The sequence below is a fragment of the Euphorbia lathyris genome, chromosome 10, assembly GCF_963576675.1.
Source record: "Euphorbia lathyris chromosome 10, ddEupLath1.1, whole genome shotgun sequence".
NCBI lineage: Eukaryota > Viridiplantae > Streptophyta > Magnoliopsida > Malpighiales > Euphorbiaceae > Euphorbia > Euphorbia lathyris.
The window spans coordinates 6,681,155-6,748,591 of NC_088919.1; the positions used below are offsets into that span (position 1 = coordinate 6,681,155).

The following is a 67,437-nucleotide window of genomic DNA, read 5'->3' on the forward strand; positions in this document are numbered from 1 at the left end:
AAATATGCGATTAGTCCGTTATCGCCTAACACGCTGAGTAGGAGGCCGGTGGTTCATAACCGGGCGATGTCGGGGTGCCTAGTAGCCTTTCTCCGGAAAGGAGCTAGCCTTCTCGGCTCGTACCTAAGTTTCCCGAACCCTCACCGGTCTCCCGCAAGGGATCGGTGTTCATTTTCCCATTCGTGGGTGGCGACTCTTCCATACTCCGAGCTCCGGTCCTACCGAGCAGCTTGATTCCACGATTGGTTGCTTTCGGCGCCAATCACCGCTTACGTCGTCATGAGGTGTCCACCCCCCGGTCCGCCCGGGCGAGGCCGTTCGGCACCTTGTCTAACAATCACATTAGTCTTTCACTTAGGACAATTACCTTCAAATCACTGGTAAAACATAAATCCAAACTCCCTAAACCCATACCTAGGATTTAATCAAAGGATTCCTCAACCTAGATTGTGCCATCCATTGATTCACCTTCTACCCTGTCAATTGTTCACTTTATTTTGTTATCTTTATTGCTTTCAATTAGTTAATTAGTTAATGATAAACCCAAATCTTTATCCAACCCTCTAAACAATTAGATCATTCTAGGTAGATTTACTAGTTGTAACAAATAGTTTTTGTGGTTCGATCTCGTGCTTAGCACAATATTGCTTATTGCGATAGGATACACTTGTCCTATTAAATGCTATATACTTTACGAGCATCAAGTTTTTGGCGCCGTTGCCGGGGACTATATTGTTTATAATTAGATTAAATTTGCTTGGAACTATTTTATTTATAATTAGATTATATTTCGAAATACCCGACAACAACACCATCAAGTTTTTGGCGCCGTTGCCAGGGACTATTTCGTTTATAATTAGATTAAATTGAATAGGTTGAAATAATTGTTTAGATTTGTATATATAAAAAAAATTATTTTTTCGGGTTTTCGTGTCGTCTCGTTGAGACACCTGGCTGTCTCGACGAGACGTAAACAAAAAAAATTTCGTCTCGTCTCGACGAGACACTGTTCATCTCGTCGAGACGGACACGAAAAAAAAATTAAAAAAAAATTAACGTTTTTTTTCTTTTTCTTTTCTTTTGATTTCTCTATTCTTATGTTTGTTTTCTTTTTTTTCTATTGGCAGAACCCTCTAATCGGAATACTCACCGATGTCGGATTGATTTTCAGGACTGCAGCTTGGATTTGAAAATTTAGCATCGGAAATTCGGGGTTGGATTGACAGCCACCCCTGGGGGAGTTTTTCTATCCTATTTTTTTTCTGCACTTTATGTTTTGCTTTTATGTAATGATGGAAGTAAATGCATGTTGTAAGTGTGGGGAGGAGATACTAGGATATGATGATTTTTTATTCTGCCATTTGCATGTTTTTAATTTCTTTTTGTTTTTCTATATTAGGTTGCATGTTTTTGTTTTAATTTTAGGATTTCGTTCTGTATGTTTTTGTTTGTTTTTTATTTTAATTCTAGGAATAAAAAGAATCCTAGGCAGTTGAATTTGATACATTTAGCTATCCCGCAATACAGTTGACAATGCGCTTAAAAATTTGCACATTCTAAATGAAATTGATGCATGAGAAAATTTTTGAACAACGTTTGAGTCTCCAAAGAGTATTATTTGCCTAAAATTGACATGGAACGGAACGTTGGTTGAGGCTAGGATTGATACAAATAACCCTTCAATTGTGAGTTAGAGTCATAAAGATCAATATTTTAGACTCATGATTAGGAACAATTGATCTCTTAGGTGTGGGATTACATTTATTATCTTTGTGCTCATAGGAATTTCATCCAATACTGGTTGAATTTTGTGTTTCTATTATACTTGAAATGATTAGGCAACCTAGGTATAGCCCTTTGTGAAATTTAGCCTATTTCTTTGTTTAGCCAAAATCCCTTAACAATTCCACTAGATAAGCCCCTTTGAGCCTTTTACCCCTTTCTTTGATCATCCTGTTACAAACCTTAGCCTTGTTAAATATCCTTTCTCACCCAAGTTAATTGACTCAATTTAGTTTTGATAAATCCTTAGACACACCTATCCTTCAAATTCCCGCTTGCAATCATTAAAAGGTTGTAATTTTAATAAGAAGCAATCTTTACCCATTTGAATTTCACTCTTTTTCTCCTCTATTAAAAAAAAAATTGGTTAAAAACCAAATCAAAAAAAAAAAACTATAGAGGAAAGGATAAAAGACGTATTTTAGTTGCTTCCCGCATATTTCTTTTTAATCACAAAAAAAAACAACATTGAGCTTAAATCTTCTTGTACATAGCGGAAAACGTGTCCCTTTTGGATTCTGACTTGCTTGAGGACAAGCAAGATTTTAAGTGTGGTGAGGTGGTTTATAGCTCCCTAATGCGAAAAATGTGTCCTTTTTGCAAAAGTTTTAACTATTTGAGTCATTAACTTTTTGCCTATATATTCCCTTTTTCCTACCCCAACCTTTAGCCAATGTTACAACCCTTTAAAGACCTATGAGTTTGTTTAATTTTAATGCATTAATTTTGACCGGATGGATGATGCAATCCCAACGTCACCACTTTGTGCAATAAAATGTAGAGCGTTTCCAAAAAAAAAATTACACCCAAACACTTGAGCGTTAGAGTGACCACTTGTGAGCTATCAATTTTAGTCATTTTCTTTCGTTTTCATGAAGTGTTGATCGATAAAATCAAATTAATCAGTTTTGGAGACTCGTCTGAGGTTCATTATGTTTTTAATTGCAAAATGAGTAGTCTGAACTGTTGTGAATAATAAAGTGTAGTAGATTCTTATTTTTGTAAGGGAGCTATTTGTTGATTTTTCTCTGTTTTGAATTCTGTCTTGCTTGGGGACAAGCAAGATTCAAGTGTGGGGATGTTGATAGCTCCCATTTATATAGGTTTTTAGGATTAATTTAGTTTGTTTTAATTAGCTTTTAGTTAAGTTTTTATATTAATTTGTGAGTTTTTAGTTAAATTTAGTATTTTCCTTTATTTATGGCATTTTTGGTGTTTTCATGGATTTTCAGGGACCTTTCGTGCATTTCCGAAGCAGACCCAAGCCTATTGAAGCATTTTCGGATTATTCAGGGACCGTCATAGCACTTTTGGAATTCATCAGGGACCATTAGAGCACTTTTCGGAAGCCCAGGGACCTAAACGGATAAAAGCCGGAGCAAAATCGCCCCATTTAGGACTTGTCTCGTCGAGACAATACCTGTCTCGTCGAGACAGGCCCTCGTCTCGTCGAGACACTCCTTGTCTCGACGAGACGAGGTGGGGAAAGGCGCACCAGCGCCTTCCCCCTTGCTGAAATCCGCGGATCAGGGCCCAGAAGCCCATTTAAAAACTTTGTAAATGCCTATTTAGCCCCCGGAGACATTAGGGTTTCTCCCTAACTCTATAAATAGGGAGCTAATCTTCATTATTCGGGGGGATTAGCCACTCAATAAATCGGAAAGCCGCTAGGGCTTTCTCGCCTCCACAATGTAATTTATATTTTTATATTAGATTTCCAGCTTTCTAGATTAGGTTTATTTTCAGTTTTGTCTTTTCTTTCAAGAACGATTGATGGGAGGAGCTCCTCATCTTCTATTTTTATAATCGAATCAGACAAAGCGGGTTTTAGATTTCTATCTCTCTCTCTTATCTTTTGCTTTTATAATTTATTGTGGATGTTTTCCATTATTCATGATTTCCTCCTATTATGATTAGTTTGTCTATGAACTGATCTCCATCCAATTTGGGATGGGGATGAAATCGATTATATGAATATGTATGATTAGGGATCTGGGACCTTTGATTGATCAGTTTATGCATGCTTAATGTCTAGAAATTGTTAGGAACATGATTTATGCTAGAATGAACATTGATAATGATCAACTAGCCTGTTTATGTATATAATCTGCTTAATGCCTGTGACCCTGACATTAAATAGGATTATAGATAGATGAGAACCTGACCATGGAATCGTCTATACCGAACTTGTGTTAACCTGACTTCGCTAGAGACCACTAGGAAGGAGGCTTTGTGGCTGGGCTACGGTTTTAGCCTTAGTTGTCAATAAACCTAATGCTTTGCATGACCTAGGGTATATGCCTAATCAAGCCGTCACCCGAATGCATGTGAATAGGAAGGACAATACTGATCACATTAGTCTTTCACTTAGGACAATTACCTTCAAATCACTGGTAAAACATAAATCCAAACTCCCTAAACCCATACATAGGATTTAATCAAATGATTCCTCAGCTTAGATTGTGCCATCCATTGATTCACCTTCTACCCTGTCAATCGTTCACTTTATTTTGTTATCTTTATTGCTTTCAATTAGTTAATTAGTTAATGATAAACCCAAATCTTTATCCAACCTTCTAAACAATTAGATCATTCTAGGTAGATTTACTAGTTGTAACAAATAGTCTTTGTGGTTCGATCTCGTGCTTAGCACAATATTACTTGTTGCGATAGGATACACTTGTCTTATTAAATGCTATATATTTTACGAGCATCAAGGAACAATGAGCTTTGATGACAGTTCTCGGCATTATCATCTCCAAATTCTAGTAGATCCATGAAACTAATTTAAGGGCTTCAAATCAGGTATGAATTGTTTTGGATTCCTGCAATGTTAAAATCACATCCAAATTCAAAATTGAAGTTGATTTCAAAGCTTAATTGGAATCAGGTTTTGGAGTATTTTCTTTCCATACCTGAAATAATGTTTGAATCATCTCCAAAATTCTAACTTCAGAGCATGTAATCATGTTTACTGTACCTGTAATGTTTGAATCACTCCCAAATTCATAATAGAATTTACTTTCTGAGGTTGAAATCAGATTTGGATTATTGTAAATACCTGCAACAATGTTCGTATCATCAGCATCCACATCTACCAACATACTTTTCATTGATTCAGGCTGGTCCATACTTCTTTCTTCATTTCTTGCGATGTTTGTAATCATGTTTTCAACACCACCTCTGAAATCAAAATTGAAGTTCCTTGCTGAGTTTGAAATCAGATTTAGATTATTGTAAACACCTGCAGCTATGTTGGTATCATTGGCAACGATTGAGGTCGCTCCATAATTGTTGTTTCATTGTTTGCAAATTCATCATCAAAATTGATATGATTCTGCTGGTTATTTTCTTTTTCAGTTGAAACCGTGATCTTAGTTTTCTTTGATTGAGGCATCTCCATAGTTATCGCTTCAAAATAGATGTTATTCCGCTGCTGCAAATTCACAACTCGGAACCATTTGATAATCCTAAAACCAACTCTACTAAAAACAAAAGAGAGCATACTATGGGGTAAATTACATACGTGGTGTACAACTTTTACCCTGTTTCACACATTAGTGTACAACCTTCAATTTTGCATACTAAAATGTACGACCTTACGGTGACCTCCCACTAAAGTCTACAACCATTAATTATGACATGTCAACTCTAGTCAATGCAAGTCAAATTGTCAAATTATCAATTTTCAACTCATCTTTTAAAAAAGTGAGACTCACTAAATATATAATTACCTTCTTACCCTTAAATAATTGTCCTCGTGTTTCTATTTCTGAACTTCTATTTTCAGAGCATCGAATCATGTTTTCATTTTCAATGGCTGCGTTTTTAGAGCTTCCAATCATATTTTCAATATCAGAAGTTGCTTGTTTCACAGCCTCATCGGGAAGGAACAAGGAGCTTTGATGACAGTTCTCGGCATTATCATCTCCAAATTCTAGTAGGTCCATGAAACTAATTTAAGGGCTTGAAATCAGGTATGAATTCTTTTGGATTCCTGCAATGTTAAAATCACATCCAAATTCAAAATTGAAGTTGATTTCAGAGCTTAATTGGAATCAAGTTTTGGAGTATTTTCTTTCCATACCTGAAATAATGTTTGAATCATCTCCAAAATTTTAACTTCAGAGCATGTAATCATGTTTACTATACCTGTAATGTTTGAATCACTCCCAAATCCATAACAGAATTTACTTTCTGAGGTTGAAATCAGATTCGGATTATTGTAAATACCTGCAACAATATTCGTATCATCAGCATTCGCATCTACCAACATACTTTTCATTGATTCAGGATGGTCCGTACTTCTTTCTTCATTACTTGCGATGTTTGTAATCATGTTTTCAAGACCACATCTGAAATCAAAATTGAAGTTCCTTGCTGAGTTTGAAATCAGATTTTGATTATTGTAAACACCTGTAGCTATGTTGGTAATGATACAGGCTGTTCCATAATTGTTGTTTCATTATTTGCAAATTCATCATCAAAATTGATATCATTCTGCTGGTTATTTTCTTCTTCAGTTGAAACCGTGATCTTAGTTTTCTTTGATTGAGGCAGCTCCATAGTTGTCGCTTCAAAATAGATGTTATTCCGGTGCTGCAAATTCACAACTCGGAATCATCTGATAATCCTAAAACCAACTCTACTAAAAACAAAAGAGAGCATATTATGGGGTAAATTACATACGTGGTGTACAACTTTTATCCTGTTTCACATATTGTTTTACAACATTCAATTTTGCACACTAAAATGTACGACCTTACGGTGAACTCTCACTAAAGTGTACAATCGGTAATTATGTCGGGTCAAATCTGGTCAATGCAAGTCAAACTGTCAAATCATCAATTTTCAACTCATATCTTAAAAAAGTGAGACCCACTAAATATATAATTACCTTCTTACCCTTAAATAATTATCCTCATGTTTCTATTTCTGAACTTCTATTTCCAGAGCTTCCAATCACGTTTTCATTTTCAATGGCTGAGTTTTTAGAGCTTCCAATCATATTATCAATCTCAGAAGTTGCTTGTTTCACAACCTCATCGGGAAGGAACAAAGAGCTTTGATGACAATTCTCGGCATTATCATCTCCAAATTCTAGTAGATCCATGAAACTAATTTCAGGGCTTGAAATCAGGTATGGATTGTTTTGGATTCCTGCAATGTTAAAATCACATCCAAATTCAAAATTGAAGTTGATTTCAGAGCTTAATTGGAATCAGGTTTTGGAGTATTTTCTTTCCATACCTGAAATAATGTTTGAATCATCTCCAAAATTCTAACTTCAGAGCATGCAATCATGTTTTCTGTACCTGCAATGTTTGAATCACTTCCAAATCTATAACAGAATTTAGTTTCTGAGGTTGAAATCAGATTCGGATTATTGTAAATACCTGTAACAATGTTCGTATCATCAGCATCCGAAATCTACCAACATACTTTTCATTTATTCAGGCTGGTCCATACTTCTTTCTTCATTGCTTGCGATGTTTGTAATCAAGTTTTCAAGACCACCTCCGAAATCAAAATTGAAGTTCCTTACTGAGTTTGAAATCATATTTTGATTATTGTAAACACCTGCAACTATGTTGGTATCATCGGTAATGATTCAGGCCGCTCCATAATTGTTGTTTCATCATTTGCAAATTCATCATCAAAACTGATATGATTCCGCTGAGGCAGCTCCATAGTTGTCGCTTCAAAATAGATGTTATTCCGCTGCTACAAATTCACAACTCGGAATCATCTGATAATCCTAAAACAAACTCTACTAAAAACAAAAGAGAGCATATTATGGGGTAAATTACATACGTGGTGTACAACTTTTATCCTGTTTCACACATTGTTTTACAACATTCAATTTTGCACACTAAAATGAACGAACTTACGGTGAACTCCCACTAAAGTGTACAACCGGTAATTATGACCGGTCAAATGTGGTCATTGCAAGTCAAACTGTCAAATCATCAATTTTCAACTCATATCTTAAAAAAGTGAGACCCACTAAATATACAATTACCTTCTTACCCTTAAATAATTGTCCTCATTTTTCTATTTCTGAACTTCTATTTCCGGAGCTTCCAATCACGTTTTCATTTTCAATGGCTGAGTTCTTAGAGCTTCCAATCATATTATCAATCTCAGAAGTTGTTTGTTTCACAGCCTCATCGGGAAGGAACAAGGAGCTTCGATGACAATTCTCGGCATTATCATATCCAAATTCTAGAATATCCATGAAACTAGTTTCAGTGCTTCAAATCAGGTATGGATTGGATTCTTGCAATGTTAAAATCACATCCAAATTCAAAATTGAAGTTGATTTTAGAGCTTAATTGGAATCAGGTTTTGGAGTATTTTCTTTCCATACCTGAAATAATGTTTGAATCATCTCCAAAATTCTAACTTCAGAGCATGTAATCATGTTTACTGTACCTGTAATGTTTGAATCACTCCCAAATCCATAACAGAATTTACTTTCTGAGGTTGAAATCAGATTCGGATTATTGTAAATACCTGCAAAAATGTTCGTATCATCAGCATCCGCATCTACCAACATACTTTTCATTGATTCATGCTGGTCCATACTTCTTTCTTCATTTCTTGCGATGTTTGTAATCATGTTTTCAAGACCACCTCTGAAATCAAAATAGAAGTTCATTGCTGAGTTTGAAATCAGATTTTGATTATTGTAAACACCTGCAACTATATTGGTATCATCGGCAACGATTGAGGCCGATCCATAATTGTTGTTTCATTGTTTGCAAATTCATCATCAAAATTGATATGATTCCGCTGGTTACTTTCTTTTTCAGTTGAAACCGTGATCTGAGTTTTCTTTGATTGAGGCAGCTCCATAGTTGTCGCTTCAAAATAGATGTTATTCTGCTGCTGCAAATTCACACCCCGGAACCATCTGATAATCCTAAAACCAACTCTACTAAAAACAAAAGAGAGCATATTATGGGGTAAATTACATACGTGGTGTACAACTTTTACCCTGTTTTAGACATTAGTGTACAACCTTAAATTTTGCACACTAAAATGTACGACCTTATGGTGACATCCCACTAAAGTCTACGGCCAGTAATTATAACCTGTCAACTCTGGTCAATCCAAGTCAAACTGTCAAATTATCAATTTTCAACTCATTTTTTAAAAAAGTGAGACTCACTAAATATATAATTACCTTCTTATCCTTAAATAATTGTCCTCGTGTTTCTATTTCTGAACTTCTATTTCCAGAGCATCCAATCACGTTTTCATTTTTAATGGCTGCGTTTTTAGAGCTTCCAATCATATTATCAATCTCAGAAGTTGTTTGTTTCACAGCCTCGTCAGGAAGGAACAATGAGCTTTGATGACAGTTCTCGGCATTATCATCTCCGAATTCAAGTAGATCCATGAAACTAATTTCAGGGCTTGAAATTAGGTATGGATTGTTTTAGATTCCTGCAATGTTAAAATCACATCCAAATTCAAAATTGAAGTTGATTTCAGAGCTTAATTGAAATCAGGTTTTGGAGTATTTTCTTTACATACCTGAAATAATGTTTGAATTATCTCCAAAATTCTAACTTCAGAGCATGTAATCATGTTTACTGTACCTGTAATGTTTGAATCACTCCCAAATCCATAACAGAATTTACTTTCTAAGGTTGAAATCAGATTCGGATTATTGTAAATACCTGCAACAATGTTCGTATCATCAGCATCCGCATCTACCAACATACTTTTCATTGATTCAGGCTGGTCTATACTTCTATCTTCATTGCTTGCGATTTTTGAAATCAGATTTTGATTATTGTAAACACCTGTAGCTATGTTGGTATCATCGGCAATGATACAGGCTGCTCCATAATTTTTGTTTCATTGTTTGCAAATTCATCATCAAAATTGATATGATTCCGCTGGTTGTTTTCTTTTTCAGTTGAAACCGTGATCTTAGTTTTCTTTGATTGAGGCAGCTCTATAGCTGCCGCTTCAAAATAGATGTTATTACGCTGCTGCAAATTCACAACTCGGAATCATCTGATAATCCTTAAACCAACTCTACTAAAAACAAAAGAGAGCATATTATGGGGTAAATTACATACATGGTGTACAACTTTTATCCTGTTTCACACATTGTTTTACAACATTCAATTTTGCACAGTAAAATGTACGACCTTACGGTGAACTCCCACTAAAGTATATAACCGGTAATTATGACCGGTCAAATCTGGTCATTGCAAGTCAAACTATCAAATCATCAATTTTCAACTCATATCTTAAAAAAGTGAGACCCACTAAATATATAATTACCTTCTTACCCTTAAATAATTGTCCTCATGTTTCTATTTCTGAACTTTTTTTCAGAGCTTCCAATCACGTTTTCATTTTTAATGGCTGCGTTTTTAGAGCTTCCAATCATATTATCAATCTCAGAAGTTGCTTGTTTCACAGCCTCGTCAGGAAGGAACAATGAGCTTTGATGACAGTTCTCGGCATTATCATCTCCGAATTCAAGTAGATCCATGAAACTAATTTCAGGGCTTGAAATTAGGTATGGATTGTTTTAGATTCCTGCAATGTTAAAATCACATCCAAATTCAAAATTGAAGTTGATTTCAGAGCTTAATTGAAATCAGGTTTTGGAGTATTTTCTTTACATACCTGAAATAATGTATGAATTATGTCCAAAATTCTAACTTCAGAGCATGTAATCATGTTTACTGTACCTGTAATGTTTGAATCACTCCCAAATCCATAACAGAATTTACTTTCTGAGGTTGAAATCAGATTCGGATTATTGTAAATACCTGCAACAATGTTCGTATCATCAGCATCCGCATCTACCAACATACTTTTCATTGATTCAGGCTGGTCCATACTTCTATCTTCATTGCTTGCGATGTTTGAAATCAGATTTTGATTATTGTAAACACCTGCAGCTATGTTGGTATCATCGGCAATGATACAGGCTGCTCCATAATTGTTGTTTCATTGTTTGCAAATTCATCATCAAAATTGATATGATTCCGCTGGTTATTTTCTTTTTCAGTTGAAACTGTGATCTTAGTTTTCTTTGATTGATGCAGCTCCATAGTTGTCGCTTCAAAATAGATGTTATTACGCTGATGCAAATTCACAACTCGGAATCATCTGATAATCCTTAAACCAACTCTACTAAAAACAAAAGAGAGCATATTATGGGGTAAATTACATACGTGGTGTACAACTTTTATCCTGTTTCACACATTGTTTTACAACATTCAATTTTGCACAGTAAAATGTACGACCTTACGGTGAACTCCCACTAAAGTGTATAACCGGTAATTATGACCGGTCAAATCTGGTCATTGCAAGTCAAACTATCAAATCATCAATTTTCAACTCATATCTTAAAAAAGTGAGACCCACTAAATATATAATTACCTTCTGACCCTTAAATAATTGTCCTCATGTTTCTATTTCTGAACTTTTTTTCAGAGCTTCCAATCACGTTTTCATTTTCAATGGCTGCGTTTTTAGAGCTTCCAATCATATTATCAATCTCAGAAGTTGCTTGTTTCACAGCCTCGTCGGGAAGGAACAAGGAGCTTTGATGACAGTTCTCGGCATTATCATCTCCGAATTCTAGTAGATCCATGAAACTAATTTCAGGGCTTGAAATTAGGTATGGATTGTTTTGGTATCCTGCAATGTTAAAATCACATCCAAATTCAAAATTGAAGTTGATTTCAGAGGTTAATTGGAATCAGGTTTTGGAGTATTTTCTTTCCATACCTGAAATAATGTTTGAATCATCTCCAAAATTTTAACTTCAGAGCATCCAATCATATTTTCTGTACCTGCAATGTTTGAATCACTCCCCAATCCATAACAGAATTTACTTTCCGAGGTTGAAATCAGATTCAGATTATTGTAAATACCTGCAACAATGTTCGTATCATCAGCATCTGCATCTACCAACATACTTTTCATTGATTCAGGCTGGTCCATACTTATTTCTTTATTGCTTGTGATGTTTGTAATCATGTATTCAAGACCACCTCCGAAATCAAAATTGAAGTTCCTTGCTGAGTTTGAAATCAGATTTTGATTATTGTAAACACCTGCACCTATGTTGGTATCATCGGCAATGATTCAGGCCGCTCCATAATTGTTGTTTCATTGTTTGCATATTCATCATCAAAATGATATGATTCCGCTGGTTTTTCTTTTTTAGTTGAAACCGCGATCTTAGTTTTCTTTGATTGAGGCAACTCCATAGTTGTCGCTTCAAAATAGATGTTATTCCGCTGCTACAAATTCACAACTCGGAACCATCTGATAATCCTAAAACCAACTCTACTAAAAACAAAAGAGAGCATATTATGTGGTAAATTACATACATGGTGTACAACTTTTACCCTGTTTCACACATTAGTGTACAACCTTTAATTTTGCACACTAAAATGTACGACCTTACGTGGACCTCCCATTAAAGTCTACAGCCAGTAATTATGACCTGTCAACTCTGGTTAATGCAAGTCAAACTGTCAAATTATCAACTTTCAGCTCATCTTTTAAAAAAGTGAGACCCACTAAATATATAATTACCTTCTTGCCCTTAAATAATTGTCCTCGTGTTTCTATTTCTGAACTTCTATTTTCAGAGCATCCAATCACGTTTTCATTTTCAATGGCTGCATTTTTAGAGCTTCCAATCATATTTTCAATATCAGAAGTTGCTTGTTTCACAGCCTCGTCGGGAAGGAATAAGGAGCTTTGATGACATTTCTCGGCATTATCATCTCCAAATTCTAGTAGATCCATGAAACTAATTTAAGGGCTTGAAATCAGGTATGGATTTTTTTCGATTCCTGCAATTTTAAAATCACATCCAATTTCAAAATTGAAGTTAATTTTAGAGCTTAATTGGAATCAGGTTTTGGAGTATGTTCTTTCCATACTGAAATAATGTTTGAATCATCTCCAAAATTATAACTTCAGAGCATGGAATCATATTTACTGCACCTGTAATGTTTGAATCACTCCTAAATCCATAACAGAATTTACTTTCTGAGGTTGAAATCAGATTCAGATTATTGTAAATACCTGCAAAAATGTTCGTATCATCAGCATACACATCTACCAACATACTTTTCATTGATTCAGGCTGGTCCATACTTCTTTCTTCATTGCATGCGATGTTTGTAATCATGTTTTCAAGACCACCTCCGAAATCAAAATTGAAGTGCGTTGCTGAGTTTGAAATCATATTTTGATTATTGTAAACACCTGCAGCTATGTTGGTATCATCGACAATGATACACACTGCTCCATAATTGTTGTTTCATTGTTTGCAAATTCATCATCAAAATTGATATGATTCCGCTGGTTATTTTCTTTTTCAGTTGAAACCGTGATCTTAGTTTTCTTTGATTGAGGCAGCTCCATAGCTGCCGCTTCAAAATAGATGTTATTACGCTGCTGCAAATTCACAACTCGGAATCATCTGATAATCCTTAAACCAACTCTACTAAAAACAAAAGAGAGCATTATGGGGTAAATTACATACGTGGTGTACAACTTTTATCCTGTTTCACACATTGGTTTACAACATTCAATTTTGCACAGTAAAATGTACGACCTTACGGTGAACTCCCACTAAAGTGTACAACCGGTAATTATGATCGGTCAAATCTGGTCAATGCAAGTCAAACTGTCAAATCATCAATTTTCAACTCATATCTTAAAAAAGTGAGACCCACTAAATATATAATTACCTTCTTAACCTTAAATAATTGTCCTCATGTTTCTGAACTTATATTTCCAGAGCTTCCAATCACGTTTTCATTTTCAATGGCTGAGTTTTTAGAGCTTCCAATCATATTATCAATCTCAGAAGTTGCTTGTTTCACAACCTCATCGGGAAGGAACAAAGAGCTTTGATGACAATTCTCGGCATTATCATCTCCAAATTCTAGTAGATCCATGAAACTAATTTCAGGGCTTGAAATCAGGTATGGATTGTTTTGGATTCCTGCAATGTTAAAATTGCATCCAAATTCAAAATTGAAGTTGATTTCAGAGCTTAATTGGAATCGGGTTTTGGAGTATTTTCTTTCCATACCTGAAATAATGTTTGAATCATCTCCAAAATTCTAACTTCAGAGTATGCAATCATGTTTTCTGTACCTGCAATGTTTGAATCACTCCCAAATCAATAATAGAATTTACTTTCTGAGGTTATATCAGATTCGAATTATTGTAAATACCTGCAACAATTTTCGTATCATCAGCATCCGCATCTACCAACATACTTTTCATTGATTCAGGCTGGTCCATAGTTCTTTCTTCATTGCTTGCGATGTTTGTAATCATGTATTCAAGACCACCTCTGAAATCAAAATTGAAGTTCCTTACTGAGTTTGAAATCAGATTTTGATTATTGTAAACACCTGCAACTATGTTGGTATCATCGGCAATGATTTAGGCCGCTCCATAATTGTTGTTTCATCATTTGCAAATTCATCATCAAAATTGATATGATTCCGCTGAGGCAGCTCCATAGTTGTCGATTCAAAATAGATGTTATTCCGCCGCTGCAAATTCACAACTTGGAATCATCTGATAATCCTAAAACCAACTCTACTAAAAACAAAAGAGAGCATATTATGGGGTAAATTACATACGTGGTGTACAACTTTTACCCTGTTTCACACATTGGTGTACAACCTTCAATTTTGCATACTAAAATATACGACCTTATGGTGACCTCCCACTAAAGTGTACAACCGGTAATTATGACCGGTCAACTCTGGTCAATACAAGTCAAACTGTCAAATAATCAATTTTCAACTCATCGCTTAAAAAAGTGAGACCCACTAAATATATAATTACCTTCTTACCCTTAAATAATTGTCCTCATGTTTCTATTTCTGAACTTCTTTTTTCAGAGCTTCCAATCATGTTTTCATTTTCACTGGCTGCATTTTTAGAGCTTCCAATCATATTATCAATCTCAGAAGTTGCTCGTTTCACAGCCTCGTCGGGAAGGAACAATGAGCTTTGATGACAGTTCTCGGCATTATCATCTCCGAATTCAAGTAGATCCATGAAACTAATTTCAGGGCTTGAAATTAGGTATGGATTGTTTTGGATTCCTGCAATGTTAAAATCACATCCAAATTCAAAATTGAAGTTGATTTCAGAGCTTAATTGGAATCAAGTTTTGGAGTATTTTCTTTCCATATCTGAAGTAATGTTTGAATCATCTCCAAAATTTTAACTTCATAGCATGCAATCATATTTTCTGTACTTGTAATGTTTGAATCACTCCCCAATCCATAACAGAATTTACTTTCCGAGGTTGCAATCAGATTCAGATTATTGTAAATACCTGCAACAATGTTCGTATCATCAGCATCCGCATCTACCAACATACTTTTCATTGATTCAGGCTGGTCCATACTTTTTTCTTCATTGCTTGCGATGTTTGTAATCATGTTTTCAAGACCACCTCCTAAATCAAAATTGAAGTTCCTTGCTGAGTTTGAAATCAGATTTTGATTATTGTAAACATCTGCACCTATTTTGGTATCATCGGCAATGATTCAGGCCGCTCCATCATTGTTGTTTCATTGTTTGCAAATTCATCATCAAAATTGATATGATTCCGCTGGTTATTTTCTTTTTCAGTTGAAACCGTGATCTTAGTTTTCTTTGATTGAGGCAGCTCCATAGTTGTCGCTTCAAAATAGATGTTATTCCGCTGCTGCAAATTCACAACTCGGAATCATCTAAAATCCTAAAACCAACTCTAATAAAAACAAAAGAGAGCATATTATGTGGTAAATTATATACGTGGTGTACAACTTTTACCATGTTTCACACATTGCTGTACAACCTTAAATTTTGCACACTAAAATGTACGATCTTATGGTGACCTCCCACTAAAGTGTGCAGCCGGTAATTATGACCGGTCAACACAAGTCAAACTGTCAAATTATCAATTTTCAACCCATCTCTTAAAAAAGTGAGACCCACTAAATATATAATTACCTTTTTACCCTTAAATAATTGTCCGCATGTTTCTAATTCTGAACTTCTTTTTTCAGAGCTTCCAATCACGTTTTCATTTTCAATGGCTGCATTTTTAGAGCTTCCAATCATATTATCAATCTCAGAAGTTGCTTGTTTCACAGCTTCGTCGGGAAGGAACAAGGAGCTTTGATGACAGTTCTCGGCATTATCATCTCCAAATTCTAGTAGATCCATGAAACTAATTTCAGGGCTTGAAATCAGGTATGGATTGTTTTGGATTCCTGCAATGTTAAAATCACATCCAAATTCAAAATTGAAGTTGATTTCAGAGCTTAATTGGATTCAGGTTTTGGAGTATTTTCTTTCCATATCTGAAATAATGTTTGAATCATCTCCAAAATTCTATCTTCAGAGCATGCAGTCATGTTTTCTGTACTTGCAATGTTTGAATCACTCCCAAATCCATAATAGAATTTACTTTCTGAGTTTGAAATCAGATTCGGGTTATTGTAAATACCTGCAACAATTTTCGTATCATCAGCATCCGTATCTACCAACATACTTTTCATTGATTCAGGCTGGTCTATAATTCTTTCTTCATTGCTTACGATGTTTGTAATCATGTGTTCAAGACCACCTCCGAAATCAAAATTGAAGTTCCTTGCCGAGTTTGAAATCAGATTTTGATTATTGTAAACACCTGCAGCTATGTTGGTATCATCGGCAATGATTCAGGCCGGTCCATAATTGTTGTTTCATTATTTGCAAATTCATCATCAAAATTGATATGATTCCGCTTGTTATTTTCTTTTTCAGTTGAAACCGTGATCTTAGTTTTCTTTGATTGAGGCAGGTCCATAGTTGTCTCTTCAAAATAGATGTTATTCCGCTGCTGCAAATTCACAACTCAGAATTATCTGATAATCCTAAAACCAACTTTACTAAAAACAAAAAAAAGAGCATATTATGGAGTAAATTAGATACGTGGTATACAACTTTTACCATGTTTCACACATTGGTGTACAACCTTCAATTTTGCACACTAAAATGTAGGACCTTACGGTGACCTCCTACTAAAGTGTACAGCCGGTAATTATGACATGTCAACTCTAGTAAATTTTTCACGTCTTTTTTGTTTTGTCACTTTATTAATATTTTTAGCGCTCTTATCTTTATCAAGTTTTCACCCTCTTACCATTTTTAGTGTTATCATGGTTTTCCATTTTTTCATGTTTTTTTTTTCGTTTCTTCACATTTTTTTTCATGTTTTCCGCATTTTTCTATTTTCCGCATTTTTACCTTATTTTTGTTTTTTCATTTTTCATGTTTTTACTGTTTTGCGAGTTTTTTTTCCGTTGTTTGTAGTAAAAAAAGTTGGTCTAAAAAATGAAAAAGGTTTGTGATAATTTTTCACGATCACGATAGAGACTACCAATATATAATGCTTGTCGCGCTTCCGACGGAAATGCGGTCGCGAAATCTGTGGGGCTGCTTGAAATTCAATTTCTTTCACCCATTTGACTTGATTTCTTTGTCGAACGACCTGGAGACGTTGTGAATATAACATTATAAATCATAAATAATTATACTAAACATATAACTATGCATAATACCTAGTCATGAACAATTTAAAATATAGTAAATAAATTTAAAATATAGTAAATAAAAATGGTTAAAAGGAAAAAAAAATTCAACAATAAAAGCGTAAGCAATGAATCTCGATGTTCCATTCATTTAAGTGTCTATCAAGAACTGTATCCTTTTAATCACTTGAAAATAAAATTATATTAAAGTGTTGCAGTTTAATTATTAATATTTGTTAAAATTATATTGAATTGTTGCTATTAGTATTTAAAATGTATAATATAAACATGTTTTGAATTAATCAACAAATAAATTATAAAATAAAAAATGTATATAAATTAATAAAGAAAATATAAATAAAAAATTTATTGAACGCAGCAAAATCTTATTCTTTCGGTAATTATGTTATGGAAATAGAAATAATGTTAAAGAAGAAACATATTTTATCGAAATAATGTTTAAAGTTTGCGAACTGTAAAAGGCACATACCCATGCTTGCACACTTTTAAACCACGAAGATTTTCTTTACAAATCTATCAAACTATAAGGTTTATTTTATACTTTTTTTTATTTAAGTGGCTATATAAGCAAAATTATCTCAGGATTTAGTTTCTTTTAAATTGGTCATTGTCTCAAAAGAAACTATTCACTACTAGAAAATACCCCTTTTCAATAGAAAATTCCGTCAGAAAATATCAAAACTCCGTCAGTAAATCACTTGTTTGTTTGAATGTGGACGGAATGGAAACCATCAGGTAAACACACGACAAAAAATAATTCTAATGGAATATTGTGGAAATTAGTTTAACATGCCAGACATAATATTTTTGTCAATATATTTCAACGCTTGTTCTGACAAATGGTATCTGTTAGAATGTGTTGATGCTTTTATAGACGTTTAAACTGTCAGAACCTTTGACAACACATTTCACACAAATTATTCTGTCTATGAATAATACTAATATTTTTTTCATCAGTAGGTATCAAATGACTTTTTAAAAAAAATAATATAATAAATACTATATTCATAAATTGGAATTGATTTTATTATACCTAATATTCATAAATTTAAATTTACATAAACATAATTAATACAAACTAAAATTATAATATATTAATAATTATAAATCCAAAAATAAGATTATTAGAATAAACTGAATATTAATATATTAATATATAATTATAATTAGTAGTGGATATTATCCAATCAGATAAAAACGAGTAAGACCATATTCTTTTTTACTGAAATTAAGTAAACTGAACTGAATGTTACTGAATTGAAATGATAATATTAGACTTCAAAAATAGCAATAATTAAAATAAATAAGCTTATAATATAATAATAATAATAAATAAATAATTATAATTATAATAAATAATAATAGATTATTGAACTGAACTGAAATTACTGATACTGAAAATAAGTGATAAAGAATATGACCTAAAGAGTTCGATAGTGTTTGATTATTTTCATATTCGATACATTTTAAGATAGAAATTAAAATTATATCATTTTCTATCTTGATACTTTAGTTGGTATATAGTCAATCAGTCATTTTCTATCTTGATACTTTAGTTGGTATATAGTCAATCAGTCATTTTCATCTTGGTTTTGTTGGGGTTATGGATTGATGGTGGATTGGGTATCCAAACGGGTGAGCAGACACCTTTACAGGATCCATACTTTGTTTCACTGGAATGCCAGAATTAGGCTCTGTTGTTTTTTTATTCAACCTTCATGATTAAGATTAAGAGTAGTTTCCATAAAATTTGAGATTGTAGTGGTTCCGGCTTCTTGACTCCAAATTTTTTTGTTGGAGGTGCTGAATTAACACCCAAAAATTAGCCTAGCACTACAAAAAAAAAGAATTATAGGGGACAAGTCTTAGGCACAATTTAAAGTAATTGTCCTTAATTGTATATTTGCAATTACTAATAGGGACTAATTTTAAAAATGTCCCCTTTGCTATTTTAATTTATAATAGGAGACGGAAAAATATATAAAAATATATCATATTAAATTTATAATTTTGATATTAATATTTTGTGGACAAATTAGATAGGAAGTTCTACGCTTTCATTCTAACGGGTTTATTTAATGATATTTGGGGACAAATCCCTAATTAATCGAATCTGCAGTGGCTTTTTTATTTCCCTCTTTCTCTTAAAACGTAAAGGAAGAAAGGAGGCTTAGGGGATGGCTTTGGAATCAATGACATCAAATCACTTCTTTTGGACTTTCTGGAGTTTGATTCATTGTGCAAAAAACCTCAACAAGCTTTACCTCGATAGGCTATCTAGACTATCTTCTTTCTGTATCAAATGGTTCCCCTGAAGCAAAGATTTGATTTTTTCTTATTATTAGGTCTCGCCTCCTTGGTTTCCTAGATCGATTTTGCAGGTACGAGAATCTGAAATTTTTCATCTCAGTTGTCTTTGCAATCTTAGGGTTTGTGACGAAATCGGTAACACCGAAGGGATTTCAAAGTTAGTTCTTGCTTTAGCGCCTCGTAGTTTCCTCGCGGCTGCCTTCATAAGCACGCGCGGCTTCCTCTGCAGTATCAAAAGTACCTAGCCAGTGTCTGCACCGCCCTATACAGTCACGTATTTCAGCTGACCACCTTCCCCAGGGTCTATTTCTCACTCCTCTGTCGGTCTTCTGCAATCCAAGACCGCCTCCACCTTCCCGTTTTGCTGCCTTGGATCGGATTCGTTCAGTTTTGTTTCTTTTTAAAGAAGCGGCGGAAGTGGTTCCGAACAAGACGTGTTCGCCAACAACGACGGCGATGCCGTCCAGAACAGGTGGTGTTTGGATTTGAGCCAGAGAATAGGTGGAAATAGTGTTGTAGTGGTAGGCGAGAAGAGAAGAAGAGAAAGGATGTTGTATGGGTGTGTAATTGTAAAGCCACGTCGTGATAGGAAGGAAGTCCAAGGTATCAGTAAATAGAGATGTTTCGGGGTTGTGAAAGAAGGGTAGTGAGAGGAAGTTTTGGTTGTCCATGTGAAGGAATGCTTTTGGAAAAATAATGGAAGGTCTTGTGGAATTAGGACATGACGTTGTGAGGTTGAGTAGTAATTGAAGAGATAAACCAAGTTGGTGGTACAGGGACGTGATTTTCTAATTACAAGAACGTGGCAACAAAGGTGATTTTACTAAATTATATTTTGCTATTAAAAACCTTTATTTTTTTGGAGGAAATAATAATTTGGAGGGAAATTTATCTATTACAGTTATTTCTACCGCCAAAACTTCTATGTCCATCCTTAAAAGGCTCTCTGAAATACAAGTTCAATTTTTGGAGGAGGCTGAGTGCGCAAAGGTTTATCAAACATATCTGCCAATTCATTCAGGTTAGTGCACCAATATAATTTTGGTTATCTGGGTTATTGAATTTGCATCATTATGGTTATATGGTTTCAGATATTAATGCACAATTATCTAATGATTTATTTTGTTTGCCTTTTTTTTCTCTGTTTAACAGAGTATTCTGTATTGAATATTATAAATTTGTTTTGTTTTCATAATCAAGAATGATGGTAACACCTATAGGATTCACATTAAACCAAAGCCAAAGCCAAAGCCTTAGTAGTAAAAGCCAAATGGGTATTACTTGCTCTCACCATATACAGGTAACAATTAAGCCCCCATTATAATGAAATCAGCAGCAATGGAGTATTAGATTGTTTTTATACGGTGTATTAGATCAATGACAATGTTTGTCCCTTATGGTTTAAACCATATTATCATGAATCAATATAACATGGAGTGCATATCTACACAAGGTAAATTAGCTGAAACATTCATCAATGTCTCTTCAGCATTCTAATTATCCATTTTGTCTATGATGCATACCTTAGTGAAAGCCTTTGCCTCTAGTCTTTGTAAAAGAACATTAACAGGACTTGAGATAAGGCCTGCAAAGTAGCACAAACGTTTCTAAGTTCCCTCACAAAATCTGAAAAATTAGAGTATTAAGCCACAAGAAAATGATCCTACAACTTGATTTTGAAGCTTCGTAGAGCTTAAATTACTATCTTTCTTAGTAATGTATCCATGTTTTCAATCAATTATTTCAATTTATCACTTCAAAATCTACCAAAAGTTGCAAAAATAGAAGTTGGGATTGAAGAATCTCCTAGTTGCAAACTAAAAAGTCACTTCCTGGAAAATTGATTTTGTAGTTACTCAAACTAGATAAGGAAGAACAAAACCAGCAATTTTGAATTCATACAAAATGGACATCATTAAGAAGCAACAAAAATTAAAGATGAGTCTGAAACTAGCAGATAGCTAACACTCTTATTGATTCCAAAACTCTTTCAATGAAAAAGCAAGGGAGAAGAAGGGAGAGCAGTTAAGAGAGGGTTGATTAATTATATAAAAATAGTACAGGGACTCCATTGCTGATTTGAGTAGAATGAGGGTTTAATTGATTTTTAGTTCATAGTTTAGGGGCTCAAATGGGATTTATGCCTAACTAATTCAAGAGTAATACTTAATAATGATTGTAAGCCTACTGTTTCCGAAGTTAACTCTCAATAACAGCTTGAGTTGTTGTTTTGTTTTACGAACTGTATTTGGGAATTCACAACTCCGGCTATGAATTGTATTGCTCACAACTTTGAGTTAGGAGTCTTATGTTTCTTGTGTCAGTCATTTTAAATCTACTGGTTCGCTGCCAGTTAACGAGTCAACATGGTAAAGGTGATTATAGTTTTGGAATATAGTTGAGTGATTTCATTTTGTTCATGGAAAATAGGGTCCAAAAACTCATAAGGTGCATTGATTAATTAAGTGATGATTATATTAAAATGTAATGGTTTCTTTTCATTGAATTGTTGAATACGCGATTATTTATTTCAATTGGAAACTTGATTTGACAGATAATGGCAGGCGTTTATACACGCGCAAAGAAGAATAAGAGATTACCTCCAATGTTTAGAGGTCGCCCACCTATCCTTAATGACTATTCTGAGGATGAAACACTTCCACCATCAGAATCTCAAGATTTGAGTAATATGGATGCACCTCAAGGTATTACTATTGAATTACAAAACTATTTACATATTGTTCCTTTTAATATCTATTATATACACTTAAATAATGTTTAACAGTGGGATGGAGATGTATTTCAAGGGAGAACAGTCTTAATGATGAAACTAGAGCTAAAAATACTCTCACACCTACTTCTAGACCATTGCTAGCTGGTATTTTTATATCAAATATTTATTTATCTTATATACTTTATCGGTTACAATATGCATCATATTAAATGGATTAACTTTTTTAATATTTCAGATTTAAGAAATAAAAGAATTAGAGCAAGCATCCTACAAGAACCTGTTCCTAATGCTTCTTTACACCATTGTTCTCATCCATCTGCTTTTGGTATCATTTTTTTATTTAATTTAATAATCATTTTATTTAATGTTATGTATACAAATGTGTAAATTGGTGGTATTTAAATCTTATATTAATTGTGTTAAATTAGATGACATGACGCAAAATTTGAGGAAATCCAATATGTTTGAAACGATTGATGACACTGGTACTCGGCAGTTACAAAAGTCTCGTTCTCTACCACCTACTCTTAATGAGAACAATCAATTTGATGACCCTAGCCAATTAGACATTGAGGCAAATCATTTTAATTCAGGTGATGTTCAATGTTAGTACAACATTTAATTGTTTTATAGAGTACGTTGGACCCTTTCTTTTTCTTTATAATTGTTAGTTGTGTTTTGGCATATTCTTTAGGCAGTTCTATTCCGGCAAGGGGGCTATACAAGGGAGCGAATCTTGACAAACTCACAAATAATCGTAAGGATAAGTTAATTGTGTTTATCCCTCCTGGGAAATCTTTTAGACCAATTGGACAACACGAGAGAAAGTTAGCATCATGGTTGGGGTATTGTGCTCGATCTATTGGACGTCGTAGTGAGTCGTGGGATCAAAATTTAGCCAAGCATAGGCCTCGTTTGTGGAACATGATTAAGGTAATCCTATACGTTCTTTTAGATTTGTTCAAAAAATTTAGTAGTTGAATTATTTGATTGTTAGCAATATACGTAATGCCTTTAATTTTTGTTTAGGACTATTTTGATGTTAGTCCTGAGAGTCCTAACAAATGGAAGAGGCTTGAGGAGTTAGGAAAGGTGGAGCAGGATACACCTGAAATGAAAAGATCGAAATTTGAATCTTATTGTTTCTCTGTGATGCGAGTCTTATTTCGCAAGTGGAAACACGAGTTACATAATAAATATAAACAACATTCTAGTGATGAGGAACGACTGAAACATGTTCCTAGAGGCCTTTCTCCAAATGATTGGAAGGACCTGGTGACGTTGTTTGGGAGTAAAGATTTTAAGGTTCAAGTTTATCTATTATGTGATATTTATTTTCAAGTTCTTTTTTCATAACGCAATAAGGTTCTTTAACAATATTTACTTTTCAGGCATGGAGTTCAATTAATTCTGATAATCGTAAATATCAAAAAGTTGTTGCTTCATCTGGTCCCACCCCTTTTGCACAAGTGGAGTATGATTTGGTAAAAATACATCAACACTGTTAAATATTTTTAAAAGTTGTTGGATAGGTAATGTTCTATAGTTCTTTGATTGATGTTGCAGATCGATGAGGAGACAGGGGAATTGCCAGATGCTTCTGATGTGTGGATGGCCACTCATTCAATATTGGATGAAGAAGGTCAAAATCACTTTCGCGATTCGGAATCAAGAAGGCTATATGTAAGTACATAATTTAAACAATATAGAGTTATTATACAATAGTTTAAAGAAATTGGAATTGCATTTTATGTTTTACTAATTGTATGATTTTAATTATCTTTTTATGCCTCATAATTAATAGTAATTTTCCACATCTTTTAGGAAGAAATGAAAAGGATTGAGAACGAACCAAGAAATGAAAATGAGTCAGATCCTACACCAGATGATGTTCTACAACAGGTATTTGGAGTTAGGTCTGGATATGTTCGTGGTAAGGGATTGGGATATAAAGCAAGTACCAAGGGAATGGTGTGTAGCGCTAGAAAGGATGATGTAGAAGAGCTGAAAAATGAGGTGGCAATATTAACGCAGAAATTAAAGGCACAAGAAGAGCGTGAAAAAGCACAGAAGGAGCGGGAACAGGCTGTAGAAGACCGAATTCAATCGTATTTTAAAGTGATGGAAGCCATAGCAGCACAGAATAGTTTGGGTACACAAAATCAGAATTTAGAGAGGAGTTCACAAAATGGCTCGGTAATAATTCTAAACTACAAATAATCAATAATTACATTTAAATATATCATATTGTTGATTGATTAGTTTTGATTTCTATTTTATAGGAGGAATAAGATAATAATGGAACCGTAAAGACTGCGGGTTGAAGTGGATGATGAACAAGGATAAATTAAGCTTTACAAAACTAAAACCGATCAAGGAGAGATTTGCTTTATTCCAAGTATCATTTTATTATTATTTATATGCGTTTAGGATATTGAATAGTTGCATTATCTTCTTTTTCTACTTCAGGACTTTTTTAGAATATTCAATGAACTCATGTTTTTTAAATTAAGGATATGGAACCATAATTACTTCTTAAAAAGGTTCACATATTGTTTGTTTTGCTCAATGGATATTTATTTTGTGTATTTGCTCTGAACAACGCACATGATCATGATTATATTAGGTGTTGGGTCTATTGTATTGTGGGTCTATTTGTTGGTATCATTTATGCAGTTTGGTGGTCGCTGTGTTTTTCATGATTATTCAAAGCCAGGTGGCCTTATACAAAGGTATGATTGTTTCCAATAAGATTTGAATTTCTAGGATTGACAAAATTTTGAAACCAAATTGATTGTTGCAAAGCTAGCCATATGCCTATATTTCTCTTGGAAAACATTAGTGTTCTTATTCCCTTTTGTTTAGATTTCATTACAAGTAGTTAAGCTGGTCGGTGAGTAGAAAGTGATTTCATGTTGATTGAATTTTGTTTGATAATGTGCATCTTGTGTAGTGTATAGTCATGTTCCTGCTACGTTTATCAGTCGAGCTTACTAAGTGGATAATTTTCAAAACAGACAGGTAAAATCTGTATGTCATTCAACTATTATATTAACTTGGAAACAACTCTTGTTTTACAGCTTTTATTTTTTTGGTTACTTTCAGTAATATGAATATTTGAATACTATTTTTGAAACCAAATAATAATTTTTATTTGAAGTTTTATTTCTTTGCAGCACATTGTATTCAATGGTGAAGCAGGAGGAAATGGTTTTGCTCCATCAGCAGTATATGCAGCAGGTGGGGGTGGGGTGACTACTAGTTTTGTGTAGATCCTAACTTAGATCCCGAGCTGGCTCTTACTCCTAGCGTCTTTACATTCTTCCTCTAAACCTTGGAAGTTACAAGGCTAGAAGTTACCATAGATAGGGAACACCATTTGACTCTTTTCGGTGCTGCTACGGAACAAGTAATTTCATAGTTGTATTGTAATTTGTTTCTACATGATGTTGAATCATACTGAACTATTTCTGTTGAGTCTGATTCTGATGTGAGAACTTGCTTCATGATTCATTTATGCTCACCAGTGGATGTTTGATACTTCATATGTAGGCATTGAATCATTTTCAAAGCTTGGAGATTCCATATATTTTGAGGAGGAATGTGATGCCCCTAGTATTTATATTATATACAGTATATTTCAAGCTCTCATGATTGGAAATTGGGACAAATTGCTATTGATCGAGTGACATTGCCCTTTTCTCCGAGCAAGGTAAAATACATTATTTTATAGGTATAAGAGTTACAGAAAAGTGACACATGTGGTTTTGCACTTCATACTTTGAGGATTGTGGATGTTTTTTGGACAAAAAGATACCTCTATTTTGAGGTTAGAAAAAAATGCCCTCTGATCTCAACATATATATATGTTAATTGCCATATTGCATATGCTAATAGGAGAATGTGTAAATTTATGGTCAGGTCATTTCTGGAATATTAGTATATATATAGATATAGATTTTGTTGATGCAATCAATGGATAAGAGGTCAGTAAATCAGAATAACATGCGCAAGAGAAGTTTGTAATCTTTATCGGTTTACGACTAAAACCGTCCACATTGAATTTATCCGCATCACTGACTTAAATGAAAAATAAACTTTGAAAGTCCATAATCATTCTAAAAGACTTTACTGCTGTTATTAGCTATCGAGGAAAGTTGTCCAAAATGTTCATCTTTCTGGTGGAAGCTTGTTGGGAGTATCACGTGGGGCACCAAGTGTTAGTGATATGGTGGACAATATGGAGGTGCTCACTTTATTCCTTTCAAATTTTTTATGAAGTTGCAAGAGTTATACTTCTAGAAAGTGGGCATTAATTTTTTGATGTCCTCTTGCGTAATAATACCAGGACAGATGAATCAACATGCTATTTGTCCTAGGTGGTAATGGCACACATGCTGGAGCTAATGCAATTCACAATGACTTCAACAGATATATATGTTATTTTCTTATTTTCCTTTAGCTTAATCGAATCATTGAGCTTTGAGAGTCTATGGTTGGAGTTTATTTTCTTATTTTATTGTTTCATGGCAAAGGGGAATAGTTGTTGCCATTTCATGGATTGTCTAGTTCCTTCTGTTAACAAGATAACAGACTTGGTTTAAGTTTTCACTGCATGAAGTATGCTCTGTCTGCTTTATTATATCTACTGTCTAACTAAACTTGCTATAGTTGTTTGAGCTCATATGTATTGTGTTAGATATTTAGGCACCAGAAGGTCCATAATCTTATAATATGAACTGCTGCTTGAGTGCTGTTACTTATATGTTGCGGTCACTGAGATAAACTCCATTGAGGATGTGAGGAGTTATTGATATCATTATTATTCAACTTTCATAGTAAGTATTCATATGGAATATTATATAAATAAATCAAGCATTCTACCTATTTGGTCTAGATAATACTTCACCCACATTTGCTTATGCAACAGAAAATGTTGTTCCTGCCGTGACCTCCATCTTGGCTACCTTACTATCTCTTAATATTGCAAGTTTATTTAATTTTGTCCACCAATCTGAAAATGCACACCAGATGTTTGATATTTGTCTATGTTGCAGATTGGAGCAACTTTATTTTAAGCACAAAGACGTATAGCAAAGACACTTGGGACTCTTACTTCCTTCATCGGAAGCTTCGGTCATAACGCTGCATAAAGGACCACCTATTTACTCACAGGAGCCAGAGTTATTGATACCAGTAGGAGAGGCAAAGGCAAGGAATTGGACGTTGGGTTGTATTTGCTGGTCAAGTTGGATAGTTTTACAATAAATTTTCTTGAAGAAACACCCTACTCCTTTCATTGTTTGTTCATTTACTTGTGTTTTTGGTAGTCTGCCGTTTTTGGGAATTGCAGGCTTGAATTGGAGAATAAGTAAAGCCTTAGAATAATCTTATGATATGTAAACCCTTGAATTGTATAATGATTTAATTGAATTTCCTTAATTACATTCTCTATCCAGTTCAACTCTTCTAAACTGTACAATTTAATTAAATTTCCTTATTTAAACTACTTAGCTAAATCAATCTGTTTTTAAACCATACGAACTTAATTGAATTTCATTATTTAAAGGACTTAACGATGTCAGCTCGTCTATAAATTGACATCGTCTATAAATTACAAATTTAATTGAATTTCATTATTTAAATAATTTAAATAGGTCTATCTGTAATTTAACCAAGGCAATCTGTTTATAAATCAAGAATTTAACTAAATTTCATTACTTAAACAACTTAACCAAGTCAACTCGTCTAAACCTTATGAATTTTATTGAATTTCACTACTTAAACAACTTAACCAGGTCAACCCGTGTGTAAATTACGAATTCAATTGAATTTCATCATTTAAACGATTTAACCGGATCAACTCGTCTAAACCATATGAAACTAATTGAATTTCACTACTTAAACAACTTAACCAGGTCAACCCGTCTGTAAATTATGAATTCAATTGAATTTCATTACTTAAACGACTTAACTAGATCAACTCGTCTAAACCGTACGAAATTAATTGAATTTCAATACTTAAACAACTTAACCAGGTTAACCCGTCCATAAATCAAGAATTTAACTACATTTCATTACTTAAACAACTAAACCAGGTCAACTAGTCTATAAATTACAAAAATTGAATTGAATTTCATGACTTAGACAACTTAATGAGGTGAACTTGTCTATAAATCATGAACTTCATTGAGTTTCATTACTTAAACGACTTAACTAGGCCAACATGTCTATAAATAAAAAAATTTAACTAAATTTCATCTTTAACGACTTAACCAGGTCAACCATCTATAAATCACGAATTTAATTGAATTTCATTACTTAAACCACTTAACCATATCAAGACGTCTATAAACCACAAATTTAATGAATTTCATTAGTTACATTATTTAATCAGGTCAACTCATCTAAACCGTACGAATTTAATTGAGTATCATTACTTAAACTACTTAATCAGGTCAACTCGTCTAAACCGTACGAAATTAATTGAATTTCATTACTTAAACAACTTAACCAGGACAACTTGTCTATGAATCAAGAATTTAACTAAATTTCATACTTAAACGACTTAAACAAATCAACTCTTCTAAACCATATGAATTAAATTGAATTTCACTACTTAAAAAGCTAAACCAGGTCAACCCTTCTATAAATTACGAACTAAATTGAATTTCATTACTTAAACGACTTAACCAGGTCAACTTGTCTGTAAATCACGAATTTAATTGAGTTTCACTACTTAAACGACTTAACCAGGCCAACTCGTATAAACCGTACGAATTTACTTGAGTTTCAATTCTTAAACAACTTAACCAAGTCAACTCGTCTCTAAATCAAAAATTTAATTAAGTTTCATTACTCAAACGACTTAACCAGATCAACTCGTCTAAACCGTACGAATTAATTTCATTACTTAAACAACTTAACTAGGTCAACTCGTCTATAAATCTTGAATTTAATTAAGTTTCATTAAATTACATTATTTAATCAAGTCAACTCATCTAAACTGTACGAATTTAATTGAGTTTGTTTACTTAAACGATTTAATCAGATCAAACCATCTATAAATTACGAACCGACTAATATTTATGAAATATATTTATTACAATAATATTATTTCATTGGCTTAATATTTTATTAATTAAATGTGCACAGTAACTTTCATTAAAAAAAATGCACAGTAACAATTTTGTTCAATTTTAACCCCTATTTTGTATTTGCACGGATCGCCCTTCTTTTCCAATTCAGTGTTGCGCCCACATCTCAAACTCAAGCTAATTAGGTTTTATTTTCCATTCCCAAAACCCTGTGTTCTTCCTTCAATACTGTTTCAAGATAAGGTTTTATTTTTCATTCCCAAAACTCTGTTATTCCTTCAATACCGTTTCAAAATATACCAACAGCAACAGAAATTTAATTCAAACTGCTGAATACTTACTGTGGATCGACAATATGCGAAGAGATTAAGTATATTTCAGCCATCTTTGACAATCTTCTAGCCATTCTTGAAATTCAGGTTAGTTAATTTTATTTTCTATAAATTAAATTGTAAATTTGGGATTACCTATTCAGAATTTAATAGAGGTTGTCTGATTATATTGGTTCTTCCTTCATTGTTGTGCGAATCGATCTCAACATCAGGGGAAAATCAATTCCAAATGCACAAAACTTCCTCTCAATTACAATAATTAATTTTGGTGTTTTAGTTTGATATTTTTTTTGACAAATTAACTCAAATATATATTATTTAGCAGGTACATATTATGTAGCTAAAATTGTTAATCTATTTTTTTTTAGTTTTTCAATTTTTGGATATACTAAAACGTCTCATAGGCTAGTTTGAAAAAATTGGAACAAAAATTGAAATTGGTATGTGGTTATCCACCTGTATATGTATACATATTATGTAGCAATGTATGTTTATATTTTGGGATATGTTCCGATTCTCTGTTTTCAATATCATGCACATGGAATTGCAGATAGTTGTGCTAAGTTGATTATCTTTGAGTTCCTTGTCTGCATAGTACTCTGTTCCCATAATGGAGATGAAGGTTAAGAAAAATGGATATTTGTGGTTTCGTGAATTTGTAAACTTGGTTATAGTTCTTCTCCATTTACAAAATAGATTTTTCACTAAAATCCATAGCAACAAGGAATTTGAGTCATTTGATTACTTTTTCGTGCATTAAGATGTTCTTATATGTTAGGAGGGGTACAATGAGATTGATATATCGCTTGAATTTTTTTTTTTTGAACAGTTGGAGAACAATAATATTATATACATAAACCAGTTAGACTGTAATTATTTATAAATTTCATATACAGTATTATCTAATCAATAAGGATTTAGATTCCTCTAGCTGAGAATAGAATGATGTTTGTTTTAAGTAGTTGTGGTTATTTTCCTGGTTATATTGGATACTTGAGTACGGTAATGATTCAATTCTTAGTGTATTGTCTCTAAGTATCAATAAATTCACAAATGCACCTTAACTCCCAATTGCAACATATCTGATCTACTTTCTACTTTCTATTACTAATAATATCTGAATCTTGGTTGATTTTGCTCTTGCAGTTCTTTTTGTTGTTTCATTGTATATTTGGCACCTGTTAGTATACAGGATGGCAATCTATTGCTTTTACTGTTAATTATTAGTCATCTATATTATTATCTTATAGCTGATATGAAATTTTAGTTGAATTGAAAGCTTATGGATTAAATTTTTGTTTAGCTGATAACGAAGTTTTTAATTTAATTGAAAGCTTATATGGATTACATTTATGTTTCGCTGATAATGAAATTGAAAGCTTATGGATTTCGTTTATGTTTAGCTGTTAATGAAGTTTTTAATTGAATTTATACTATCATTTTTGTTTAGCTGATAAATGAAGCTTTTAGTTGGATTCTTTAGTATGTATTCACCAGTTACCTCTAGGCTGCTGCATTATTGACTTTTTCTTGGTGGCATCAGGTTACAGTGGTAAAGAATTGCTTACTTAGAATAGAATGCGTTGCTCAAGCTCTTGTTCTTTGTGATGATGTGAATGCTAAATAGTTTGTATTTTGCATAATTTGCAGCAAAATTGGTCGTCGTTTCAAGATGGAAACTCGAAGGAAGGATCCGGGCAGAATTGGAAAACTAGTAATGTTAATGCTGATGCTGAGAAATGCATGAATAGATTGTGTGATGAGTTTGATACTAATATGTCAGATGATTTGAGCACTTCACATACATTAACTGGTGCTTTTCAAGAAGCGTTGAAGTTCATAAATGGTTCTCTGACCACATTCAAAGTATGGTTCTACATTCTTTCTCAGATCCTTGACTATGTTTTTCTGTTCAGATTCCTTGTAACAATTCTCTAAGATTGAGTTTCCTTTATAATGCTCTTTTAAAAGATGCAACTGATAGATGTGAGCAACATGATATTGAGGTCGCTGCTATAAGGGTTGCAGCTGAGCAAGATGCGGCACAGAATAGCTTGGATATTAATTGGCTTGAGAATTGAATATGTCTAATTTAAGTAGCTCATTTCAATCCAGATTGATGTCGATAAGGAGACTATTGACATGCTTGCAGCTTTAGGTATGGGTGATATTCCTAGCCTTGTTCAGGTCAACCTTAATATAGAATGTGGCATTAAATTATGGAAACTAAGAATTATGAATGAGGCAGGATATGCTTAGTGAAGTCAAATATCATCGGCTTAAGGAACCTTGTCTATTAACATGTGTAAATGTGTCTATAAGTGTTGGTGTTCTCATTAACTATGTTGAGCATGTTTAATCTGATTCTAAAAGTGTTTAAGTTAATTATCATAGCTGTAAAGCTTAAATTTCTTAGATTTTAAGCTATTTGGGTAACCTAATGTTCATGAAAGAACTGAAAATTGTCAATAATTCATTTGTTTTGCAGGCTATTGAACTTGGTAAATTTGATTATAGACTCTCAAATAAGCTGGACATGGATTTACAAGGCATCTTAAACGTCAAAGACCAGTCTGGAAATCCTTATACCAACACTTGGAATTTTCAATCCTAAGGGAAATAGCTACATTGGTGGCCATATAGGAGCCTTGGAGACCTTATAGGGTAAAATCTCTTTTCTCTTTCTTCTTTGTTTTCTTCTGCTTACTTGACATTTTCTGGCTCCCTACATGCTTCCTTAGAACCGTGAAGTCCAAGGGAATGCAGAACTTGGAGCGTCTATTATTTGAGTAAGTAGAACCATTCTGTTTTGGTTCTTCTACACGTTCTTCCCGGGTGGAAGGATTGTTATGAAAGGGAGAAAGAGAGCTTGGAGAAAGACCTTATGTGCTCCTATTCCGCTGGTCAAGTTGACTCCGCCGACTGAGATAAAGGTGCATGTCTGGCCTTTGATCTTTAGAAAAAAGTCTTATTTTTTCCAACTACCATGCTTTGAAATTTACCAATCCGATTCTTCAAATGGGTAAAATGCTAGTTGGAAGAATGAAAATGAAAGGCAAGCATTTCATTACTCTGCACTTGAGGTAACATCTTTTATATCAATATTTTCTATGGTCATTTAATTGTCAAGTGAGTGATCAAATCATCATGTCCTTGTCATATTGTTGTGGAAGTAGTATGGTTCTCTGTTCTTTCACTAAGATTGAAATTAGCTCATGCATCTGTTAATGCACATGAAGAAGTAAGGTGGTTGATTGTGTTGGAGGTAGAGGAACTAAATATGTTTGTTATACATGATAAGTTAGGATATTCCTCTCCCTTCCCTCCTAAAACCATTTCCATCACTTTGAATTGAGAGGGAGAATAAAAGTTTTGAGCTAAGGAGATAAAAGAACTAAATGTGCTTAAGCCTCTCAACTGATCCGTATATAAATTAAAAGTAATAAGAGCTCAGCTTTCCAAATGCACTAATGGCCTACAAATTTCACAGCTTTACTTTAATTTTAATATTCTTATGCTGTTCTTGGTTTAACCATCAAATGCACTTGTTATAGGGACTAGACTAATGGGAAAACATTGCTGAATCTTCAAAGAATATAACTTTAAATTTTCTATCTCCAACATTTCGAACTCTAGAAGCATCACTTAAAGGTGCCCAACTCATGGTATGTTGTTAATTTTGTGTTTTATCCACTAGAAATAGCTTTGAGTAAGTTAATTTCTGAATCGCATGAATTTCATCTTCCAAGCAGTGGCGGGTCTGCTCAATTATGGAATGAATAGAGAAAACAAATAATGCAAGATGTGTTTGTGAAATTTCTTCTTCCTACATTCGAGAAAGAAACTCGAGACTTGTTGGCTGCTAGAGGAAAGAACTGGTATGGTCTTACTTTTTATGTTTATGATTTTTTTCATGGTAAAGTTTGCCTCATTAATTTTCAAGTTAATTCTATTTATGTTTATGTTTATGGTTTTTGTGATCTTACTTTTTTCTTTAATGTGTTGTCCCTTTATTTTGGGACAGTTAAATGGGACAACAATCATCCCCTTTACATAGGGACAACAATTGTCCCGCTCCTTAGGGGATGAAAATCGTCCCTTTATTTGGAGACACAAATCGTTCCCTAAGAATAGGGACGAAAGTCATCTCTTATGCATAGGGACGACAATCGTCCTTTTATTTGGAGACAAAAATAAAACGTCCCTTAAGAGCAGGGACATAAGTCGTCTCCTTTGCATAGGGACGACAATCGTCCTTTTATTTGGAGACAGAAAATCGTCCCCTAAGAATAGAGACATAAGTCGTCTCCTTTGCATAGGGACGACAACTGTCCCTTTTTTCGGAGACAAAAATACGTCCCTTAAGAATAGGGACATAAGTCGTCTCCTTTGCATAAGGACGACTATTGTCCCTTTTTTCGGAGACAGAAATACGTCCCTTAAGAATAGGGACATAAGTCGTCTCCTTTTCATAGGGACGACAATTGTCCTTCGAAACGGGGACGACATTGGTCCTTCTTGTTTGGGACGACAATCGTCCCACAAAATGGGGACGACATCAACCTTTTAGTCCCCTATAGCATCGGGTACGCTCGCATAGGGTACAAAACAGAGGGACAAAAAAATTTGTCTCCAAAACTACAGGGGACAATTTTTCTGATTTTTGGGGACAATTTTAACCGTCCCCAAAAATCATTTTTTTTGTAGTGTAGGTGCTGTTTAGCTCTCTCTAAATCAAATTCGCAAGGAGCCTTATAACTTCGCAAATTTTATAATATGTGAAACACCTCTTCCTCTTCACGAAGATGAATTTGCTATGCAGATTGCAAAACCTGCGAATCAAATTCATCTTTGCGAAGTAGTAATTTCTGCAAAATGAAGACCCAACTGTTTTGAACTATTTCTAAGTTTCATTTTGTAAAACGTGGCTATAAACTAACAAAAAAAACATAGAAAAAGCATAAACCCTAATCTAAAATCACATAAGAAGTAATATACGATAAAAGGGACTGACATGATTGCCATTGAAATCCAAAATCGCAAAAACACATACCTTCTTATTGATTTTAAAGACTTTGAAAGAAGAAATACAGAGATTTAGTGGTTCGAGTTCGCTGGAAATGTCGCCCTGCGTTCGCAAGGTTCGTGTTGTAGAAGAAGAAAGGAAATTTGCGTAAGTTGTTATATATAAAGGGTATTTTGGGAAAGTCACAAATATATATCTAAGTAGGTAATGGATTGGATAATTGGTCTAAATATGTAAATGGACCTCCCATTTGACTTAATTTTGTAAATTTTCCATCTGTTTTTTTCAAAAATTGATTCTTTTTAAATATTATGCCTTAATTATAACTCTCTTTCTTGCATTAAGTAAAGACAATTTTGAGATTTTTTTTGGGTCAAATGTGCATTAATAATATAAAATGGGTGTTGTTAAACCCAACCCCAAATTCCCACCCCTAGCCTCGTGAAAGGACGAAAATGCCCTTTCATGGAATTTGGGAGGGGAATTTCTAATTTTTTTTGCCAATCCGACACGCGGGCGTGTGGATATCACGCCTCACCGCGTGGTCGGACGTGATATACACACGCCTCACCGCGTGATCGGACGTGATAGCCCCACGCTTCACCGCAAGGTCGGACGTGGGGCTATCTCGTCCGACCACGCGGTGAGGCGTGTGTATATCACGTCCGACCACGCGGTGAGGCGTGATATCCACACGCCCGCGTGTCGGATTGGCAAAAAAAAATAGCTTTTTAACCCCGTAAATAGTTCGTTAAAACCGTAAATAGGCCGTTAAGCCCATAACTACAGAATTGTACGTAACAAATAAAAATAGAAAACTTAAAAATTAAAATAAACATTAATAAACATAAACATTTATAAACGTAAATGGTTAAATATAATATATACAACAAAAAGTGTTAAAATGTATGAATTTTTACAACAAAAATTCAGCTCGCCTGACGCCACGCATCCATAAACTCATCCATCTCCCTCTTAATGCGTGGAACATCCTCGTCAGATCGGTGGGTAGCCGATAGTTGGGTGACACGCCACAACCAGCTAACCCACTGCAAAAAAATAAAACTTAATAAATAAATAAATATTAACAATTAAACACATATAAACTAATACTAAATAATAATATTAAATAATAATAAACTTACAAATTCGCTGTTGGCGCGAGCATGCTGTACCGGTGCAGCCTGTGGTGCATGAAGGAGATGGGGATGCGAATGTCGCCTATACCAGTCCATATAATCAGGCTCACAGGCAGTGTGATCGTATCCAACGGGTCGGCATCTCCTCCGATCAATGCCCCGAGCCGATGGAAATCTCCGCCACGTATCCTCAACTGTGACTAAGGAATGCGTGAGCTTATACGCGATATATCTCCATGGTCGTACTGCTTTATCAGGTCTAATACGCTCAGCTGGGATAGGCTGAATATATCCGACCTGTCGCAGCGCTCGATCGGGCATATACGGCTCGACGATGTCTCTACATCGTATCCAACCGGCGTAGGACACTCGAAGCCGTTCATCATCCGCGACAGGACCATAAGGCAACCACGTCACCTGGAAAAAAGTAATACTTAATAAAAAAAATAATATACTATAAATAATACTTAAATAAATTCTAAAATTTTATAAAATACCTCTGCCGCCGTCATACGATCCAGCTGCCCGCGAAAGGTATCTAGTCGGGCGGTCGTCTTGCCTGGTACCCCGACCTCCCATCTCAATGCACGGGCATGGTCAGCTGGGATCAAGTGAGCTCCTCTATGCGGCCGGAACACCGGAAAATACTCGTATATCCATGCCTGCAGTAGAGTCAAACATCCGCATATACGTGAACAGTCTCCCCTGCTCGCTATCCCCAGCTGCCGGTACAACATGGCTAGTGTAGCAGACCCCCATGATAGTCTAGCTGTCCCGCTGACACCACCGTAAACCTCAGCAAGATGGGCCGGTCTAATCCTATCTCCACTCTTGTCAACAAACAGAGTGGATCCAAGCATAAGCCACATCCATGCTGTGGCCCGAGTAGCGTCATCCCTACCCTCAGTGAGAAGCCGCTGTACAGCCCCAACAAATACACCTCCACCACCCCATAAATATCGGGTCGGCAACAGAAGCTCAGCCTGACTCACCCCAAACATCATCATGCACATGGCATGAAGCCCGCTAGTAGGGGGAGACTCGGACACCATCGGACCGTCGATCGGGATCCGAAGAATCTGCCACACATCATGCAGCTGGATAGTCATCTCCCCGAACGACATGTGGAAGGAGTTCGTATCAGGCTACCACCGCTCCACGAACGCAGTCAACAGCGGAGTGTCGAGGTTCTTGAACGTGGCATGTGGAAGGTGAGACAAACCAGTCCTCTCGATCATCTCCCTCAGCTGTAAAATGACACATATACAATTTATACAATTACTGAATGTTTTTTATGTTTATAGTTAAAAATACAAATTACAATAAATGTTGACACACTATATTATGCTTACCTCGTGTGACGCATCAGAAAACCACTGACACAAATCTTTGCATGCTGCTGATCTATTGTAGCATGTCAGAAGAGACAAACCAGTCCTCTCGATCATCTCCCTCAGCTGTAAAATGACACATATACAATTTATACAATTACTGAATGTTTTTTATGTTTATAGTTAAAAATACAAATTACAATAAATGTTGACACACTATATTATGCTTACCTCGTGTGACGCATCAGAAAACCACTGACATAAATCTTTGCATGCTGCTGATCTATTGTAGCATGTCAGAAACGACCGAATCTCCCCTCCCAACATCCGTGAGGCAACATGTCCTAGAAAACTAGGAATCACGGAACCATCAACGGGACCACCATCAACCGGTGCAGTAACTACCCAGCTCTCGTCCTCACTAGCTTTGGGACGTTTGCTTGTCCCTGAAAATTATAAAATTATATTAAAATTATAAATTATAAATTATACTAAATATACTATAATTATACTAAAATTATACTAACGTTATACTAAATTATACTAAAATTATAAATTATACTAAAATTATAAATATACTAAAATTATAAATTACTAAAGTTATACTAAAATTATACTAAAGTTATAGTAAAGTTATACTAAAATTATAAATATACTAAAATTATACTAAAGTTATAAATATACTAAAGATATACTAAAATATACTAAAATTATACTAAAATTATAAATTATACTAAAATTATAAATATACTAAAATTATAAATTACTAAAGTTATATTAAAATTATACTAAAGTTATAAATATACTACAGTTATACTAAAATTATAAATATACTAAAATTATACTAAAGTTATAAATATACTAAAGTTATACTAAAATATACTAAAATTATAAATTATACTAAAATTATAAATTACTAAAGTTATACTAAGATTATAAATATACTAAAGTTATACTAAAATTATAAAATATACTAAAATTATAAATATACTAAAATTACTAAAGTTATACTAAAGTTATAAATATAACTAAAATTATAAAAAATACCTGTACTCGCAAAACGACCTCCTACGTGCTGGGTCGGCTGTCTCTCCGGGTCGGCTGCTCATCGCTCTCCTCAACCTCGCGATCATGTGCAACTGCAGACTGTCGCACTGCCCGGGCTGCCACATCCAGGTAGTCCTCAAAATCAGTCGCCCCCTCTGATCCATGAATATCGGGCTGATCCGCAATCGGCCCCCTCCTCACCTGCTCCGTCGCAGCCCCTCTCCGTCTACGACCAGATATATCTATACCACGCAATCTCGTATGCCGTGGTGTATCATCCTCGTCGTCCATATCTAGACGACGAGCAGATGACGGGATGGATTTCTCACCCCTAGTAGGCCGCTCCATCTACAAAAAAAATTTATACTAAATTAATAAAATTGTAAATAATGTAAATTATACTAAATTTATAAAATTATGCTAACATACTACTAAATTAATACAAATGATAATAATAAATTACACTAAATTAATAAAATTATAATAAATTATACTAAAATTGTACTCAATTTATACTAAATTATACTAAAGTTATACTCAATTTATATAAAATTATACTAAAATAATACTAAATTAATACTAATAATAATAATAAATTACACTAAATTAATAAAATTATAATACATTATACTAAAATAAATAAATTACACTAAATTAATAAAATTATAATACATTGTACAAAAATAAATACTACTAAATTAATACTAAAATTTTAAATAATATTTTTTTTATACAAAAACAGCGTGGGACGTAAGGGAATCACGCCCGAACCACTGGGCGGGCGTATGAGCATCACGCCCTATCAGTGGTTCGGGCGTATGAGTATCACGCCCTACCACTAGTTCGGGCATGTGGCTATCACGCCCGCACCACTGGTCGGGCGGGATGCTCATACGCCTGAACCGCAGATCGGGCGTGATGTTCATACGCCCGACTGCGATTCCGGCGATTTTTTTTAATAAACCAACAGATTCAATTCGAGCTACAAATCAACGAAATAAAGCGGTAAATCTTACCATTTTATCTTTTCCTTTACGAATTCTGTCACCATCCATGCTTCGGTTCAGTAATTTGTCCGGATTTGAGCAAAAATCGTATAGGGTTCTTGAGAGGTTTTGAGTTTTTTGAAATTTAGTGCAAAGGGTAGTATGGTCTATTCCAGGGGCTAGAAGTATAAATTTGGGGCTGGGTTTAGTAACCCACTATAAAATATAGACCTAATACATCATCGGCTCTCTGAACACTTCTATAATAGTAGATTGGCTCTCTAAATTTTGTAAGTGTCTCACTAGCTCCCTGAACTTGATTATTTCGTATTACCAACTCCTAGAACTTGTCCATAAATGTATATTAGCTCCTTGAACTTTATAAGTGTCTCACTTACTCCATAAACTTGGTTATTCTGTAACAACTAAATACAAAAACCTAAATTCTAAAAATATATCTTCATCCATTCGAGCTATAATTTTTTCTCTTCTCATATCTTTCAACCTAGTATAAAAGTTAGTGTTGCAGGTTTGAGAGATGGAATGAACGAGGATTGAGAGTTAGTGTTATAGTTTTTATATTTAGTTGTTACTGAATAAACAAGTTAAGGGAGTTAGTGAGACACTTATAAAGTTCAAGGAGCTAATCTACTTTTGTGGACAAGTTCAGGGAGTTAGTGATACATAACATAATTATCAAGTTCAAGGAGCTGGTGAGACACTTGCAAAATTTAGAGAGTCAATCTACTATTAGGAACAAATTCAGAGAGTTGGTGATGTATTAGACCTAAAATATAATATAAAAAGACCAAATTGATAATCCTAAAACAAACTCTACTAAAAACAAGAGACACTTATAAAGTTCAAGGAGTTAGTCTACTTTTGTGAACAAGTTCAGAGAGTTAGTGATACATAACATAATAATCAAGTTTAAGAAACTCGTGAGAAACTTGCAAAATTTAGGGAGCCAATCTATTATTATGAACAAATTCAGAGAGTTGGTGATGTATTAAACCTAAAATATAATATAAAAAGACCAAATTGATAATCCTAAAACAAACTCTACTAAAAACAGGAGAGAGCATATATTATATGAAAATGAACAATTCACTCTCTTTATATTAACATTAGAAGGAATTTATACACAAAGTAAACTCTAACTCATAATACAAAGTGTAATTATATACATATACAATAACTATATTTATGTTCTAGTACCTTCCCATAAGTTGAGACGGGGCTCTACGAAGGCTCAACTTGGAGCATAACATGCGAAATCAGTCCTTATAAAAGAGTTTGGTCAAGATATCAACAACTTGATAAACGGTGGAGATGTATTGCACTCGAAGTAACTTTTTAGTTACACAATCATGAATAAAGAAAAAATCCACCTCGATATGTTTGATGAAAGATGGGATCAATCACGAACAAAGAAAAAATCCACCTTTATATGTTTGATGAAAGATGGGATTTGGAGTAAGATGGATGGTAAAGAGGTCGTCACACAAGAGGCATGAAAGATTAGCAAGAGTAAAACCGAGTTCATGAAGAACAATTTGCACCTAACCTATTTCAAGGCACCAGTAGCAAAATATTATAGAAAAATTTACATATAAATTCACTTTTAAAAAACTATTTACAATTATATCAAGTAATGATTTTGAATTATGTCAAACTACTAAAATAAGTACTTTTAATATATTTTAAGGATTAGAATTTATAAATCAAGAGTCTAGAATATATTTTCTAGTGTTTATGATTTATGAATTAAAGTCTAAATTTTTTAAATTATGATGTAAAATCATAATATATAGAAAATAATGACATATTAAGAATTAAGTTTGGTGATATGCTTAGTTGTAATTTTATTCTTAATTATGATATTCATGTATTTGACCCAATAAAATACTCTATTCTACTTTTTGAGACTATTTTCTTAATTATTTTTGAGGAAATTACCTTCAAAATCAGATTTCAACTTTTATTTACATTTATAAAAAAGGGGAAGTTCAAATAAAACCCCTGTGGTTTCACTAATTTTCAGATAAAGGACTGTGGTTTACTTTTTGTCAAAACGAGGACTAAGGTTTCACACTTTTAATAATGCTATTAAAACTATCTTTAACGACCTGAAAATGGAAATTTTCAAGAATTAAAGTTGTTCAACATCATATTTTCTATGGAACTATATTTTCGATTTTAGAAAATCATCCCTTTTGGAATTTTCTCTCTCTAAACATTAATTTTCTCTCTCTTTACCAAACATCATCTAAATAATCTCGAAATAAAAAAAGTTGAAGAATTAAAGTTGCTTAGAATATTAGTAGTTCTTAAAATATGTCATTTTTGAAGTTGTTAAGAGTGATTTTAATAGTATCAATCGAAAAAGTCTTTATTTTGCTAAAGTTGAAAACCTCAATCCTCGTTTTGACAAAAAGTAAACCACAGTCCTTTATCTGAAAATTAGTGAAACCACAGAGGTTTTATTTAAACTTTACCCTAAAAAAAATATTTATGTATTTTATCATTATATGATTTTAAATATTTGTTTAAAAAAAAATCCTAATATATCATAATATCATAACTTTATTTTTACTTTTATCAAATTTTCAGTTATTTATTTAAAAAATACAGTTTTAAAAAAACCAATAGACATGACATTTAAATAAATTTGTTTGACACGTGAGACATTTGTAAATTTTCTCCAAATTAGGACTATTATGTAATTTTCCCCAATTATTTTTCGGACTGGGCTTTGCCCAACCAAATCAAAAACCATCCCCCAACCCTAACCCATTCCAGACCATTCCTTCTTCTTCGCTCTTCTCATCTTTTAATCCTTACCCTCTTCATATGAACCCCTTCAAGAAATCTTGGCTGATCCGTCAACATTTCTTGCCTGGCTGAGACTGCAGATTATCTGATCAATTCTCGACCAACAACAATGTCGAGTCCGAATTCCGGCTCCAATTTTCAAGACCTAGCAAATGAAATCTCAATCACACAAAATGATTCTCTGTTCAACGGCCATACAACTTATCCTTCTTCCCCGGCGAAGTTATATCTCACATAATTACGCTGATTCACCATGGTTTTTAGAGGAGCTTGTCCATATATTTGAATGCAAGAAAGCTCGTGGCCAGATCATTTTGCGAGTTCCACAGGTTAGATCCTTCATAATCAGTTTTCATAACCTTCCACATTTCAATGAAGTAGTAATTAATTTTGTTCTGGTTTAGTGGTGAGCTAGTCACAACTCATTTATATCTGCTTATCTGAATCAACATCAGGTACAACCATACTTTTTTAGTGCTAATTATACTAGTTAAATAGAATTTCACTATTCAGTTTTCTTCATTTTGCCTTCAACCCTTTCTCTTTCTCTCTTAATCTCTCTCATAGTCAATGTTCTCATATTCAATTTCAGTTTACTTCCAATTCAGTTCTAATCATTGTAATCTGCCATGGATTGTTTTTGTTTCAATTCAGTTCCAGGTCTGGGTCTTTGCATTTATCCTTTTTGTTTTCGTTTTTCTCTGTTGAATTGTCACGCCTATTGGAGTCCAAATTGTATGGTTGCTCCTGCTGTGATTGGGGCGGCACTGTCTCTAATATCTTGGAAGAAGAAGAAGCCTGAAAACTTCTCTTTTTTTATAATTTCTGGTGTTCGAAAACTTTTAAACTATGAGGAAATCTGATGAACTGGAACGAGCCTTGAACTATTTGGAGAAAGCTGATCCAGTGGCAAAGTTGATATTTTGAAATTAAAACGGGGTTGTTGGAATGTAGTGATTTCGGACCCTAATTTGATTGGATTCTTTTAGCCATCCGAGGTCGTTTAGGGCCTCAAAACGGCAGTTTTGTTACTTTCTATTATTTTCCTGTTTTGTTTATTTTCGTTCTAGGTTTCGAATTAGGTTTTATTTGTCAGCCTATATAAAGGCTCGACCCCCTTATGTAGTCAGTTTTTTATTAATAAAATTTCAGAGTTTATTCTGTCTTTCCAATTGTCGTTATTCGTGCGCGATTCAACGATCGTTGAAGGTTTTAAACATTGTTCTTGCGCGAACATTCGTTTAAGACGAAAGTCTGTTTATTTCGCTGCATCAAAATCTCTCCAAATGGGTAAAACCATAGTGTTTATTTTTATTTTTATTGCATTTGCCTGGCATTTTGGGTAAATTATGATTTGTTTTAACACTAATTTGAGGTTTAGTTAGGCATATTAATTCCATCTTATATTTTCTGTTGGTTTTCAGTCCTGTCTTTTGCAGGAAACCTGCTGATTATCTTGCTTCTAAGAAGGTAAATGACATGATCCGAAGACTGGTTTACATGGTTTTGACTTTATTAAATTTGCTTATTATCTTCTGTTTGGGCATATTCATTAGAAGTTTAAGAAGTTTCAGTTCAGAGCTCAAGTTCTGTAAATTTTTTGATAGGAGATCATGGATGCATCAGGAGTGGAACATGTTTTGATTGGTCCTGGCAGGCGTTATATATATTTTAGCCATGGATATTTGCTGCAATTAAGAGATTACTGATGGTAGATTATGTGTTTATTCAATGCAATTTTACTCATCTTTTGATGTACGATAATATGTGTTATGGGTATACTTCCATTCTAATAGTTAAAATTCATGAAATATATGAAACCTCTAATAGTGGTATGTATTTGGTAAAGAGATGTTTGAAAAAGTTTATTGGATCTAAAAAACTAATTTTGAAAAAACTGGTTTTAGGAGCTTTTTCAATTAGCTTATTGGTCCGTCTCTTATGAAGGATGTCTTTACCCCTAATTACTACTACATAAAAGCTTTATCATGTCCTTATTTGTCATTTTACACAAACAACTATTAGTAATCAGCTAAGTTTTACCAAACAAGTTTACACAATCAGCTCACCGAAAAGTTAATCAGCTAACAGCTATTTGCCAAATAAGGCCATTGTCTTTCCTTGTCGTTTTTTTTGTTCATTTTTGGTAGATAATTTTTAATGTGATCACTTTCTGCAGCTAGCTCCAACAATAGAGGCAGCTCTATGTATTAGTTTTAGTTATCATTCTTAAAACATTTTATTAGTTTGAGTTGGCATTTGACAAATATTGGATATCTTCTATAAGAAATGAAAATTCACTTCAGATTAAAAATTTAGTTGATTTGATGGGGATTATTAAATATATTTTTGTAATTATATATTTTATTATGAAAAGTATTCAATTATTATTATGTATAACATAAAAAATAATTTTTGAAAAAAAGGACCTAAAGGAGGTTTAAACCGCTTCTATACGATTAAACCATTGCAGAAAACCGTCGAGAAATGGTATCCGTCATCAAATTGTGTCAAAACCATCCCTACTTTGTCGCAAGACCGTCTAAATCGTAAAACTGTGGTCCCTGTAGTAGCAATGTCCGTTTTAATGCCGGTTTTTTACGGTTTTGAAAATCGATGACAGTTAAAACCGCTACTACATTAGAATTTTTTTGCGGTAAAAGCTCTGGTTTTTTTTGTAGTGGTAATATTTATAGTTAGGTAACTTAAAGGTTTGTTTTTATAATATAATAATATTTAATAAATTAGGGTAGGCTTTGTAATATTTATATAAGCCCCCTTAACTTATCCAAATTGGTCATTTTACTCCCTCAACTTATCGAATGTCCTATTTACCCATTTAACTCCATAAAAGTGGTATTTCTCACCCCCTCAACTTGTCCATTTATCCCCCCAACTCATAGAATATCCTATTTACTCTCTTAACTTCATAAAAGTGGTATTTCTAACCCCCTCAACTTGTCCATTTACCCCCTCCCTAACTCATAGAATGTCATATTTACCCCCCTTAACTCCATAAAAGTGGTATTTCTCACCCTTTACAATCCGTCATCGATGCCTAAATTGATACATTTTTTAAACGTTAAACTTATATTGGTGCTATTTTGTACATGGAATCTAAATTGATACTTCCCCAAAATCATAGGCCTATTTTGGTACCTTTTCCCTACATATAATGTCTTTAACTTGTTTATATCAATGTTCTTGTTTTTTTATCAAAAAATAAAATAAAAATGTTCTTGTTATTTGTATCTTTTATTCATTCTTTCTCTTTTTAACTTTTTTTGCTAGTTAAATTTTGATTATCTAATTATTGTAATACAATATTATTATAATAAACACATAAAGGATCAATATAATTATCAAATTAAAACAAAATAAAAAGTTGATATTAAAAATATATATTTTCAAACTCATTTGAATAAGTGCTATTAATTTTGCGCTAAAAAGGGGTAAGAAATACCACTTTTATGGAGTTAAGGGGGTAAATACGATCATAAGGGGTGAGAAATACCACTTTTATGGAGTTAAGGTGGTAAATAGGAGAGTCGATGAGTTGAGGATGGGTAAAATGACTAATTTGGACAAGTTAAGGGGGTGGGAAATACCATTTCTATGGAGTTAATGGGGTAAATAGGACATTCGATGAGTTGGAGGGGTAAAATGACAAATTTGAACAAGTTAAGAGGGCTGGAGGAGCATTAGGCCTATTTATATATATAGGCTCGGAGATTCCACGAGGATTTTTTGAGGTGCTCACGGGGCTATTCTCGAGGACGGAATGGATGATCCCCACGGTTTGGAGGTAGTACCCTATCCCTACCTAAATTTAGTCATTGGGGGTAAAACATTTTCCGTCCCCAAATAATTCGGTGATTCTCCGCTCTCGTCTGTTTGGATCTCGCGATTTTCATGAAATAATAACCCTGTCAAACTAAAAGATGATAAAAAAATGGCGGGAATGTTCCTACCATAATATGATGGAATGTTCATTCCGTCAACAATCTATCAAAATGTTCATGGGAATATGTTATGACGGAATTTCATCAAAATTTACCAACGGAATTCATTCTGTCAGAACTTTTCTAGTAGTGATTGACATACATATCTCAATTATTTTCCTATATCTTTATATGACTACGTAATGTTATTAATTTCTTCTTCATAACGGAACGTGACATGTAATGTTGCAAAAATATCCTAATATTAATTTGATATTTTGTAGTAGTGCAATTTCACCTTTAAAGTTAGTAACAAAGAGAAAATTTATCTCTAACGTTGACAAATTGAATTAATTTGAAAAATAATTTATAAAATTGTTTTTTTAGTAATGACAAAATTAAAAATTAAATGACTAAAATTATTGATACTAAAATTAAATGATAAAAAACGTGGCCTAAAGAGTTCAGTCATATTTAATTATTTCCATATTTGATACATTTTAAGGCAGAATTTAAAAATCCACCATTGTTATGACACTTTAGTTGGTATATAGTTAATCAGTCCTTTTATTTGATCAGTTATCATTAAATTAGAGTTATGGGTGTAAAAATTAACTAAAACTATAAACTTATTACTTTACTGTTACTTTATTTTGTGCCTATTTTAGCCCTCTTACATATAGGTTATGTTACTATTGCTTTGGGGCCTTTGAATTGGATGTTGCATAACATTCTGTTATTCAGTTTCGCTTCTTTTGCCTGATACATCATTTCTTTTTGTTGCAATAAAAAATACAACAAGGTTCGGATTTGATTTCATTTAGTTGTCCAGACTCCTAAATTTGATATTACCCAAACCAGAATTAATTAAAACTGCCTCACCTCAACTCAAGGAAGGAAGAAAATGAGTGTAATATAATTCAGTATTTCAACCCATAAAAAATGTATACAATCAGTTTAAGTATATATAGTTAATTGTAAAATGTTTGTGTTCTTGTGTTTCCTCGACTCAAAAACACTGTAAGAACGGGAGTTGGTCATACTCGGGCTCTGGAAATCGAGTCAAATCCAATTCAAAGTCCATGCTATCTTCAATATCTTCATCTGAAGGCAACAAGTTTTCAAGATCCACGTCTTCTAAAGGCACCAATCTACTAAGATCCTTATCTCCTAATTCTAAACTTCTATTTTCAAAGCTTACAATCACGTCTTCATCTTCAATGACTGCGTTTTCAGAGCTTCCAATCATATTTTCAATCTCAGAAGCTACTTGTTTCACAACCTCATCTTCTTCGGCTGGAGGAAGGAATAAGGAGCCTTGATGATAATTGTCTGCATTTTCAAAATTCGATGTATTATTATCTCCAAATTCTAGTAGACTCATGAAACTAATTTCGGGCTTGAAATCAGTTATGAATTAATTTGGATACCTGCAATGTTTGAATCACCTCCAAATTCTAGTAGATTGATGTTAATTTCAGGACTTGAAATCATGTATGGATTGTTTTGGGTACCTGCAATGTTAAAATCACATTCAAATTCAAAATTGAAGTTGATTTCAGAACTTAATTGGAATCGGGTTTTGGAGTATTTTCCATACTTGAAATAATGTTTGAATTATCTCCAAATTCCAGTAGATTCGTGAAACTAATTTCAGGGCTTGAAATTATATATGGATTAATTTCAGTACCTGCAATGTTTGAATCACCTTCAAATTCAAAACTGAAGTTACTTTCTGAGGTTGAAATCATATTCGGATTATTGTAAATACCTGCAACAATTTTCGTACTATCCGCATCCGCAGCTACCAACATACTTTTGATTGATTCGAACTGCTCCATAGTTGTTTCTTCATTGATTGCCATGTTTTCAATACCACTTCGTAAATCAAAATTGGAATTACTTCCTGAATTTGAAATCAGATTTTGGTTATTGTAAATACCTGCAGCTATGTTGGTATCGTCCACATTTGCACCTATCATTGATTCGGGCTGCTCCGTAGTAATTTTTTCATTGTTTGCAAATTCATCATCAAAATTGATGTGATTCTCCTGATGAAATTTATAATTTGGAATCATTTGATATGAGTTATTTTCATTTTCACTTGCAACCATGATCTTATTTTTCTTGGATTGAGGCTGCTCCATAGTTGTCGTCTCAAAATTGATGGTATTCTGCTGTTGAAATTGACAACTCGGAATCATTAGATCTGAGTTATTTTCGTCCTCATTTCCGACAGTGTCTATCTTCCTTTTTCCTCCAATTCTTGTTGCTTGTTTCTCAGTTTTTGGATGTTTATTCCAAATTCGACACAACACGTAATTTTCAACCTACCAAATAAATAAATAATTTAATAATAAAACCCTAAACTATAATAATTAATAAATTAACGACCAGACAATTAATTTTGTTTAAATTTTATCTTTGGCAATCAAATTGATCCTATTTGGAAACTTTAAACATAAAATTATACCATTTCAAACCAAATACGATCGAGTTTTTATAAAACTGAACATCAAACCGCTGATCTAAACAATTGAATAGCTCACGTCCATTAACCAGTCCATGTTCATAAAATAACATGAATCCGATTCTAAGTAAGAACTTATTTAAAAAGAAACAAAAATTATTATTATTATATAAATTACATAAAACCCTAAACTAACAGAAAATTAGGGTGAAATTTGAATAGTATGTGTATGCCTTAATACATTAAGGAATAGAAATTTAAATTACATACCAGTCGATGTTCTTAATTCTTATTATAAATAAATAAAACCCTAAACTATAATAAATTAATAAATAAATACAGCCCTAGCTATATAAAGATTGAATACTTCTTAATTCTATTAGGGTAAATAATTTATTAGACCCTTGCTTTTTACCTAACATATTATTTAGTCCCTATATTTTGAAAAACACGGTCCGTAGCTTTTGCCAATATTAATCCTTTGATCCTTTTGTCTACTTTTTTTAGACTTGTAATCGTTATATTTTAGCATAAACACATATATATAAAATAACAGAGTAACATAGTCAACTTGTATTGTACTGTGGCTGTCCTAAAAGCTAAGGTATATTCGGTTAAAATCTAAAAAAAATAGATAAAAGGACCACAAGATTAATATTAGCAAAAGATAGGGACCTTAAAATGTGTTTTTCAAACTAGAGAGACTAAGCAGTGTGTTAGGTAAAAACTAAGGACTGATAAATTATTTACCCATTCTATTATAACATGAATCTGATTCTAAAACCTTTAAGTAACATTTAAACAGATAGTAAAATGCGATTCTACTATGTTCTTAACTTTTTCCGATTCTGGAAAGGAAACAAAAATTATTATTATTATATAAATTACATAAACCCCCAATAAAAATTATTGAATTTATGCCTTAATACATTAACGAACAGAAATTTAAATTATTGAATTTATGCCTTAATACATTAACGAACAGAAATCTAAATTACATACCCCTTCTTCATGGTGGAAGGAGAACTCCGCCATAAGCCAGTGTCCATTATCAACATCAGCAGCTACTGTATTGTTCTTCTTATCGACTACAAATACGAAATCTTTTTTAAGCCATAAAAGATTTCCTTGATTGTCATACCCTTCTTTGCCGATACCTTGTCCTTTCCAGGTTCCTGAGCCAGCACCCCGATGATACATACTTTTGTTTCTTTTCTTTAATTTGGTGAAAACGTAGAAACATTCTGTGGAAGTTTTGTCGAATATTTGCCAAGGATTCTTGTCTCCATAGATATTGGAGTCGATGATTACTCCGACGGGAAGAGGTTCTCCTCTCAGCTTGCGGTGGAGATAGTAGAAAACCAGTTGCTCATCAGTAGGATGAAATCGGTAGCCGGCCGGGATACGAAGTTGTTGTTCCATCTTCAACGATATGAATCGCAGCAGTGAAATATTATCTTGGCTGAGTTCGAGTGAATGAAAAAGATGAATATATAGTTAACTATATTTGGCGGTTGTTTTAGTTTTTTAGTTTAAGGTAACTACATGTCTCACTATTGAGACTAGATTTGGCGGTTGTTTTAGTTTTTTTTAATTTAAGCGACAATCAGATGTGTTTCCTAAAACCAATTTATTATAAGATAATTAGTATTAGGGAAAAGTACAAAAATAAACCTTATGGTTACATATGTTTTCGATCGGCACTATTGTGGTTTAAAAGTTTATAAAATGGTACCCTGAAGTTGATTCCGTTAGTAAAAAGAAAATAGTTAATTTGGTTATTATATTTATTTATTTTATAAAATAACCCTCTTTATTATCTAATTATCATAAATAAACCCCAAAATAAAAAATAAAAATCAATTTATTTTTTATTTTGGGATTTATTTGTAATAATTAGATAACAAGGGAGGTTAGTTTATAAAATAAATAAATATAAGGACCAAATTAACTCTTTTCCCTTTAACTTTGAACACTGTTAATTAATTTGATATTTGTTTGCTGACGGAATGAATCTTAGGATACCATTTTATAAACTTTTAAACCACAGGGATGCCGATCGAAAACATATGTAATCACGTTGTTTATATTTGTAATTTTCCATATTATTAATTTACTCCGTGGTATAATACCATGAGAATAATTAATAGTGGATATTATCCAATTACGTAAAAACGAACAAGAGTTTAAAATTGTATCCTTTAATTTTATATTTGATAGTACATTTTAAGATAAAGAATTTAAAATTGTATCCTTATGCATATCATTTTAAGATATTTTAATTGGCATATCAATCAGTAATTTTTATAGAAGTTTTACTGTACAACATTGATGAAATTTAGCTTATAAATTGATTATACAATAAAATATAAATGCTTTAACTTACTTTGTTTTTAACAAAGTAAGTCTTACTTTGTGTGTTTTCACCATTCCAATGGTGAAAACACACAAAGTAATAATACTTTGTCAAAAACAAAGTAACTATAGAAGGCACCATTGGATAAGTTTTGATAAGTTGGATTTACAAAAAAAAAAAATTGACAAGTTAAAAACTCTTTTAGCGACACAGGTCAATTTAGACATGTTCAACAGATACCCAGGTTTAGTTTACCTTTCGGAAAAATAAAACCATCTCAGAGAATAACCTCAAACATTTAGGTGCGGTTTGGAAAAACAACATTACCCTTAAATATAATTTTTTAATTTTTTTAATATTAATTATTAGAATAAATTGTTCAAATATTTAATATATATTATTTTAAAAAATATATAAAAGAACAGAAAAATGGGAAACATAAAAAACAGAAAAAAAACATTAAAAACGATAAACACATGAAAAACAGAAAAATTGTGATGGAATGCTGACAGAATGGAAACCATCAGGCAAACACAAATCAGAAAATAATTCTGACGGAAATTACTCAAACGTGCCATTTGACGGAATATTTTCGTCAATATATTTCAACGCATTTTCAGACAATCGTATCCGTTAGAATGTGTTAACACTTTTATAGACGTTAAACCGTCATAACCTCTGACAAAACATTTCACGAAAATTATTCCGTTCTATGAATAGTACTAACGGTTTTTTCGTTAGTATCTGCCCCGAGCTGTCACCATCAACATATCTCTGTCCTCACCCTCATTCTCTAGAGTGCCAAAGCGAATCTGATAATCACGGGGGACCGCTAGTATGTTTTCATGTTTTTGTCATTTTCATGGTTTTTACGTTTTCTTTTATTATTCAGTTGTTTATGTTTTTCAAATTTTTTATATTTTTACACTTTTTTTTGTGTTAGTCATGCTTTTTTTCTTCTGTTTTTCACTTTTTTCACGTCCTTTTGTTTTGTCACTTTATTAATATTTTTAGCGCTCTTATCTTTATCAAGTTTTCATCCTCTTACCATTTTTTTAATTTTTCATATTTTCTGTATTTTTCTATTTTCCAAGTTTTTACCATATTTTTGTTTTTTCATTTTTCGTGTTTTTACTGTTTTGCGTTTTTTTTGTTTTCGTTGTTTGTAGTGAAAAAAAGTTGGTCTAAAAAATGAGATATGTTTCCTAAAAGGCTTGCGATAATTTTTCATGGTCACGATAGACACTACCAATAATGTTGGTCGCACTTCCGACGGAATGCGGTCCAAAATCTGTCGGAATGCTTGAAATTCAATTTCTTTCACCCATCTGCAAACTTGAATATAACATTATAAATCATAAATAATTATAGGCTTAATACATCATTTGTCTCTTGAACTTGTCCAAAAACTTGATTGGCCCCCTGAACTTTCAAAGTGTCCTGATAGCCTCTACGGAAGATGTATTCCACGCATCTTAGAATATTATTGTATTATAATCAAGTAGGCTTTGTTATTGTATTTAACTGCAGTCGCGTGACTATTACCATAGCAGTCACGTCAAATTTACTGACGGAATTAATTCCGTCAGAAACTTTTCTAAATAGTGATTGGCATACATATCTCAATTACTTTCCAATATTTTTATATGACTAATGTTCTTAATTTGTAACGCAACGTTGACTTGTAATGTTGCAAAAATATATATTGATTGATAGTCAAGACAAATTTTATTAGTAAAAGTGCAATTTTACCTTTAAAGCAATTAGATATATCCAGCATGACGTTTAGTTTACCAGTCCGTGTGAATTTGTAGAGGCGTGGGATTCAATTAAGTGTTAACTGTGTGCTGTGCAATGGTCGTTGGGAGGATGAGTGGCACTGCTTTATTGAGTGCGACACTGTTGTTCGTCTCTGGCGTAAGGTACACCTTTTGTTTGTTGTGTAGGAACAAACCTGTCGCACGAAGCTGCTGAAGAAGGAAGTTGCAGCAAGTCCGATCTGCAGCAACCACATCAACCGTTGCGTCGAATGGCACTTACCACCTGCTGCATTCCTTTCATACTGTACTGATGCCGCGTATTCTGCTGGGAACGAGCACTCCGGAATTGGAGCCGGTAATACGTGATGCACACGGGAACTTCTTGACGGGAAGATCAGAAAAGATTCTGAATTATTTAACAGTGAAGGAATGCAAGGCAGAGGCTCTGCTACGAGCAATTGAATGGATACGCACACAGAACCTTAACAACGTGATCTTCGAGTCCGATGCCAAGCTGGTGATTAATGCATTTCAGTCCCCAGCAATGGATATTATCCAATCAGATGTTTGATAGTACATTTTAAGGTAAAGAATTTAAAATTGTATCATTATGCATCGTGACAAGCTAACGGCGTGACCCATGCAATTGCTAAGGCTGCACGTTTAAATACTTGTCCGCTATTCTTTAATTCATTACCGAGTTTTGTTACACCAAGTATGTTACACTATTACCCGGTTCCGATTCATTAATATTATTTATTGATTTTTTTATTAAAAAAAAAAGATTTTATGTAAGGTTTTTCATTAAAACAACAACAACAACAACAACAACAAAGCCTTAGTCCCGAAATGATTCGGGGTCGGCTAACATGAACCATCATATAAAACCGTGAAAATCAAGTCGTGTCAGCGACACAGATTCGCTCCCTCCACTCCGTCCTATCCACTACCATATTTTCCTCAATTCCCAATAAACTCATATCACTCTCGATCACCCTCCTCCAAGTTTGCTTAGGTCTTCCCCTACCCCTCACCACTACATCCCTTTGCCACTCTTCGGTTCTCCTAACCGGCGCATCAAGCGCTCTACGTCTCACATGGCCAAACCACCTTAGTCGGTTTTCTCTCATTTTATTCTCAATAGATGTGACCCCTACTTTTGTCCTAATTATTTCATTACGCACCCGGTCCTTTCTCGTGTGACCACACATCCATCTCAACATACGCATCTCCGCCACCGACATCTTATGGATGTGGCAGTGTTTCACTGCCCAACACTCCGTACCATATAACAATGCTGGTCTAATTGCCGTCCGGTAGAATTTTCCCTTCAATCTATTAGGCATGCCGGGATCACAAAGGAAACCCGTAGCACTCTTCCACTTCGACCAACCAGCTTTAATCCTATGAGCAACATCTCCATCTACTTCTCCATCCGTTTGGATAATAGATCCTAAATACCGGAAGCAATCCGAGGCCTGAACAACTCTCCCATCTAGGGTGATTGTCCCTGCCTCCCTACTCCTACGGCCGCTAAACTTACACTCCAAATATTCTGTCTTACTTCGACTCAACTTAAAGCCTCTAGATTCTAGAGTTTGCCTCCATAGTTCCAACTTCATCTCCACTCCTTCTTTCGTCTCATCAACCAACACAATATCATCTGCAAACAGCATGCACCATGGTATACCATCTTGAAGTGAACTTGTTAGTTCATCCATAACGATGGCAAAAAGAAATGGCTTAGTGCGGAACCTTGATGCACTCCAATCATAATAGGAAACTCTTCAGTCTTCCCAACACTAGTACGTACACTCGTGCATACTCCCTCATACATGTCCTTTATGATGTCAATATATTTCCGCGAAATGCCTTTCCTTGTCAAGGCCCACCAAAGTACTTCCCTTGGTACCTTATCATATGCTTTCTCCAAGTCAATGAAAACCATATGCAAGTCTTTCTTCTTATTTCGATAGTGCTCCATTAATTGTCTCATTAGATGGATGGCTTCCATAGTTGATCTTCCCGGCATAAAGCCAAACTGGTTTTCCGAGATCTTCACCGTCCTCCTTAGCCTTTGTTCAATCACTCGCTCCCAAAGTTTCATAGTGTGACTCATTAATTTGATTCCCCGATAGTTGGCACAATCTTGGACATCGCCTTTGTTCTTATACAAAGGGATTAAGGTACTTTTCCTCCATTCTGATGGCATCTTATTGTTTCTCCAAATTTTGTTGAAGAACGTCGTCAACCATTCGATTCCTCTTTCTCCCAAACATCTCCAAATCTCAATAGGGATGCCATCAGGTCCTACTGCTTTCTTCAACTTCATCTTACTTAATGTCGTTTTGACTTCACCCTTTTGAATTCTCCGCAGGCATTCATGATTTATCATATCGTGATGGATACTTATATCTCCAACATCTTGTTGGCGATCTCCATTAAATAAGTCATCAAAATAGGACCTCCATCGTTCCTTGATATCCTTATCTCCAACTAGGACTTTCTGGTCCACATCCTTCACACATTTAACTTTTCCGAGATCTCGCGTCTTCCTATCTCTCATCCGAGCAATTCTATATATGTCTCTTTCCCCTTCTTTCGTATCCAATCTTGTATACAGATCCCGATTCACCTTTGCTCTAGCATCTCGTATGACCTTCTTTACTTCCCTTTTAGCCTCTTTGTATTTTTCGTAGTTCTCGTCACTCCTACATTTCCCCAATAGTTTATAGGATTCTCTCTTACTCTTTACTGCTTGTCGTACTTCTTCTGTCCACCAAGATGTGTCCTTACCCGGTGGCATGCTACCTTTAGATTCCCCTAGAACTTCCTTCGCTACTTCCCTTATACTATGCTCCATCTTATTCCATATCGAATCTATATCTGAATCCATATTGCAAGTCCAAATATCTTTTTTGGTCATCTCATCCACAAATTTTTGTTGATTCTCCCCTTGCAATTTCCACCACTTAATCTTAGTCTCTACTTGAGGTGTTTGTTTTCTTATACATTTCCTACTTCGAAAATCTAGCACCACTACTCTATGTTGGGTTGTCGTACTCTCACCAGGGATCACCTTACAATCAATATAACTCTTTCTCCAAGCACTCCTTACTAAGAAGAAGTCAATTTGGCTCGCATTACCGCCACTCCGATAAGTCACTAAGTGGGATGTTCTCTTCATAAACCATGTGTTCATGATACTCAAGTCATAGGCTGATGCGAATTCCAAAATATCATTTCCTGCTTCATTCTTATCTCCAAAGCCATACCCTCCATGAACACTCTCAAACCCATCCCGCCTAGAACCCACGTGTCCATTGAGATCACCCCCTAGTACCATTTTTTCATCCCTAGGAACCTGTTGCACCACTTCCTCTAAGTCATCCCAAAAAGCTTGTCTTATAGACACATCTAATCCTATTTGTGGCGCATATGCACTAATGACATTCACAACCTCATCCCCTATCACTAGCTTAACACTCATAATTCTATCGCTCTTCCTAGACACCGCTACTACCTCATCAATATACTCCCTATCAATAAGAATACCTACTCCATTTCTACCCTTATCCTTTCCTGAGTACCAAAGCTTATAACCCCAAGGAGCTATCTCTCTAGCCTTGGCTCCAACCCACTTGGTTTCTTGTAGGCATAATATATTTATTCTCCTCCTCTTCATAACATCTACAATTTCAGCTAATCTTCCTGTCAAAGAACCTATGTTCCATGTCCCAAAGCGTAACCTACTACCCTTACCCCTACCCCTACCATTACCGTGGACTAGCTTATTTCATTAAAACAAATAAAATATTTAATATAGTATTCCTCATCCAAACAAGTCCTAAGATGAAGTCCAAAACTTTCAGTGCTGGTTCAGCCACTGGTTGAAAGAACAAAATCAAGAAAGTCTCCGCAATCACCATCAGAAGCAAAAAACGACAACAGAAGCTCTGTTTTGCTGTCGTTTTAGAGGAACAACACATCTAATCCTGCGCTCAATTACACCACCGAGCACGCATTTCATTTCCAGTTCTTCTTCATTCACTTTCAAAACGCCAGAGCTTAAGCAAAGAGTTCAAATAAAGGTACGAAACTTCCTTGTAAATCCTTTCATTTTGCAATTTACATTCCTTTCTCATTCTGATTTCAAATTCGATTTTAATCTCAGTCGCTTTAATCATTCGTTATCCGCAATTGATTTTCAGAATTGTGTCTAGAATTTACTTTCTAATAATCAATCGATGCTTTGAAGGTGACTGATAAAATTCCCGAGAGAGATGGTTTTCTTGTGCTGGGCTCGTCCTTCGCCTGAAGAACAGAAGAATTGTTTAATAAAGTAGATGGAAATGAAAACAATAAATCTCTATTTATTTATTTATTTTGGAAATTGAAATTAATTTTGGTCACTTACAATTGATATATGTATTATCTAACTTAGGCCATCTGATTTCAATTATGACCCAAAGTATTAAGGAGCTACTGCTAAATCTGCAACTTCTCTCAAAGAAGATCATCAGCTCTCCAAAGATGGTTTCTCACTGAACCATACTCGTGTTTTAGTCGGTTCTGGTCTTCAGGCTTTTGAAAAGGGCAAATCAGCTCTTCAAACATGGAGGTAAGCAAGGATTAAGCTTCAATTTTGTTTCTAAGGTTATTGGGGAAAATCAATTTTACCAACATTATACAAAATTGCTAGAGCTGTAATCGAACCGAGCTTTGATATACTCATGATCGGCTCAGTATAAAATTGAGCTCGAGCCGAGTTTCGAGCTCAAAATCATGCCCGAGTTCAATTCATTGAGGGAATTATATGATCGTGAGAGCAGCTCGTTTGTTTATTCAAGAACTTTGCTCGCTAATTTCTCATTAATTTTATTTATGAAATTTGCAAGCAAATAGCTTGTTAATTTTGTTAATAAACTTTGCTAACGAACAATTCATTAATTATGTTTATAATAAGTTCACGAGATTCTAATTATTACTAAATTCAAATATATCTCATTGTATCTAATTATTATATGTAAATAATATTATTAATACAAAACTTAGTAGTTTTGATTTTGAAACCTACAAAATTAAAGTTTGTTCACGAGCCTTGTATCAACTATGTTTATGAACATCATAACTGAGCTTGCAACTTGTGCTTCATTTGATTGATATGTGCGAGTTTGTGTTTTAATGTTTGGTGTCAAAGTCGGAGGGTTGGAGGATCACCAGAAGTAAGAGTATATGAATTAATTATGCCTAATTTAGGAAATGCAAATCCTACTTTGATTTTTTTATGGATAATTTCGCCCTGTATTTGTTGTTCAAGGAGGAGAGGAGACTGAATTTGCTTTCATAGTTCTGTGACATATGTAGTTGATAGTCAATTCTGAAGCCATTTTTTGTTTTTGGATAGTGGGAAGAGAATAAGTGAATTTGAAGATGATAAGCTGCTAAATCCTATTAAGAATAACCAGTTATTCTCCAAATTATGTAGCATATATGTTTTTTTTGGTTTCATAGACTTGTCACACTGTCTTCTCTCAATTAATGGGCACTGAATTTTTTGGTTCAAATAATGTAGCATATATTTCCTTGTGAATTTTCGTATTTAAGTATATTTGTACGTTGGTTTGACAATTCTTTGCTTTGGTTACTTGTGAGATTAATGACCATTTGGACACAATAAGCAATTGGAATAGGGCCTTTATTGAATGAGTTTAACTTCAATATTAAGGGTACACATGGTTGTCGCCCCAGGAATTACTCAAAGGTATATGGATTATTTCTGGGTGTGAACGCGATTGGCTTGAAGATACTGCAAATAACTTTTTTAGCATGTTCTTGATTGTGCCCTATAATATCCAGTTTCCCTCTAAATTTGTAATTCCTGTAGGATAGGAAACATTGTTTTTGGGTTTAGAGAAACATTCCCATCGGCCCAAAAAATCGAATTTTGGATTTAGAGACGTCTAATAGGACCTGGACCAACTTTGTAGTGCTATTTCAGCACCCGAACAAAATTTCTTGGATACAGGAGGTCGGAACCACCATAGTCTTAAATTTTATGGAAACATGGGGCCTAATCTACCTCTGGTCATGGTGGTTTTGGCGGCCGGAGGGACCGGGCTGCCCTTGTATCCGCCCCTGATTGCAGGTACCACATCATCAATGAACAAACTTTCTGCAATGGATGGGCATGGAGTGAATTAGAATGGCATGTATGGCGGTGACCCTAATTGAGTCATCGGAGGAGATTCGGTAATTGTAAGTGTTGTGCCCTTAGTTGGAGAAATTGATTAGAGGATTGGGGAACAATGTTGAAGTGGGTATGGATATCAAATGTGTGATTGGGTATGATCAGAAGGGATTGATAGAGTGTTTAGTAATAGAGATTGTTCGGTGTTATGCACTAAAGTTTAAGAATGATAATAGTGAGAGGCTGCCATTGATATCGAGATTGAGTTTCAGTACGAAGAATAATAGCTCGACCGTGTGGGCATAATTTCAAATAGGACCGTAAATCAGCCAGCTGCTCATGTGCCGCATTCTGTTCGATAAAAATTCGATCCTGTTTGGTTTAATTTATAAATAAGTCAAGCTTGAGCATGATTTAAGGTTCGATTCGTAAAACGAGCCGAGTTTCAGCATACAGAAACTCGAGTCGAAAGCTCGCGAGCAGGCTCGGTTATATAGATTCGTGAACTAACTCATAAACAAGCTAGATTATAATATTCATTAATAGACTCGTCAACAAATTCGGTTCAATTTTTTTAAATAATAGTATTTCTATAAAGTGGAGAATATAATCGACGCAATTTGTTGATGCTAACTTAATTAGTTGATTTGTTTCATGATGGAAATCAGGTCCATGCCAAAGACGAGAGTCAATTACAAAATTCAGTCCTTTGGAAATGATTGGAAATTGCCATCAAGTGCACCTTTATGATATTTGACATAGATTCTCAATGAGATACTATTGCAGTAATTAGGCCTAAACCATAATAACTTTTGCAACATTTATAGATAGGTAACATAAGATTTGTTTTTTTCACAGAATTCCATCGTAAATGTCAAAAAGTGTTGACAGAATAGTATTCCATCAACAATTCCGTTATAGGTCAGACATAATATGTTTCCGTCAAAATAGAAGGTCAGAAAAATGGCAGGAATGTTCCCGCCATAATATACGGAACGTTCATTCTTTCAGCAAATCTGTCAATAATATTGACGGAATACTATTTGATGAATTAGAATTTGCAGCAGAAAATGAAGAATTAGTAGATGAAATTTCATTCCTTTTCCTTTGAAGTTCAGGTGAAGTAGCTGTTTCACCTTTGTGTTACTGCATAATGACCCTCAACATTTCACCTTCTCGTTTATAATTACAAAATTACTCTAGATCAAAGATTAGTTCACAAAATTAGCGGAGCAGGAACGAACAACAAGCAACAAGGTTTGTGATAATTTGTAGTGGAATTCCAGTTTTAAAAAAATGTATACAATCACTTTGAGTATATACAGTTAATTGTAAAATGTCTGTGTTTGTGTGTTTCCTAGACTCAAAAACACTGTAAGAATGGGAGCTGGTCATACTCAGGCTCTGGAAATTGAGCCAAATCCAATTCAAAATCCGTGCTATCTTCAATTTCTTCATCTGTAGGCAGCAACTTTTCAGGATCCACGTCTTCCGAATGCACCAATCTAGTTAGATCCTTATCTCCTATTTCCAAACTTGTATTTTCACAGCTTCCAATCATGTTTTCAATCTCAGAAGTTACTTGTTTCACAACCTCATCTTCTTCAGCCGAAGGAAGGAACAAGGAGCCTTGATGACAATTGTCTACATTTTCAAAACTCGATGTATTATCATCTTCAAATTCTAGTAGATTTATGAAACTAATTTCAGAGCTTGAAATCATGTATGGATTATTTTGGATACCTGCAATGTTTGAATCACCTCCAAATTGTAGTATATTGATATTAATTTCAGGACTTGGAATCATGTATGGATTGTTTTTGGTACCTGCAACGTTAAAATCACATCCAAATTCAAAATTGAAGTTGATTTCAGAACTTAATTGGAATCAGGTTTTTGGGAGTATTTTTCATACCTAAAATAATGTTTGAATCATCTCCAAATTTCATACTAGTTCCAATCATCATGTTTTCATCCTCAGAAGTTGCTTGATGACATTTCTCTGCATTTTCAAAGCTCCGTATATTATCATCTCCAAATTCTAGTAGATTTATGAAACTAATTTCAGGACTTGAAATCAAATATGTATTAATTTCGGTACCTGCAACGTTTGAATCACCTCCAGATTCTAGTAGATTGATATTAATTTCAGGATTTGGAATAATGTATGGATTGTTTTGGATACCTGCAATGTTAAAAAATCACATCCAAATTCAAAATTGAAGTTGATTTCAGAGCTTAATTAATTGGAATTAGGTTTTGGAGTATTTTCTTTCCCTACCTGAAATAATGTTTGAACCATCTCCAAATTCTAGTAGATCCCTGAAACTAATTTCAGGGCTTGAAATCAGGTATGGATTAAGTTCGGTACCTGCAATGTTTGAATTAAGTCCAAATTCAAAACTGAAGTTACGTCATGAGATTGAAATCAGATTTGGATTATTGTAAATACCTGCAACAATGTTGCTATCACCCGGATCCGCAGCTACCAACATACTTTTCATTGATTCAAACTGCTCCATAGTTGTTTCTTCATGGTTTGCAAATTCATCTTCAACATTGATGTGATTCTACTATTGAAATTGATAACTTGGAATCATCTGATATGAGTTATTTTCATTTTCACTTGCAGCAGTGATCTTATTTTTCTTGGATTGATGTGATTCAGGCTGCTCTATAGTTGTTTCTTCAAAATTGATGTTATTTTACTGCTGACATTGACACCACAGAATCATCTGATGTGAGTTATTTTCGTCCTCATTTCCAGCGGTGGCTATCTTCCTTTTTCCTCCAATTCTTGTTGCTTGTTTCTCACTTTTAGGATGTTTATTCCAAATTCGAGACAACACGTAATTTTCAGTTTACCAAATAAATAAATAATTTAATTATAAAACCCTAAACTATAATAATTAATAAATTAACGAACACATAATTAATAAGTAGTCAAATAGCAATAAATCAGTTTGTTTAAAATTTTATGTTTGGTAGTGAAGTTGATCGTGTTTGGAAACGTTAAACGTAAAATTGTACAATTTCATAAATTATGGATAAAAATAATTGAATCTGTTTATGAATATTATAATTAACTTTATTTATGAACCTACTCAAACTTGACTCATTTATAATTCAAACTAAATACGGTCAAGTTTTTATCAAACTGAACGTGAACCACTGATCTAAACAATTGAATAGCTCACATCCATTAACCAGTCCATGGTTTTTTTTTTTTTTTTGAGAATAACCAGTCCATGTTCATAAATGACATGAATCCGATTCTAAGCAAGAACTTGTTTAAAAGGAAACAAAAATTATTATTATTAGAGTAAATAATTTATTAATCCTCTAGTTTTTATCTAACACACTGTTTAATCCTCCTATTTTGAAAAACACATTTTAAGGTCCCTATCTTTTGCTAATATTAACCCTTTGATCCTTTTATCTAGTTTTTTTAGACTTGTAACCGTTATATTTTAGCATAAATAGACATATATAAAATAACAGAGTAACATGGTCAACTTGTATTGTACTATGGTTGTTCTAAAAGCTAAGATATGTTCGGTTAAAAATATAAAAAATAGATAAAAGAACCACATGGTTAATATTGGTAAAAGATAAGGACCTTAAAATGTGATTTTCAAAATAGAAAGACTAAACAGTGTGTTAGGTAAAAACTAAGAGACTAATAAATTATTTACCTTATTATTATAACATGAATCCGATTCTGAAACGGAAACAAAAATTATTATTATTATTATTATTATATAAATTACATAAAACCCTAAACTAACAGAAAATTAGGGTGAAAATTGAATATTATGCCTTAATACATTAACGAATAGAAATTTAAATTACATACCAGTTCGATGTTCTTAATTTTATTATAAATAAATAAAACCCTAAACTATTATAATTAATAAATTAATGAACAGAAAATTACTAGGTATAACTTATTTAAGATCCTAAACTATAATAAATTAAGAGTAAATAATTTATTAGTCCCTGTACTTTTAGCTAATACACTGTTTAGTCCCCTATTTTGAAAAACATATTATCAGGTCCCTATCTTTTGTCAATATTAATAATTTAGTTTTTTTGTCTAGTTTTTTTTAGATTTTTAACCGATCATATATTAGCTTTCAGGACAGTTATAGTAGATACAAAATGGTCATGTTACTCTGTTATTTTCTGGTTATCTGTTTATGCTAAATATAACGGTTAAAAAGCTAAAAAAAATTAGACAGAAGGACCAAGGAGTTAATATTGATAAAAAAGATAGAGATCTTATAATGTGTTTTTCAAAATAGTGGGACTAAAAAGTATGTTAGGTAAAAAGGAAGGGACTAATAAATTATTTACCCATAAATTAATAAATAAATAAATAAAACCCTAAAATATAATAAATAAATAAATAAATACAACCCTAGCGATCTAAAGATTGAATAGTTCTTAATTCTATTATAACATGAATCTGATTCTACAACTTTTAAGTAACATTTAAACGCATAGTAAAATGTGATTCTGCTTGGATTAGAAATTCTTTTCTAATTCTGAAAACGAAACAAAAATTATTATTATTATTATTATTATTATTATTACATAAAACCCTAAACTAATAAATTAACGAATAACAGAAATTTAAATTACATACCCCTTCTTCATCAGCAGCAGCTACTGTATTGTTTACAAATCTAAAATATATTAATATAAATCTAAAATCGTAATTACAAAATAGGCTAATTAATTAGTTGCGTAATATTCTAATAGTTTAAAAAATCTTTAGATCCTATACAAAATTAGCCTTCAAATAGTACACTATAAATACCAAAAAAACATAAGATGGCGCCATTTGAAAAAGCTTTGACATGCATGCATCTGCATAAAAACAATATATAGATGTTACGCACATAATCAATAAACAAGCAATTAATTAAATGAAAGAGAGAAATTGCACAACTAAACACTTAACAGATGTATACAGATGAAAATGCAACTAAGTACCAACTATAACATGCTAAAGAGATATGGCATTCACCACAGTTATGATAACCAACAGTCCTACAAGACATTTAACAAACTTTGAGACTTCCTAATCTCTGATTACAAATCTACATATAGGAAAAGAAAAAGCGTATTCACACGTTAATAAAATATATTTATTAACAAAAAAATGACAAATAAGAGATTGATATTACTTATATTTTCACATGAGACGTAAACTGAAGCTTACCTGTGCTTTCAATCATATCTGAAGAGTGATCTCTCCATGACTTCAAACTCGACTTTCAGGCAGAAGATCTAAAAGGCATCAAATTTAGGAGCATAAGAAGGATTTTGATCATGGGGATGAGCAGAAAAATAAAAAAAAATAAAACTCTAAAAGAGGGTATTAAATCATTGAAAATATATAGTGAGACAAACTGCAACTATATACACATCTTTTTAAAATCAGGTAACTCAGAGATATAGTCTCATAAGGATAAGGCATTAAATAAAGTGGTATCCTTGAGAGAATTTGAATTTTGACAAATAACTTGAACGATAAGAGCTTTTTATCATGTAAAAATTAACAACACTAAAACTTAGACCTTAGAAATTGAGAATTGAATACGAACTTACGAGGATTTTAAGGTATGAACGCCATTGTCAGAATAAATCTTAAATGTGACCAAATTTTCAGTATTACATGCATGCTTTGAGCTTTAAGATTTCAGAACCATCATGTATAAAATTTTAACTGATTTAGTCACAGTTGATATGAGAACCAGGGATACAAACCTTATGATACGGATTAAGAAGCCACTCGCCCGCATTCATTCAAAAACTAGAGGAACTCACCTTAAGATACGGATTAAGAAGCCATACAAGTTATGCTTCAGAAAAGCCATATATCTAAATGGCACTATCTTTTCACTCCTGTATTAACCAAAATAGAGGTCACTTTCAAATTTAAACCAAAAATCTAACCACAAGCACTTCCGAGCACAATTTTCCCTGAAAACACCAGGAGAATAAGAACAATAAAACAATAAATCAACATCAAAATGGAAAATAGTAAATGTTCATGAAATTGCGAAAATTCAACCCATTTCAGAACTCCAAAGGACAGGACGGGAAGGATACTAACCATCTGTATTAGCACAGCTTACTCCCACCAAAAAGCGCAGCCATAGTGAAGAGACCAAGGATAATCAGGTCTACAGGATGCTTCTGGTGATAGATATGCGATGGCCACAGCACTGTAATTTTTTTGAGTTGGCAGTTCAGATGACAGACAATAAATTCAACAAGATTAAGCAACACAAATAAACCATTTCAATTCCCAAAAGATCTGGAGGCTTACTATTGTCACAAGGAAAGGAAATACACACATTAACTGAAAGTTTAACCCGACAGTTATATGAATAGAAGAAATAAACAAATTTGTAGCAATAAATACGAACTTACGAGGATTTTAAGGTATAAATGCCGCTGAAGATGCATTTTTTTTTATTAGAACTGAGGATGAGGGCGTGGTCGTAGGACATCCCAATGAGGTTGGCACCCCCTACAGACCCCAAACCCCCGACCTGATTTCATTAAAGAAGAAAAATAAAATGTTCAACAAAATCAGAACTGATGAAAATACTAGGAAAACCTATAGTTTACATAACCATTGGCATTAGCACGAATCAACCTATTACAGAAGATGCCGCTGAAGATGCATGCGATGGAAAATAAAATGGTTCTGATACAAGGCATCCTTGGAAACATTTTGAGGACCCTGACCCTGATGTTGCCGCATGCATATAGAAGACCAGAAGTTCAAAATGCTGATGAGCAGGAGTCATCGAAAATGGTGTTGAGTCGTGCAAATAAATGTCTACAAACTAGCCAAACAAAATGTTTGAGAAGCGGAAGTGGCAAAGAATACATGCAAATATCATACCCGATTTAGGGCTTTCAATTTTTAAATTGACGAAACTATTTACAAAAGCAACTGGTTTGATCCAATTATAATTTTTGTTGCATTGATATCGTATAATCATATAGAACATATAGATGACATAACACGATTATCACACCACAACCCAATTTGACCCCCTTGCATGTGCTTGGAAGCCCTGAATTGCTGACAGGAATAATATCATATTTCCGATTCAATATTATATATTTCATAATGATTTTGGTCCCCACCTCAGGGACAAACTTTACATCACACAATGAAAATGAAAGAAAGAAAAGCACAACAAAAACAACTATTAATTATATCACTAGAGCTTTAGCTTGAACTAAGATTTAATTTTGATTCTTTTAATTATGTTTGAGGCTTCACTAAATATAATCATAGACCTATCCACATGATCAAGGGACAACTTGTACTGTGCACTTGGTGTCTAGGGAAAATTCTTCAAAAATCTAAAAGGAAAATGCAGGGCTATCAATTTCTCACACGAGAATGCGATTTATAGAGAAAACTCGACCGACACGATTATCATTTTTGTTTACGATAATTATGACACGATAACTCATTTTGACACTCTTAAAAATTGGCATGAACAGAACAGAAAAGTATAACATAGATCAGATACGATGATTCTTGATCAAAATTGATATACGAACACTTGTACGAAACTTTACAAACTTCCCATTTGCTACATTGAATAAAAAAATTTAAATGTATAAGCCTTGATAGCCTGCTAACTATATGACACACAGAGCACATAAATCAAGAGAAAAGCGAAACTCGTTAATAGAAATTGAATCGTAGAAAATATGAGATCGATTCTTCACCAAAAGAAAAAGCAAAGGCATAAGTGAACCATAAAAGTCAAAGAGATATACCAGCACAAAAGAAGAATGGCGGTAAAAATTAAGTGGCATAATATTCGCTCCAAGAAGGCTCATCAAGACAAATGCACTTTCCTCCCTCAACTTTGTCAGCATCATATTCATGCTAAATTGAATTTATGTTTGACTTGTGAGCACTTTCTCATGAGTTATTAGCTAGTTGGATCAATTAGGCTCATTAGATTGCATCTTTCCTGAAAAACAGAATGTTAATAACATTTGTTAGTGATAGGTCAAAGGTTTGATTATAGAAATAACCCAAGTAGTGAACTTACCAGGAAAATGTTGGGAATTTTTCTCGATTGCGACAATTTAGCGGAAGCGATAAAATAATTTTATTGAATTTATGAGGTTTATAAGAGGGTGTTCTCTAGAAACTTTCTAGAGTTACAATGAGATAAAACAAAAATAGTACACTCCGGTGTTTCCCGAAACTACCCAAAATAATTATCTTTACTATTTTTATTTCTCTCCAAAATAATTAGACTACCCTCTAAATAAACTCTCAAAATTCACAAGGCACAATTGTGCCTCCTCTCATTACATTTTGGTTCCACCCTAACTCCCTTTCTCTTCCTATATTTCCCACAATACTCAAACTAAATGAGCATCCTTGGCAGGATGAAACTTCCTTTAATTAATTGTGCCAGCATTTTG

The 67,437-nt window shown here is 33.6% G+C and overlaps 1 protein-coding gene and 2 long non-coding RNA genes across 9 annotated transcripts; 2 read left to right on the forward strand and 1 right to left on the reverse strand.

Moving 5' to 3' along the window:
• The first annotated feature begins 19,503 nt into the window (after window positions 1-19,503).
• LOC136209150 (uncharacterized) lies at window positions 19,504-27,910 on the forward strand. Of its 7 annotated transcripts, none has more exons than XM_066000534.1 (17): window positions 19,504-20,523; window positions 20,611-20,730; window positions 22,264-22,414; window positions 22,495-22,587; window positions 22,679-22,768; window positions 22,872-23,036; window positions 23,138-23,376; window positions 23,473-23,748; window positions 23,835-23,927; window positions 24,010-24,126; window positions 24,268-24,639; window positions 24,726-25,464; window positions 25,620-25,683; window positions 25,996-26,155; window positions 26,588-26,689; window positions 26,792-26,882; window positions 27,501-27,910. In XM_066000534.1, exons 3-12 carry the CDS (start codon window positions 22,267-22,269, stop codon window positions 24,732-24,734), a joined length of 1,602 nt encoding a protein of 533 aa, XP_065856606.1. In that variant the 5' UTR covers window positions 19,504-20,523; window positions 20,611-20,730; window positions 22,264-22,266; the 3' UTR covers window positions 24,735-25,464; window positions 25,620-25,683; window positions 25,996-26,155; window positions 26,588-26,689; window positions 26,792-26,882; window positions 27,501-27,910. The 7 variants fall into 7 exon arrangements, with proteins under 7 accessions (XP_065856606.1, XP_065856608.1, XP_065856607.1 ...); XM_066000536.1 differs by lacking the exon at window positions 26,792-26,882 and having other exon boundaries at window positions 24,726-25,175; window positions 25,397-25,464; window positions 25,604-25,683; XM_066000535.1 differs by lacking the exon at window positions 26,792-26,882 and having other exon boundaries at window positions 24,726-25,175; window positions 25,397-25,464.
• On the reverse strand, window positions 25,676-53,733 carry LOC136209152 (uncharacterized). Its single transcript, XR_010677406.1, has 2 exons — window positions 53,578-53,733; window positions 25,676-25,902 (listed from the first exon to the last, which is right to left on the reverse strand). It is a non-coding gene; the product is annotated as an uncharacterized lncRNA (long non-coding RNA).
• A 2,897-nt stretch (window positions 53,734-56,630) lies between these two features.
• On the forward strand, window positions 56,631-58,332 carry LOC136209653 (uncharacterized). The gene is made up of 3 exons (XR_010677622.1): window positions 56,631-56,854; window positions 57,022-57,384; window positions 58,171-58,332. It is a non-coding gene; the product is annotated as an uncharacterized lncRNA (long non-coding RNA).
• The last annotated feature ends 9,105 nt before the right edge of the window (window positions 58,333-67,437 follow it).

Bases quoted from the DNA above. Each gene is read 5' to 3' on its own strand.
- LOC136209150 (XM_066000533.1), top strand. From the start codon at position 22,267: ATGGCAGGCGTTTATACACGCGCAAAGAAGAATAAGAGATTACCTCCA. The intron at 22,769-22,871 runs GTATCATTTTTT...GTGTTAAATTAG, and splicing joins TTCTCATCCATCTGCTTTTG to ATGACATGACGCAAAATTTG. The intron at 23,749-23,834 runs GTTCAAGTTTAT...TTTACTTTTCAG, and splicing joins TTGGGAGTAAAGATTTTAAG to GCATGGAGTTCAATTAATTC.